At 41.3% G+C, this 70,686-nt stretch overlaps 2 protein-coding genes across 4 annotated transcripts in view; both read left to right on the top strand.

The window, feature by feature from the left end:
- Positions 1-1,958: 1,958 nt before the first annotated feature.
- On the top strand, positions 1,959-28,363 carry LOC111161511 (programmed cell death 2 like). 3 transcript variants are annotated; one of them, XM_022525219.1, is made up of 7 exons: positions 1,959-2,066; positions 2,180-2,346; positions 2,489-2,549; positions 3,969-4,342; positions 6,074-6,184; positions 12,879-13,027; positions 28,185-28,363. In XM_022525219.1, exons 1-7 carry the CDS (start codon positions 1,959-1,961, stop codon positions 28,313-28,315), a joined length of 1,101 nt encoding a protein of 366 aa, XP_022380927.1. In that variant the 3' UTR covers positions 28,316-28,363. The 3 variants fall into 3 exon arrangements, with proteins under 3 accessions (XP_022380927.1, XP_022380928.1, XP_022380929.1); XM_022525220.1 differs by having other exon boundaries at positions 3,975-4,342; positions 28,185-28,360; XM_022525221.1 differs by lacking the exon at positions 28,185-28,363 and having other exon boundaries at positions 12,856-12,977.
- A 3,144-nt stretch (positions 28,364-31,507) lies between these two features.
- Positions 31,508-70,686, top strand: part of LOC111161422 (ubiquitin like modifier activating enzyme 2) — a 41,312-nt gene continuing 2,133 nt past the window's right edge. Inside the window, exons 1-16 of the mRNA XM_022525049.1 lie at positions 31,508-31,684; positions 33,758-33,841; positions 35,075-35,145; positions 36,730-36,794; positions 38,140-38,240; positions 39,879-40,000; positions 47,527-47,594; positions 48,051-48,172; positions 54,941-55,040; positions 56,081-56,247; positions 58,014-58,107; positions 58,193-58,305; positions 61,425-61,580; positions 62,978-63,074; positions 68,363-68,468; positions 69,890-70,026. Coding sequence (XP_022380757.1) covers positions 31,547-31,684; positions 33,758-33,841; positions 35,075-35,145; positions 36,730-36,794; positions 38,140-38,240; positions 39,879-40,000; positions 47,527-47,594; positions 48,051-48,172; positions 54,941-55,040; positions 56,081-56,247; positions 58,014-58,107; positions 58,193-58,305; positions 61,425-61,580; positions 62,978-63,074; positions 68,363-68,468; positions 69,890-70,026 — 1,741 coding nt within the window. The 5' untranslated portion in view covers positions 31,508-31,546. The remainder of the gene's footprint in view (positions 31,685-33,757; positions 33,842-35,074; positions 35,146-36,729; positions 36,795-38,139; positions 38,241-39,878; positions 40,001-47,526; positions 47,595-48,050; positions 48,173-54,940; positions 55,041-56,080; positions 56,248-58,013; positions 58,108-58,192; positions 58,306-61,424; positions 61,581-62,977; positions 63,075-68,362; positions 68,469-69,889; positions 70,027-70,686) is intronic.

Below are 70,686 nucleotides of genomic sequence, written 5' to 3' on the forward strand. Positions count from 1 at the left end.
CGAACATATGAGGCATTTATATCCTGCTTAAAAATGTCCTTCAAGGGGCACCTGGGTGGTTCAGTGGTTAGGCCTCTGCCTTCGGCTCAGGTCATGATCCCAGGGTCCTGGGATCGAGCCCCGCATCGGGCTCTCTGCTCAGCGGGGAGCCTGCTTCCTCCTCTCTCTCTGCCTGCCTCTCTGCCCAGTTGTGATCTCTGTCTGTCAAATAAATAAAATCTTTAAAAAAAAAAATGTCCTTCAAGGGGCGCCTGGGTGGCTCAGTGGGTTAAAGCCTCTGCCTTCAGCTCGGGTCATGATCTCAGGGTCCTGGGATCGAGCCCTGCATCGGGCTCTCTGCTCAGCAGGAAGCCTGCTTCCTCCTCTCTCTCTCTGTCTGCCTCTCTGTCTACTTGTGATTTCTGTCTGTCAAATAAATAAATAAAATCTTAAAAAAAAAAAAAAGTCCTTCAAGACACACACTTCCTTTGCACGCTATAGTATAAAGACTGCAGTAGTGTCTTTGCAATCTGTTTTTTATTTTTTGTTTTTTAAATTATTTTTTTCTTTTTTTTTATTAAAGATTTTATTTATTTATTTGACAGAGATCACAAGTAGGCAGAGAGGCAGGCAGAGAGAGGCATGGAAGCAGGCTCCCCGCGGAGCAGAGAGCCTGATGCGGGGCTCGATCCCAGGATCCTGGGATCATGACCTGAGCTAAAGGCAGAGGCTTTAATCCACTGAGCCACCCAGGTGCCCCGCAATCTGTGTTTTTTTTTTTTTTTTTAAATTGGGTTGAGGTGGGGCACCTGGGTGGCTCAGTGGGTTAAAGCCTCTGCCTTCGGCTCAGGTCATGATCCCCGGGTCCTGGGATCAAAACCCAAATCGGGCTTTCTGCTCAGCAGGGAGCCTGCTTCCTCCTCTCTCTCTCTGCCTGACTCTCTGCCTACTTGTGATCTCTGTCAAATAAATAAATAAATTTTTTTTTTTTTAAATTGGGTTGAGTTATAATTTACATACAGAAAAATGCACCTTCTTTTGGGGTGCGGTTTTGAGTTCTGACAAATATAACCACCACAGGTGATATACATAGAATTTTCATTATCCGAAGAGGTAGATTCCTGGCACCCCTTTGTGGCCAAACCCTACCCTGTGAACCCAAACCCTGGCAACAATTGATCTGATTTCTTTCTTTGAGGTTCACTTTTCCAGAACGTGGACTTTTGTGTCTGGCTTCTTTCACTTAGCATGATGTTTTCAAAACTCACCTAGGTTGTGCCATAGGCATTAAAAAGAAAATTTTGGGGGCGCCTGGGTGGCTCAGTGGGTTGAAGCCTCTGCCTTCGGCTCGGGTCATGGTCTCAGAGTCCTGGGATCGAGCCCCGCATCGGGCTCTCTGCTCTGCGAGGAGCCTGCTTCCCTCTCTCTCTGCCTGCCTCTCTGCCTACTTGTGATCTCTCTCTGTCAAATAAATTTAAAAAAAAATCTTAAAAAAAAAAAGAAAATTTTTTCCCTTACAGAAAATTACGAACACATAAAAGTCAAGTAGTATAATAGATCTCTATGTGTCTGACGCCAAATCTCAACAGTTGTCAACTCATGGCCCACTCCAATAATGTATAAACATTTCAACGTGTACCTGTAAAAATTAAACTTTTTTTTGTCTTAACGATAATACTATTATTCCACTTAGGTAAAATCTTTTGGCAAGACTACTTCATACCAGATGGTGCGTTCTTCCTACCTCAGGAGCATTCGGAAGCACCTCTGTCTGGGGCTTCCGGATTTTTTTGCGGGGGGGGCTCCGGGATTTTGAGCCCACAACAGCCGCCAGTCACCTGCGCAGCTGAGGGGACCTAATCCTCCTAAGGATCTTATGGGGGAGGGGCCATCTCGGAGGTGAAGCCGGTGCGCGTGCGCGGAGAGGCGTCCCGTCTCGGCCGCGGTAGTTCGCCTTTTCACGTGGGTGCCTCGTAGTCATGGCGGCTCTTCGGAAGCCGGTGCTGCTCGGGCTTCGAGACACTGCAGTGCATGGCCGCCCGACGGGGCCGGGCGCCTGGACTGCTAGCAAGCTGGGCGGCCTTCCGGTGAGTGGAGCGCCGGGGCCGGGGTCGGAGGGTGCTGGTGAAGGCTACGGGGTGAGAGAGTGGGCGAGGTCCATGAGCAGAGCCGGAGTTTTGAGCGCTTCCCTTGCCCTCAGGACGCCCTGCCGGCGGTAGCAGCGCCGAGGCCAGTGTGTGAACGTTGCAGGCAGCCTCTTGCCCTGGTCGTGCAGGTATACTGCCCTCTGGAAGGCTCCCCGTTTCACCGGCTACTGCACGTGTTCGCTTGCCCCCTCCCCAGGTGCGGCAGCGGCGAGGCGCGCAGGTAGGCGGGGAGGTTCCGAGCTGCCTCGGGATTTTATGGGTGGGCGAGAGCTGGGGGGCCGCACGGGCCACACGGGATAGGGCTGGCCAGCTGGCTGGTGGTCAGCATTGGAGCCTCACTGTCATTTATCTTTACCCTGAAGCTGGAAGGTGTTCCGTTCCCAGTGTCTGCAGATGCAAGAGACGGAGGCGCAGGACGCTCAGGTAAACCGGATGTTATTAGCATATTACGACTTGCTGTAACCTGAGAGTGTTTTCTAGAATATCCTTTAAGATAAACTTTCAGCCGTGGTCTTTTGAAGTACGTTGGAATGGCTTTTGCACTTTCCTGAACTGTGAAGTGCTATCTCCTTAAGATTTTTTTTTTTTTAAAGATTTTATTTATTTATTTGTCAGAGAGAGAGAGGGAGAGAGAGCAAGCACAGGCAGACAGAATGGCAGGCAGAGGCAGAGGGAGAAGCAGGCTCCCTGATGAGCAAGGAGCCCGATGTGGGACTCGATCCCAGGACGCTGGGATCATGACCTGAGCCGAAGGCAGCTGCTCAACCAACTGAGCCACCCAGGCGTCCCTCTCCTTAAGATTTTGTTCGTTTTTTCTTTTAATATACCTTGAAGGCCTTGAGGCACATGACTTGCTGATGTTTCTGTTTGGGAACAAGTATGGATGTATACGTGTACGTGGTTGTGTGTAATATATATGTGTTTATTGTAAACATAGTTGCTGTGATAATGTGTATTTGTATATAACAAACAATAAGAAAAAAATCTCAATTTATTGAATCCAAAAGTTGGGCAAGCTGGTAGCTGCAGAACAAAATTCAGTCTCATTTTGCCTGTAAATGTGTGCTTATGTATACTCCGAGCTCTAAACGTGTGCCAGGCCTGGTACCAGCAGTACCAGGAATGAAAAGATAAAGACATGGTATCTGTTTATATATGTCAGCGTTGGGTTGCAGATAATAGAAAAGCACTTACTTTTTAAAGCCTAGACAGAATTAGATGTTTATTAACCCTGGATAGATTGGAGGGGGCCACTCCAGGAAGGAATTCCAGAACCATACCTCAGAACTGGCCTGTCAAGGACCCCTTATACCACGTGCGACACCTGCAGTTGGAAAGCTGAGATGTGGTTTGGTGAACTGGAAGCTGCCCTTGTCAGATCTTTTGGATCCAAGTCCTTAATTTGTATCCATCTACAGACATTTGCTTGGTGGCCTCTCTTTCCGCGTCATTCTGTTTCAAGTCTGTATCTCCCCAATGGACCTGAGTAGCCCGCCTTTGATCATATCTGAAACCCTAGCTGCTAAGGAGCGTGGGAAATGTAGTTTTCTCCTGCTAGCTTCTGTAATACATGAAGCACAACTGGAAAGGGTTTGGAATAGATGGTTGAAGAAACCACTCTACCACATTGGCCATGCTGCCCCTGGAAAGAGAAGAGAATTATTGTTACCTCCAACATGCTTTGAGTGTATGGGGTCCAGGAAGTTGAGTCAGAGTGTGCAAGAGGGGAAGGTGCTGTGTGACGTCTCCCTCGGGAAGGTGAGGGAATGGATAGCTCAAGCCAAGGGGATGCATGAGATCACCCAAATGTGCTTGGGCTTCATTCACTGGATATTCTTCTAGAAACAGGAAAACGGCCTTGCAGCTGAGGATTGGTGCGAAGGTGCAGATGACTGGGGGAGTGACAGTGAGGAGGCACTGCCACCACAGCTTACCTTGCGTTTTGGAAATGATTCCAGCAGTGCCGAGGACACCGACTATACTGCCCAGCTCGAAGATCTCCACCTGCAGGAAACCGTCATGGGCGCTGCTCCTCCTGTTTCTCCTGGGGAAGAGACGGCCTTGCCTTCTGGGGCACCACAGTTCCTGCCCTACTATATCTGTGTTGTCGATGAGGAGGATTACGGGGACTTTGTCAGTCTGGATCACGCTCATAGCCTTCTGAGGGAATATCAGCGGAAGGAAGGAGTGGATATGGAACAGTTGCTTTCCCAAAGGTGAGAATGTGTGCTGCTGAGAGGGGACTTAATCAGGAAGCCGCCACGGTAGGTACCCTTTGGTTTGATTCTAGTACTTGGGGAAACATTTTCAAGCAGAACTTGTCTGTGTAGGACCTTTCTGCTTTGCTCCTCTTGGATGAGAAAGGGAGACAGAGACAAGGCGATCTTACGAGCCACTGTTGGGTTAGCTGGAAAACACTGCTCTAAGTACCCTCAAAAAGATGAGCAAGGAAGTTAGGGCTGACAGCTTTTACAGAAGAACATGTTTATTGTCTCTTTATTTTCTTTGTTAAATGATTAGCTCAGACAAGTAAGTTAGAAAAACGCCATTTGTTTTTTAACTCTTGGCTGTGGCTCAGAAACTGGCCTGGGATGTCAAAGACCCTCCCAGAGCCTCAACTCTCACCAGTGAAATGAGAGTCATGTTGATATCTCTGTTGTCTGTATCATCAGATGGTTTTAGGTATCAGTGAGAGAGTAGGTTTGGTGTTGTTTTTCGTTTTTTTTTTTTTTAAGATTTTATTTATTTTTTTGACAGAGATCACAAGTAGGCAGAGAGGCAGGCTGGGCGGCGGGGAGCAGGCTCCCCGCTGAGCAGAGAGTCCAATGTGGGTCTCGATCCCAGGATGCTGGGATCATGACCTGAGCTGAAGGCAGAGGCTTTATTAACCCACTGAGCCACCCAGGTGCCCCCAAGAGAGTAGGTCTTAAAAGGCTTTATAAACCAAAGCCCTATAAAGAACTAAGAATAATAATTTTTGCTGTTACAGTAAAATTACAGTTGGGTATTTGGAGAGAGAACCTGGTTCTTTACCAGAGCTGTTTCTTTTGTAAGCATTTCAGAATAATGTTGGGCTGCTTACAGACTGATTTAAAAATAATCCATAATGGGGAAAGAAATGAAGATAGTCAATGAGCATAAGGACTTTTAAAACTGCAAATAATTATCCCAGAGTTGAAAATGGCTAGGGGGCAGGGCTTGGGAGAATGCTGGGTAGGGGATTACTGCTAGATATTACAAGGTATTAAATTTATGATTTTTGGGCACCCTGGTGGCTCAATGGGTTGAGCCTCTGCCTTTGGCTCAGGTGCTGATCCCAGGGTCCTGGGATCAAGCCCCACATCAGGCTTCTTGCTCAGCAGGGAGCCTGCTTCTCCTTCTGCCCCTTCCTCCTGCTCATGTTCGCCTTTACTGTCTCTCTCTCATAAATAAAATCTTTAAAAAAAAGTTACCATTATTTTTATTCATTTTTATTTTAATTTTTGTAAAGATTTTATTTGTTTATTTGACAGAGAGAGGCAGCACAAACAAGGGAGCGGCAGAGGGAGAGGGAGAAGCAGGCTCCCTGATGCGGTGCTTGGTCCCAGGACCCTGGGATCATGACCTGAGCCGAAGGCAGACACTCAACCAACTGAGCCACCCAAGCGCCCTAAATTTATGAATTTTATTTTAGAGTGAGAAGGGTAGGGTTGGGAGGGGCAGAGGGAGAGAGAGAATCCCAGTCAGACTCTGCACTGACCTCAGAGCATGACGTGGGGTTCAGTCCCACAACCCTGAGACCACGACCTTAGCCGAAACCGAGTCTGACATTTGACTGACTGCACCACGCAGGTACCACTTAAATTTATGATTTCTAAATTATGTGCATTATCTTGTTTGCTCCTCTAAATATTGTAATTCTCTGGATATAGACACTCAAAAGTGTTTTCTGCTTTTCTTTTTTTTAGTCTTCCTAGTGATGGCGATGAAAAATATGAGAAGACCATAATTAAAAGTGGAGATAAGATATTTTACAAATTCATGAAGAGAATTGCTGCTTGTCAGGAGCAGATTTTGAGGTAGAGGCACATTTTCTTTTATTGCTTTTCTTGATTGTAACAGCAGTGCATGTTAGTTTGGAAAATACTGGAAAATACAATGAGAAAACCAAAATCTAGTATTCCGCCAACCAAGAGCCTAAGATTTTAGTGTATTATGTTCACTTATTTTTTATGCATTTGGATGCATGCACGTGGGTAGGACTTGTGTGGGGTTTTTTTTGTTTGTTTTTTGTTTTTTAAGATTTTATTTATTTATTTGTTCGTCAGAGAAAGAGAGTGAGAGAGATAAAGAGTGCGCGCATGCGCACAAGCAGGCAGGCAGGCAGAGGCGGAGAGAGAAGCAGGCTCCCTGCTGAGCAAGGAGCTGGTTGTGAAACTCGATCCCAGGACCCTGGGATCATGACCTGAGCCAAAGACAGTGGCTTAACACACTGAGCCACCCAGGTGTCCCTGTGTAGGTTTTTTTGTTTGTTTTTTAAACATTTATTTATTTTAGAGAGAGAGAGAACATGAGCCGGAGGGGCAGAGGAGCGGAGAGAGAGAATCCCAAGCAGACTCCATGCTGAGTACTGAGCCCATTGTGGGGCTCAAGCTCATGACCCTGAGATCTGACCTGAGCTGAAACCAAGAGTTGGGTGCTTAACTGTGCCACGCAGGCGCCCCAGGAATTGTGTATTTTTTAAAAAACATAATTTGGGAGGCACCTGGATGGCTCATTCAGTAGAGCATGCAACGCTTGATCTCAGCATTGTGAGTTCTAGTCCCACATTTACTGTAGAGATTACTTAAAAGCTAAAAAAAAACCCTATAATTTGGATCATATAGTGTGATTTTTTTTTTTTTAAGATTTTATTTGTTTGGTAGAGAGCAAGACAACACAAGCAGGGAGAGCAGGAGAGGGAGAAACAGGCTCCCCACTGAGCATGGAGCCCTACTTGGAGCTTGATCCCAGGAATCTGAGATCATGACCTAAGCTGAAAGCAATTAACCCACTGAGCCACTCACGTGCCCCTTGTATGATTTTTTTTTTAAGTAATCCTTACAATATCTTTTCAGTACCTTGAGAGCTTTGTTGTTTTTTTCTTAAGAATTTTTTTTTAAGATTTTATTTATTTATTTGAGAAAAGAGAGACTCAGGAGCAGGGAGAGGGGCAGAGGGAGAAGCAGACACCCCGCTGAGCAGGAATCCCAATGTGGGGCTCATCCTGGGACTCCAGAATCATGACCTGAGCCAAAGACAGAGCCTTAACTGACTGAGCCACCCAGGAATCCTCAACTTTTTATTTCCACAGGAATTTCTCTCTAATCAATGGTAACAGAATTCATTGTGTTTGATTTCCTGTGTTTCCTTATAGGAGTTTTTGGTTTTAGTTTTTACATTTAGGTCTATGATCCATTGAGTTAGTTTTTGTGTATAATGTATGAGGGTCAAGTTTCTTTCTTTTTTTTTTTTTTTTAAAGATTTTATTTATTTGACACAGAGAGAGAGAGAGATCACAAGTAGGCAGAGAGGCAGGCAGGGGCGGGGTTTGGGGGGAACGCAGGCTCCCCGCTGAGCAGAGAGCCCGACTCAGGGCTCAATCCCAGGACCTCAGGATCATGACCCGAGCCGAAGGCAGAGGCTTTAACCCACTGAGCCACCCAGGTGCCCCTCAAGGTTCTTTTTTGGTCTGAATATCCAATTGTTGGAATACCAGTTTCTATTACTGATCACTTTTGTCTTGCTTATCAGTTACAGAGAAAGGTGTAACAAAACATTCAGCTATGATTATGAATATGTCTTTTTCTCCTTTTAATTCTGTCAGAATTTGTCTCACATTTTGGTACTGTTTTAAGATGTATCCATTTGTAGGCTTATTTATCTGGTGAATTGATCTTGTTATAAGTAAATGTTCCTATTTATTTGTGGTGCTACTCTGTCCTTGGAGTGTATTTGGTCTCCTGTCGGTATAGCCACACTAGCTCTCTTTTCTTTCTTTTTAAAAAAATTTTTAAAGATTTTATTTATTTATTTGGCAGAGAGAGATCACAAGTAGGCAGAGCAGCAGGCAGAGAGAGAGGGGGAATCAGGCTCCCCACTGAGCAGAGAGCCCGATTCAGGGCTCGATCTCAGGACCCTGAGATCATGACCTGAGCCGAAGGCAGAGGCTTTAACCCACTGAGCCACCCAGGTGCCCCTTGTTTCATCTTTTTAAGGTTGATCTTTTTTTTTACTCTTTACTTTCAACCTCTTCCTTTAGAGTGGGTTGTTTTGTTTTGTTTCTATAAGTTACTAAGTTACTTGATTTATTTAAGTTAAAAAAAAAAAAAAAAAGCAGTTTACTTATTTCTCTCAGCCCTGATCCCTTGCCTCTGGAAACCACCAATTTCTTCTCTATGAGTTTGGTGGGGGTTTTTTTGGTTTGTTTGGTTGGTTTTTTTTAGGTCCTGCATGTAAGTGATTTCATACAGTATGTCTTTCTCTGTCTGGCCTACTTCACTTAGCATTACGCCCTTGAGGCCCATCCATGGTATCACAAATGTCAATATTTCCTTCTTTATGGCTGAGTATTCTGTTGTATGTGTATGTGTGTGTGTGCATGTGTATATGCACACCCCCACACACACAATTTTTTATCTGTTAATGGACCCTTGGGTTACTTACATGTCTTGGCTATTGTAAATAATGCTGCAGTGGTCCATCAGGGTGGGTGTCTGTTTTGAGTTTGTGTTTTTGTTTCCTTTAAATAAATACCCTTTCCTCCTCTCTCTGCCTGCCTCTCTGCCTACTTGTGATTTCTGTCTGTCAAATAAATAAATAAAATTTAATAAATAAGTAAATAAATACCCAGAAATGAGATTGCTGGATCATATGGTAGTTCTGTTTCTAATTTTTTGAGGAATCTCCGTACTGTTTTCTGTAGTGGCTGACTGATTTACATTCCTGTGGACAGTGCACAAGCGTTCTCTTTTCTCCACATCCTCGCCAACACTTACTTTTTGTCTTTTTGATAATCGCGATTCTGAAAGGTGTCAGGTGCTATCTCAAGTCTACTTTTTTTTTTTTTTTTAAGATTTTACTTATTTATTTGACAGAGAGAGAGATCACAAGTAGGCAGAGAGGCAGGCGTGGGTGGGAAGCAGGCTCCCTGCCGAGCAGAGAGCCTGATGTGGGGCTCAATCTCAGGACCCCAAGATCATGACCCGAGCCAAAGGCAGAGGCTTAACCCACTGAACTACCCAGGCGCCCCTCAGGTGTACTTTTTAAACAGGTTACACGTATGGGTCCTGCCTTTATTTTATCCAGACTGTTTGCTTTTTTTTTTACATAGGGTCTTGAGTCCATTTAATATAATTATTGGTGGTGGGTTAATTTTGTCATTCTGGTATTGGCTTTTCTCCTTTCCAGTTTTTTGTTCCTCTTCTCCCTTTTCTTTAACCTTCTTTTCAGTGAACTAAAAAGTTTATGATTTTACGTCTTTTCTGTTGCCATAAAAGGTGTTTGCTTTAGTGATTATAATGTGCATCTTTGCAGCCTGCCTTCGCACAGCAGTGTGCTGCTTTATGAACTGAGAACCGTAACACAGAATCCTGTTTACCTTTCCCCTGCCCTTTGTGTTCTTGTTTGCACATGTTCGCTTCTCTATATGCTTTACATGCCATAATCCATTATTATTTTTGTTTGAAATAATCAATAGTTTTTGAGGATAATATCTATATAGACAGTAAAATTTAAAATAATTATTGAGGGCGCCCGGCTGGCTCAGTTGGTAGAACGTGTGGCTCTTGATCTTGGTTGTGAGTTCAAGCCCTGCGTTGGGTATAGAGATTACTTGAAACAAAAAATAAAATCTTTTGAAAAAAATAATGAAAATAATGACCAGAAGCTCTTTTATATTCATCGACCTGTTTACCCTTTTGCTGCTCTACTTCCCTTCATGCTGAGCTTCCATTTGGCATTTCCCTTAAGTCCGAAGGACTTGTGATTTTTATTTTTATTTTTTATTTTTTTTTTAAAGATTTTATTTATTTATTTGACAGAGAGAGATAGGCAGAGAGAGAGGAGGAAGCAGGCTCCCTGCTGAGCAGAGAGCCCGATGCAGGGCTCGATCCCAGGACCCTGAGATCATGACCTGAGCTGAAGGCAGCGGCTTAACCCACTGAGCCACCCAGGCGCCCCAATGTGATTTTTATTTTTATTTTTATTTTTTTCAAAGTGCAGGCTCAGGGGCGCCTGGGTGGCTCAGTCAGTTGAGAGTCAGGCTGTTGATCTCAGGTCTTGATCACAGGGTTGTGAGTTCAAGGCTCGAATTGGGCTTGGAGCCTACTTAAATAAATAAATAACTTAGTAAATAAGTAAAATAAAAGTAAAGTGTGGGTTTGTTGGAGACAGCTATGCAGGTTTTGTCTACAAACATTAATATTTCTTTTAATAGACATTTTTCTTGGATATACAATATGTTTTTTACTTGTTTTCCACTCAGCACTGAAAAGCTTTTGTTCCACTGACTTGTTGCCGTTAGGGTTTCTGTTAGAAATTAGCTGTAATTCAGGGGCGCCTGGGTGGCTCAGTGGGTTAAAGCCCCTGCATTTGGCTCAGGTCATGATCTGACCTGCGGGTCAGCCTGACAGGCGGGGAGCCTGCTTCCCCCTCCTCTCTGCCTGCCTTTCTGCCTACTTGTGATCTCTCTCTCTGTCAAATAAATAAATCTTTTTTTTTTTTTTTTTTAAGATTTTACTTATTTATTTGACAGAGCAAGAGACAGAGAGGGAACACAAGCTGGGGAAGTGAGAGTGGGAGAAGTAGACTTCCTGCTGAGCAGGGAGCCCAATGTGGGGCTTGATTCCAGGACCCTGGGATCATGACCCTGAGCCAAAGGCAGACACTTAATGACTGAGCCACTCAGGTGCCCCATAAATAAAATCTTTAAAAAAAGAGAGAGAAATTAATTTTTATGTATTAACAATGTCTTATGTAATAATAATGTCTGATTATTACATAATTCTTATGTAATTCTTATTGTTCTTCTGTTATGTTTATGTAATTAAACTATTATGTACTTAAGCGACTATATGTGACTATATGTCTTAATATATCCTGCTTGGGATTTGGTGAACTTTTTGGATTTTTGTGTTGATGTCTATTCGTGAATTTTGGAAAAATGTTGGCCATTATCTCTTCAAATATTTCTTCTGTCTTTTTTCCTTTATCTAGGACTCCAGTTAACTTGTATGATTAGACATACAATTTGAAATTGTTTCATGGTTTTTAAGACCCTGTTTTTTTGTTTTTTTTTTAAATTATTTTCACCTTTTGTTTAATTTTGGATATTTCTGTTTTCCTCAGATTCACAGATTTTTTGTTGTTGTTATTTCCTACTTGCTATTAACTTTTACTGAATGAAGTTCTTTATTCTGCTATAGCATTTTTCATTTCTAGCATTTCTTTGTCAATCTCTTTTAGTTTCCATTTCTATGCTAACTTCCCTGTTTATGCATGTCTACCTTTTCTGCTAGATTCTTTTTTTTTTTTTTAATAATTTTTTTTTAAAATTTATTTATTTGACAGACAGAGATCACAAGCAGGCAGAGAGGCAGGCAGAGAGAGAGGAGGAAGCAGGCTCCTTGCCAAGCAGAGAGCCCGATGCGGGGCTCGATCCCAGGACCCTGAGATTATGACCTGAGCCGAAGGCAGCGGCTTAACCCACTGAGCCACCCAGGCGCCCCTGCTAGATTCTTTTTTATGTTTGTTTATTTTTTATATGTTTATTATTGATATTTTATTGTTTGTTTTGTCCCCCTTCCACTGATATTTTAAGTCTCTTTCTGATAATTCCATCATCTTGTCTGTGGGTATTGTTTTTTTTTTTTTTTTTTTTTAAAGATCTTATTTGTTTATTTGAGAGAGCACACAAGCAGGAGGAGGGGCAGACAGAGGGAATAGCAGGCTCCCCACTGAGCAGGGAGCCCTATGAGGGACTTGATCCCAGGACCCTGAGATCATGACTTGAGCGGAAAGCAGAGGCCTAACCCGCTGAGCCACCTGGGTTACCCCAGTGGGTATTCCTGTATTGACTCTCTTGGTGGGTTAAATTTTTCTGCTGCTCTTGGGGCACCTGGATGGCTCAGTTAAGCGTACGACTGTTGATTTTAACTCAGATCGTGAGACCGAAACCTGCATCGGGCTCTGTGCTGAGTGTGGAGCCTGCTTAGGGTTCTGGTTCTCTCTATCCGTCTTGCTCTGCCCTCCATGCACCAACCCCCTCAGTTTACACATACTCTCTCTCAGTTAATTAATTTTCTGTTGTCATGTATATCTAATTTCTTTTTATTGTTTGCCATTATATATTGAAGAACAGTAGATACTGAAGTAAATATTTACTCCTTAGAAGGGCATGGCCCTCCTTCTGTAAGGCCAGTAGTGTGGAGTCCAAGTCGGCTTACTCTGTGGTTGAGCTCAGTCTGGGCTTGGTTGCAGCGTGGTTAGATATAGTTCTACATTGGCTTTAGTGCCTTCATCCACACTTTGAACCAGACATTGACAAGACTTCAGATATCTTGCTGAGCTCTACAGGCTTGCTGCTACGTTTTGGGTCTTTGGATTTTCTTTGCTGTCTGGTTTTGCTCCTGGTCCTCTGCAAGAAGGAAGCAAAGTTTGCGAAGCATGGTCTCTGATGTTGAAATGTGACTTATGTGCTGTCTTCCTTCAGGGTTCTTTGTTTCCTTGCTTTAGGTATTCCTGGAGTGGAGAACCACTTTTTTTGACCTCTCCTACATCAGAAGTCACTGAGCTCCCAGCCTGCAGTCACTGTGGAGACCGAAGGACATTTGAGTTTCAGCTTATGCCAGCACTGGTCAGCATGCTCAGAAGCACTAATTTAGGTAATAAGCTCTTCATGAATTTGAGGTTGTGGATTTATTACACAAATAAGGAATTATTTTAAAAGGAAAGGCTATCATTTCATTTTTGTTTACTTATAAAATATAAGCGTATTACAGAAATTTTGGAAAATTTATAATCCAGCCAATCCGACACAAACACCAATACCATTTTGTTGGTTTAAGAGCAAGCTGTTTTCTATCCTTAAAATTATTTTCATAGCAGAAGCCCCTGGCTGGCTAGGTTGGTGCAGCATGTGACTCTTAATCTCAGGGTTGTGAGTTCAAGTCCCACAGTGGGGGTAGAGTTTATTTAACAAACCAAAACCAAAAAATAACATTGTGTTACAGTCAAAGTTTATTATTTTAAAAAAAAAGCAACTGGGGGTGGGAAATAACTTTTACAGGGACGCGTGGCTGGCTCAGTTGGAAGAGCATGTACTCTTGATTTTGGGATAATGAGTTTAAGCCCCATGTTCAGCATAGGGCTTACTTTAAAAATGTAAAAAAACATTTTTTTTTTAAGATTTTTATTTATTTATTTGACAGAAAAACAGTGAGAGGGAACACAAGCAGAGGGAGTGGGAGGAGAAAGAAGCAGGCTTCCTGCTGAGCTGCGAGCTCAATGCGGGACTTGATCCCAGAACCCTGGGATCATGACCTGAGTTGAAGGCAAGCGCTCAAGGCTGATCCACCCAGGTGCCTCTTTAAAAAATAACTTTTACGGGGCACCTGGATGGTTCAGTTGGTTAAGCGTCTGCCTTTGGCTCTGGTCATGATCTCAGGGTCCTCGGATCGAGTCTTGGGTTGGGCTCTGTGCTCAGTGGGGAGATTGCTTCTCCCTCTGCCTCTCCCCCAGCTCATGCTCGCATGCTCTTTCTCAAATAAATAAATAAAATCTCTTAAAAAATTTTTAAAAACTTTTACATGGTTATAGTTATTATTTTAGCATCATTATGTGATCTTTTTAAACAAAAATTAAAAGTTTTTTATAATAGAAGTAACAGGAGGACCTGGCTGGTACCCTTGGTAGAGCATGTGACTGTTGATCTTGGTCGTGAGTTCAGGTTATACATTGGGCATAGAGCAGGGCTTAGTCTCACAACCCCAAGATCATGACCTGAACTGAATCCTAGAGTTGGATGCTCGACCAGCCAAGCCACCCAAGGCGCCCATGCATTTATTTATTTATTTATTTTAGTAATCTCTACCCCTGGTGTATGAAATCATAATCTGGAGATTGAGAGTTGCATACTCTTCTGACTGAGCTCTTATATTAACAATATTCATTCTTCCAGTTCACCAACATGGATGTCTTTCCATTTATTTGTGCCTTTAATTTCCTTCAGTTGTGTTTTATATTTTCAGTGTACAAGTCTTTTGTCTCCTTGGTTAAATTTATTCCAAGTATTTTTTTTTTTTTTATTTTTTTTCGGACTGATTGTTGGTCCTGCAACTTTGCTGAATGTATTTATGAGAGGCAATGAAAGCAGTGCTCAAAGAAAAACTTAGAGCTGAAAACACGTATGTTAAAAACAAAGATAGATCTCAAATCAGCGACCCAGCATATATTGCAAGTAACTTGAAAAAAAATACCAATCAACAAACCAAAGGCAGCAAAAACAAAGAAAGAAGGAAAGGCTAAAGCAGAGATTTCGAGGGAGAATATAGACACAATAGGAAAAATATATGAAACCCAATTTTTTTGTGTGGGTGGTTAGGTTTTTTCTACATAGAAGATAAAATCATCTGCAACAGAGATTGTTTTATTTCTTCCTTTCCAATTTTGCCTGTTTCTTTTTTTTCCTTTTTCCTTAATTATTCTGTCTAAAACTTCTGTGTTAATTAGAAGTAGCAAGAGTGGGCATCCTAATCTTGTTCCTGATTAAAGAATTTCCCTTCTGTTTATAGAGTTATTTTTATTACTACAGGATATTGATTTTTGTCAGTTGCTTTTTCTGCATCAATTGAGATGATCATGCAGTTCTGTTCATTTTATTAATGTGTATTACATCGATTTTTGATTTTTGTATATTTAACCACTTTTGCATGTTGGGATAAATCTTACTGGATCATAGCGTATATAAATCTTTTTAAAATTTTTTTAATTTATAATTTATTTTATTTTATTTATAGATTTTATTTGACAGAGATCACAAGTAGGCAGAGAGGCAAGCAGAGAGAGAGGAAGGGAAGCAGGGTTCCTGCTGAGCAGAGAGCTGACATGAGGCTCAATCCCAGGACCCTGAGATCATGACCTGAGCCACCCAGGTGCCTCTTTTTAAAAAAATCTTATTAATTTTATTTTTCTTTATTTTATTTTATTAATTTTTTTAAAAAGATTTTATTTATCTATTTGACAGACAGAGATCATAAGTAGGCAGAGAAGCAGGCAGAGAGAGAGAGAGGAAGAAGCAGGCTCCCCGAGGAGCAGAGAGCCTGATAAGGGGCTCGATCCCGGGACCCTGGGATTATGACCTGAGCCGAAGGCAGGGGCTTTAACCCACTGAGCCACCCAGGCGCCCTTTATTTTATTTATTTTCAGGGTAAATCTTTTTTTTTTTTTTTTTTTTAGATTTTATTTTTAAGTAATCTCTATACCCAGCATGGGACTCAAGCTCAGAACCCTGAGATCAAGAGTTACATGTTCTACTGACTAAACCCGCCAAGGTCTTTTTTTTTTCTTTTTCTTTTTTTTTTAATTTTCAGCGTAACAGTATTCCTTGTTTTTTGCACCACACCCAGTGCTCCACGCAATCCGTGCCCTCTCCAACACCCACCACCTGGCTCCCCCAACCCCCGCCGCCTCAAACCCCTCAGATTGTTTTTCAGAGTCCATAGTCTCTCATGGTTCACCTCCCCTTCCAGTTTCCCCCAACTCCCTTCTCCTCTCTAACTCCCCTTGTCCTCCATGCTATTTGTTATGCTCCACAAATAAGTGAAACCATATGATAATTGACTCTCTCTGCTTGACTTATTTCACTCAGCATAATCTCTTCCAGTCCCGTCCATGTTGCTACCAAAGTTGGATATTCATCCTTTCTGATGGAGGCATAATACTCCATAGTGTATATGGACCACATCTTCCTTATCCATTCGTCCATTGAAGGGCATCTTGGTTCTTTCCACAGTTTGGCGACCGTGGCCATTGCTGCTATAAACATTGGGGTACAGATGGCCCTTCTTTTCACTACATCTGTATCTTTGGGGTAAATACCCAGTAGTGCAATGGCAGGGTCATAGGGAAGCTCTGTTTTTAATTTCTTGAGGAATCTCCACACTGTTCTCCAAAGTGGCTGCACCAACTTGCATTCCCACCAACAGTGTAAGAGGGTTCCCCTTTCTCCACATCCCTTCCAACACATGTTGTTTCCTGTCTTGCTAATTTTGGCCATTCTAACTGGTGTAAGGTGGTATCTCAATGTGGTCTTAATTTGAATCTCCCTGATGGCTTTTTAATAAACCCTTTGATTTTGTTTGCTAGTATTTTGTTGAGGATTTTTGTATCTTACATTTACTTTTTTTAAGATTATTTAAGCAATCTCTGTATCCAATATGGGGCTTAAATTGACGACCCTGAAATAAGAGCCGCATGCTCTACCCACTGAGCCAGCCAGGCATCCTGTATCTTACATTTATAAGGGATATTGGTCTATAATTTTCTTGTAGTGTCTTAGTCTAGACTTGGGATTAAGGTAATGCTTACATTGGGGCACCTGGCTGGCTCAATTGTTGGAGCATGCGGTTCTTTTTTATTTATTTACCTAATTGTTTTTTGGTTTTGGTTTTGGTTTTTTGGTTTTTTTTTTAAGCGGGCTCCATGCACAGCAGAGAGTACAATGTGGGGCTTGAACTCATGACTGTGAGCTCAAGAGCTGAGCTGAGATCAAGAGTTGGACACTGAACCAACTGAGCCACCTAGGCACCCCACCTGCAACTCTTGATCTTGGGGTTGTGAGCTTGAGTCCCATGTTGGGCATAGTGTCTACTTAAAAAAAAAAAAAAAAAAAAATAGAATTCCTCATAGAATGAGTTAGTAGGGATGCCTGGGTGGCTTAGTCAGTTAAGTGTCTGCCTTTGGCTCAGGTCATGATCCCAGAGTCCTGGGATCAAGTCCCGCATTGGCCTCACTGCCCAATGAAACAGTGGGAAGCCTGTTTCTCCCTCTGACTGCTGCTCCCCCTGGTTGTTTGGGGTTTCTCTTTGACAAATAAATAAATAAAATCTAAAAAAAAAAGGAGTTGGTAATCATTACCTTCTCTTTAGCTTAGAGTTTAAGAAGGATTGGTATTCAGAGAGCCTGAGTGGCTCAGTGGGTTAAGCCTCTGACTTTGGCTCAGGTCATGATCTCAGGGTCCTGGGATCGAGCCCCACATTGCCGGGGGGGGGGGTCCTCTGCTCAGCAGGGAGTCTGCTTCCCCCCTCTCTCTCTGCCTGCCTCTCTGCCTACTTGTGATCTCTCTGTGTCAAATAAATAAAATCTTTTTTTTTTTTTAAAGGATTGCTATTCTTTGAATGTTCTGTCATATCACTAGAAAAACCATCAAGTTCTTGGCTTTTTTGTTCTTGGGTGGTTTGATTACTGGTTCAGTCTCCTTACTAGTTACAGGTCTATTCAAATTTTCTATTTCTTGAGTCAGTTCTGGTAGATTGCATGTTTCTAGTAGTTTTTCTGTTTCATTTAGCTTATCTGATTTGTTGCTATACAATTGCTTATAGTATTCTCTTATAATCTTTTTTTCTCTAAAATAAGTAGTAATGTCCCTACTTTATTTTTTATTTTGTTAACTTGAGTCTTCTCTCTTTTTTTTCTTAGTCATTTCAGGTAAAGATTTGTTGACTTTCTAGATTTTTCTCTATTGTTTTATAGTCTCTATTTTAAAATCTCCACTCTAGGGGCGCCTGGGTGGCTCAGTGGGTTAAAGCCTCTGCCTTCAGGGGCGCCTGGGTGGCGCAGTGGGTAAAAGCCTCTGCCTTCAGGGGCGCCTGGGTGGCTCAGTGGGTTAAAGCCTCTGCCTTCAGCTCAGGTCATGATCCCAGGGTCCTGGGATCGAGCCCCGCATCGGGCTCTCTGCTCAGCAGGGAGCCTGCTCCCCCCCCCCGCCCCCGCCTCTCTGCCTACTTGTGATCTCTCTCTCTCTGTCAAATAAATAAATAAAATCTTAAAAAAAAAAAAAAGCCTCTGCCTTTGGCTCAGGTCATGATCCCAGGGTCCTGGGATTGAGCCCTGCATCAGGCTCTCTGCTCCACAGAGAGCCTGCTTCCTCCTCTCCCTGCCTGCCTCTCTGCCTACTTGTGATCTCTGTCTGTCAAATAAATAAATAAAATCTTTGAAACAAAAAAAAAATCTCCACTTTAGCTTTTATTTTTGCTTCTGCTGGCTTCAGTTGGTTGGTGGTCTTTTTCAGGTTCCTTAAGGTATACAATTAGGTCATTGATTTGAGATCTTTGTCCTTTTTTTAAAGTTTTATTTATTAATTTGAGAGCCAGAGAGTGAGTAAGGGAAGGGGCAGAGGGAGAGTGAGAATCTTGAAGCAGACTCCCCACTGAGCGCAGAGCTCCACACGAGGCTTGATCCCGGGACCTGGAGCTGAAATCAAGAGTAGTCCGCTTAACCGACTGAGCCACCCAGGTGCCCCTCTTTGTTCTTAATGTATGTGTTTGCAGCTCTAAATTTTCCACTTAACACTGCTTTTACTATATCTCATAAGATTTGGTATTTCATGTTTTTGTTTTCATTTGTCTCAGGTATATATTGTCTCATTGCTCTTAATGATTTCTTTTTGACCTATTGATTATTTAAAAGTAGTTTATTTAATTTCCACATATATTTGTGAATTTTCCAGTTTTCCTTTTATTACTTCTGGTTTCATATCATTGTGATTGGAAAAGATAACTTTGTATGATTTCAGTCTTTCTAATTTACTGAGACTCACTTGGTGGCCTAACGTATGGTGTCTCCCAGAGAATATTTTATGTGCACTTGAGAAGAGTGTGTTTACTGCTGTAGTTAGGTGGGGTGTTCTGTATGTGCCTCTTTTTCTTCTTTTTTTTTTTTTTTTTTGTTATGTGCTTGTTAGTGCTAATTGATTTATAGGCTCGTCAAATCCTTTGTTTCCTTACTGATCTTGTGTTTGGTTGTTTTATCCATTACTATAAGTGGGGTATGAAGTCAGCTGTTATTGTAGCACTGTCTGTTTCTCCCTTCAGTTGTGTCAGTTTTTGCTTCATACATTTTGGGCCTCTGCATGTAGAAGTATACATGTTTATAATTTTTATACTGTTCACTTAGAATTTCTATTCTTTTCTTTATATTTTTATTTCTATCTTATTTCTTTTATCTTTATTCTTATATCTATTTCTTATTTCTTTCTATTTCTATTCTATTTTTTTTTTTTTTAAGATTTTATTTATTTATCTGATAGAGATCACAAGTAGGCAGAGCAGCAGGCAGAGAGAGAGACGGGGGAAGCGGGCTCCGTGCTGAGCAGAGAGCCTGACGCGGGGCTCGATCCCAGGACCCTGGGATCATGACCTGAGTCGAAGGCAGAGGCTTAACCCACTGAGCCACCCAGGCGCCCCTCTATTCTATTCTATTTCTATTCTTTTGTTTCATTCTCGTTGTGTCCCTGTATCTAGAGAATCTCTAGTAGATGGTGTCTAGGTGGATCTTGTTTATTTTTGTTATATCCAATCTGCCAGTACCTTTTTTTAATAGGACTTAATCCATTTACATTTAATGTCATTAGTGATAAAGAAGGATTTATTTCTGCCACATAGCTATTTATTTCCTGTATATCTTATGATATTTTTGTTTCTCAATTAATTCTTCCATGAGTGACTGTTTTCTTTCTTTTTTGTATGTAAGTGATTTTTGTGTGTGTGGTAGTGTAACATTCATTTAGATACCCTTTCTTTTTTTCTTTTTAAAGATTTTTTTTTTTTTTTTTAATTTGACAGAGATCACAAGTAGGCAGAGAGGCAGGCAGAGAGAGAGAGCGCGGAGGAAGCAGGCTCCCTGCTGAGCAGAGAGCCCAATGTGGGGTATTAGGATCCCAGGACCCTGGGATCATGACCTGAGCCTAAGGCAGAGGCTTTAACCCACTGAGCCACCCAGGTGCCCCTACCTGTTTCATTATTATGGCCAGTTCTTTTCACACCCTCCTGAAGGTTCTCAGTGTTATTTTCCTCACAAATTGAATTCCAGACTACCTGGCTCCATGTTTCCCTGAAGACCTGTCCCGTGTGCCTAGTTCTCCTGAGCTAGTCTGAGCTCTAGGCCTTCCACACTTCTAGCATTGCTGTCATCCTGGGTTACCTTTATTTGGGTATCCCCTGCCCATCTTCCAAGTGGGTCCCCCTGTTTCCTAGAGCTCTTATCTTCTTCTTTCTCAGTTTGTCCTTTCAGTTGTTTTTTTTTTCTTTTAAAGATTTTATCTATTTATTTGACAGAGATCACAAGTAGGCAGAGAGGCAGGCAGGGGTGGGGGGAAGCAGGCTCCCTGCTGAGCAGAGAGCCCGATGGGGGACTTGATCCCAGGAACCTGAGATCATGACCTGAGCCGAAGGCAGAGGCTTAACCCACTGAGCTACCCAGGCGCTCCCCTATCCTTTCAGTTTTGATATAGCACTTTCTCTAGTAATTTCCTGAGATGGGATCATGGGATATAGAGACTTAAAGTGACCTATGGGTCCTAAAATATACTTATTGTATGTTTATGTTCACAATACTAGTCAGATATGGAATCCTAAGGCATTAATAATTTTTTTCAAAAATTTTAAAGATATTACTTCATTCATTCATTCATTTACTTTTAGGATTTTATTTTTAAGTACTCTCTACACACAACATGGGGTTTGAAATTAGAACCCCAGGATCAGAAATCACATGCTCCACCTACTGAGCCAGCCAGAGGCCCTGATATTACCTCATTCTTTTAGCATTCTGTGTTGCTATAGAAAGCAGTCCCACTCTGACTGTTAGTACTTTGAATGGGAACTCTTGTTTCCAGGTCACTTTCAGAATCTTCACTTTATCCTTGTTATTTTGAAATTGTGTATATTGTGCTGAGTACTTGGTAGGTGTTTTGAGTTCAGAAACTCATGTCCTTCAACTTTGATGATTTTCTTCCTTTTTTTCTTTTAGTGCCTTTATGGGAACTTGGTTTGGTTCTTCTTTTTTGTTCTGATTTTTGTTTCACTTTCCAGTTTTCTTCAACTTTGTACTTTATTTGTCTTGTTAGTTGTGGTAAATATATGTAACATAAAATTTAACATCTTAACCATTTGTAAGTGCAATTTAGTAACATTAAGTTTATTTACATTGTTATGCAGCCATTCTCCAGAACTTTTTCCTCTTGCAAAACTGCAACTCTATAACCATTAACAATTCCCCATGTCCCCCTCTCCTCAGCTCCTGGGGACCACAGTTACACTTTCTGGTTCTATGAATTTGACTACTTTAGATACCTCATAGAAGTGGAATCATAGTATTTGTCCTTTGAGACTGCCTTGTTTCACTTAGCGTAAGTGAAGTTCATCCATGTCGTACTATGTTACAGAATTTCCTTCCTTTTAAAGCTAATACTCTGTAGTGTGGATCTACCCCAGTTTGTTCATTTGTTGAATACTTGGGTTGCTCCTGCTTCTTGGGCTATTGTGAATATTGTTGCTATGATTCTGGGTGCACAAATCTCTCTTCAAGATCCTGCTTTCAGTTCTTGGGACTATGTATACCCGAAGCAGAATTGCTAGATCATATAGTAATTCTATTTTTAGTTCTTTGGGGAACCACCGTAACATTTTTCATAGTGGCTGCACCATTTTATATTCCCAATCAATATTGCACAAGAATTTCAATTTCTCCACATCTTCACCAACACTTGTTTTTTGGTTTTGTTTTGTTTTTTTTGTTTTAAGATTTTATTTATTTATTTGACAGACAGAGATCATAAGTAGGTGGGGAGGCAGGCAGAGAGAGATGGGGGGAAGCAGCCTCCCCACTGCGCAGAGAGCCTGATGCGGGGCTCAATCCCAGGACCCTGAGATCATGACCTGAGCCAAAGGCAGAGGCTTAACCCACTGAGCCACCCAGGTGCCCCTGTTTTTTGTTTTTAATAGTAACCATCATAATGGATGTGACATGGTATCTATAACAATTTGCATTTCCCTAATGATTAATGATGTTGAGCATTTTTCATATGAATGGCTTGTTAGCCATTTTACATATCATTTTAGGAGAAATGTCTACTCAAATCTTACTGTTCATTTTATAGTCAGGTTATTTGACTTGTTGTTGAGTTGTAAGAGTTCTTTTTATATTCTAGGTATGAACCCCATATCAGGTGTGATTTTTGCAAATGTTTTCTTCCATTTTGTAGGTTGCCTTTTTACTGTTAATTGTGTCCTTTGGTGCACCTAAGTTTTGCCACCTACTTACTTTTTTTTTTTTTTTTTTTAATTTATTTATTTGACAGACAGAGATCACAGGTAGGCCGAGAGCAGAGAGGCAGCCAGAGAGAGAGGAAGGGAAGCAGGCTCCCTGCTGAGCAGAGAGCCCGATGCGGGGCTCCATCCCAGGACCTGGGATCATGACCTGAGCCGAAGGCAGAGGCTTTAACCCACTGAGCCACCCAGGCGCCCCCCTACTTACTTTTTAAAAGGAAGCACACAGGTGCGCCTAGGTGGCTCAGTCGTTGGGTGTCTGCATTCAGCTCGGGTCATGATCCCAGAGTCCTGGGATTGAGTCCCACGTTGGGCTGCCTGCTTCTCCCTCTCCTACTCCCTCTGCTTGTGTTCCCTCTCTTGCTGTCTCTCTCTCTGCCAAGTAAATAAATAAAATATTTTTTTTAAGAAGTAAAAAGAAAGCATACAGTAAAGTACACCAATCTGAAGCCTACAGCTTGATGAACTTTTACATAAATACACTCTTGTAATCACCTCCCGGAGTAAGATGGGGGAGTGTTTGCATGTCCCAGAAAGTCCCTTGGGCCTCCTTCCCTCTCCAGGCTTATCACTCTCCCCTATCTCCTTAAGAATTTTGCCTGCTCGGGGCACCTGGGTGGCTCAGTGGGTTAAAGCCTCTGCCTTCGGCTCAGGTCATGATCCCAGGGTCCTGGGATCGATCCCCGCATCAGGCTCTCTGCTCAGCGGGGAGCCTGCTTCCTCCTCTCTCTGCCTGCTTCTCTGTGATCTCTGTCTGTCAAATAAATAAAGTCTTAAAAAAAAGAATTTTGCTTGCTCTGGAATTTCACACAAATGGAATCATACAGTGTATGAAGCATAGAGTGCTTCTGTTTAACTTGACATCTTTGTTAGCTCTGTCTTCTAACCCTTCTTTTGAATTTGGTTTGACTGTTCTATTTTTAGTTTCTAAAAGCTCTTCCTTGTTCTCTGAAACTTTTCCATACCACCTTTTTGTTTTATTTTGTTTGATGAGTTCTTTTACATCTTTAAGAAGTGGTTTAAGGACATCTGGATAGCTCAGTTCATTAAGGGTTCTACTCTTGATCTTAGCTCAGGTCTTGATCTCAGGGTCGTGAGTTCAAGTCCTACCTTGGGCTCCATGCTGGGCGTGTAGCCTACTTACAAAAAAAAGGAAGAAGAAGTGGTCTGTTGTTTTTTTTTTTGTTTTTGTTTTTGTTTTTTAAGTTTTCACTTGTTACCCATGTGTCTATTTTCTGCAATTTTTTTTTAAGATTTTATTTTTAAGTAATCTCTAAACCCAGCGTGGAACTTGAACCTCCAACCCTGAGATCAAGAGTTGCATGCTCTTGGGGCACCTGGGTGGCACAGTGGATTAAGCCTCTGCCTTCGGCTCAGGTCATGATCTCAGGGTCCTGGGATCGAGCCCGACATCAGGCGCTCTGCTCAGCTAGGAGCCTCCTCCCCACCCCCACTGCCTGCTTCTCTGCCCACTTGTGATCTCTCTCTCTCTCTGTGTCAAAGAAATAAATACAATCTTTAAAAAAAAAAAAAAAAGAGTTGCATCCTCCATTAGACTGAGTCAGTCAGGCACCTCTCCTGTAATTTTTCTGATCCCCAAATATTATGTTGGAGATTTTGTATAAATGTCTGGTGAACCCTAGAAATCACCATTTGTCGACATCATTCTAGTCATCATTCTTGACATTAATACAGATAGAAAGTTTAGATAGATAGCTGGAAAAAAAATTTCTTTTTCTTTTTTTTTTTTAAGATTTTACTTATTTACTTGACACAGAGTGAGTGAGTGAACACAAGCAGGGGGAACTGCAGACAGAGAGAGATGGAGAAGCAGGGTCCCCGTAGAGCAGGGAGCCCCATGTGGGCTTGATCCCAGGACCCTGAGATCATAACGTGAGTGAAGGCAGACACTTAGCTGACTGAGGCACCCTGGTGCCCCTAGGAAAAAAATTTCTACCGACAAGAAAATTCAGTACATTCTAATTAAGAATATTGGAATAAATGTGTGCAAATTCAACATAAGGAAAAATGTATGTGAAGCAGTTGCTGGACTGTAGGCAATGGGTTCTTTTACCTAGTTGCTAAAGAAGCTAAGAGAATTACACTCATTCCATTTTTCTTTCTTTCTTTCTTTCTTTCTTTCTTTCTTTCTTTCTTCCTTCCTTTCTTTTAAGGTTTTATTTATTTATTTGATAGAGACAGAAATAGCAAGAAAGGGAACACTAGCAGGGGGAGTCGGGGAGGGAGAAGCAGGCTTCCGGAGCAGGGAGCCTGATGTGGGGCTCGATCCCAGGACCCTGGGATCATGACCTGAGCCCAAGGCAGACGCTTAATGACTGAGCCACGCAGGCGCCCCTCATAACATTTTTCAATTTTAGATCATATGTATTTGGCTCTTTACTATAATAAGGAAGCTTATGCCTTGGTCCACCTCCAAATATTTTAGGTTTTTTTTTTTTAAGATTTTTTTTTTATTGAGGCGCCTGGGTGGTGGCTCAGTGGGTTAGGCCTCTTCCTTTGGCTCGGGTCGTGATCCCTGGGTCTTGGGATTGAGCCCCACATGGGGCTCTCTGCTCAGCAAGGAGCCTGCTTCCTCCTCTCTCTCTGCCTGCCTCTCTGCCTACTTGTGATCTCTATCTGTCAAATAAATAAATAAAATCTTAAAAAAAAAAAAAGATTTTTTTTAATTTCTTCAAGTAATCTCTGTGCCCACTGTAGGGCTTGAATTTATAACCCCATGATTAGTGGTCAGCCAGGTGCCCTATTTTAATATTATTTGTATTGCATTGAGGTTATAAGTCTGTACTCTGTCACCGTGATTGTCATAGCTAATAAGCTTTTGTTCTCTGTTTCAGTGGTTTGCATGCTCACACCATTCTTTTCCATGCACTTTTCCATTCCTGAATCTTTTATTTTGATTCTTCTCTGGTAGCTCCAGTCTATCAAGTGATAGCCTTAAGGAGGGTTTATAGCTGTTATTCTTACTTCAGATGTCTGCTTTTTCATTGAAGAACAACCCATGTATAAACTCCTGAGATCCCATTTTCTTTCCTCCCAATGGTGGTAGCCCCAGTGCTATCATGGCCTCACAGTGAGAGCCCTTCTGGCTCTCCTGTCCTCTCCCGTGGCCCCATCTCACAGAGAAGTATGTTTTTCTCCAAATCTCTAAGATCCTTTATATTGATATCTTTAGGCTTTGAATGAAGTCTGAGGGTGGCCTGATTCCACCTCCCCCCCTCCCCACTTTGTAACTAACATTTATGCTAGCCCCTGTAGATTTTTCTGTATTCGTGAAGTCCATTTTTTGAATTAACATGTCTTGCCCTTGCATTGTTCCATTATCCTTTCATCCTGGGACAGGGTGGATTTTCGGACCTCCATTTAGTTTTGCTTTATTTCTTTTTTCCCTTCAAATTTCTGGATATTTTTTTGTTGCGTTTGTAGCTTTTCTGCAGAAGCAGTAGCAGTTGCGTTGGCCACCTTTCTCCTCTCCTATGCTCACATCTCTCCTCTTTCCCTCTGTTCACTGCAGTTCCTCAAGCCTTTCCTTTCCACCTGTAATTAGGTTTCACCTGTCTTTTCTGTTCCTTGTGGCTTCTGATGTTTTTTCTTAGATGCGTACTGGGGCTGTTTTGACCTCCACACAGCTTCCTCTTTGTCCTACCCCTCCCTCGCCCTTCTGCTGTGCCAGGCCCCTGGGCTCAGGCAGCATGGACAGGACTCTGCTATGTGGTATTTTGTTCCATCTGATTTCTCACCCCTTCCTTTTTTCCTACCCTGGTGGCTACCAGTTTGCAGACTCCAGCCTTCTTATTTCTCCCAAATCAGCTCTATTTTGGCCTTGTTAGTTCTGTCTTTGATGCTTTTCTTTCCATTATCCCTGCCTGCATTTTCCTTTCAAAGGGTTTTTCCTTTGCTGCTCCAAACCAGTTCTCCAGCCCCTCCTGCTGACTCCCGTTTTCCTATTCTGAAATCAGCAGTTCTTGTTGAGCCTGTTTTCTTGGTGTTATTCTTCATGGCTCTGTCCATTGACAAATTTCTGTAAGCTCTTAGGATTGTGTGTGTGTGTGTGTGTGTATGAGAGAGAGAGAGAATCCTTTTTGGAGGTAGTGTGTTCTCTTAGTGGGGTACTTATGTATGTAAGTAAGTAAGTAAGTAAGCTCTACACCTGACTTGGGGCTCGAACTCGTGATCCCGAGATCAAGAGTCACATGCCCGACCCACTGACGGAGCCAGCCAGGAGCCCCGTGAAATTTTTTTCTTTTACGATTTTGTTTATTTATTTTAGAGAGAGAATGTGAGCAGGGGAAAAACCTCAAGCAGACTCCGAGCCAAGCTTGGTGCCTGATACAGGACTCGATCTCAGGACCCTGAGATTATGACCTGAGCTCAAATCAAGAGTTGGGTGCTTAACTGAGTGAGTCACCCAGGTACCCCCCCCAATTATTTTTTAAGTAGGCTCAGTGCCCAGCATTAATCCAACAAGGGGCTTGAACTCAGCGATCCTGAAATCAAGACCTGAGCTGATATCAAGAGTCAGATGCTTAACCAACTGAGTCACCCAGGTGGTCCCCCAGCCCTGTCACAGATTTTCAGTGAGGGGTACCAGGGTGGCTCAGTCAATTAAGCAAGCGCCTGCCTTCGGCTCTGGTCACGATCCCAGGGTCCTAGGAGGGAGTCCCACTTCAGGCTCCCTGCTCTGTGGGGAGCCTGCTTCCCCTTCTGCCTGCTGCTCCCCCTGTCTGTGTGCTCTCTCTGTCAAATAAAAAAAAAAAAAACAAAACAAAAAAAAGTGATTTTCAGTGTCCAGTACCCTAGACAGTTATAATAAAGACTTGAAAGTATATCTTCCCATTAAATCTGCTTTTCATCATCGGTGGTCACTTTCTGTGGGGAAGAATGTGGCTGGAAGGTAGTGAACACCGCTTTTGCTGTTCCTAATTATTTTTTCAGCTTATCAGGTAAAATCACTCCTGTAGCAACACCAGCTACACTGATATTGCATCATCGTTCTCCTTCCTTCTATTATCTTCTCGTTGCTTAACCTCTTTGTTTTACATTGGGCACTTAAGATGTGCCGGGCTCTGTTCCAAGTATCTTACATGCGCTACTTTATTTAATCCTCCTCACAACAATCTTTTTCTTTTTCTTTTTTTTTCTTTTTTAAAGATTTTATTTATTTATTTGACAGAGAGATCACAAGTAGGCAGAGAGGGGGAAGCAGGCTCCCTGCTGAGCAGAGAGCCCAATGTGGGGCTCCATCCCAGGACCCTGGGATCATGACCTAAGCCAAAGGCAGAGGCTTAACCCAGTGAGGCACCCAGGCGCCCCCAATCTTTTTCTTTTTTGAGATTTTATTCATTTATTTGAAAGAGAGCGCAAGCACAAGTAGGGACAAGGGGCAGAGAGAGAAGGAGAAGCGGACTCCCTGCTGGGCAGGGAGCCAGATGTGGGGCTTGGTTGCAGAACCCTGGGGTCATGACCTGAGCTGAAGGCAGACACCCAGCTGAGTCACCCAGGAGCCCCTCTTCACAACAGTCTTATCATCATGATAAATATAGTTCTCATTACAGATTGGTGAAGTCCCATACTCAGGTGGTAGAGCTGGGATTTAAACTCAGGTAGTCTTGCTCTAGAGTAAGCAAACCTTCAAATACCAAGTGTATCTTCTAACATTTCCTCTTTGTTAGAATCATGAATATGTTTTGTCTTTCAGGTCTTTCTGTAGAATTTGGAACAGTTCTGATTTACACATGTGAGAAGAGTTGCTGGCCTCAAAATCATCAGACTCCCATGGAAGAACTTTGTATTGTACAAGAAGACCCAGATGAATCATTATTTAAGTAGAGCATTTCCTTTTATTTACATAAATTAAAACAAATTTTAATGTCCCCAGGTTTGTGTACTTTTGCTTCATTTCAACTCACAGATTATTAACTCTTTGTTTTAAGGGCGGTCCTTTGTGCTTTATGGCACCTGTGCTGGGGCTGCGGTGAGATTTAGAAACTTCTGGCTGTGGGCTGGTCTACCTTTCCAGGGTCAGGTGCTTGTCTCCACAGTGACAGCTCAGAATGTGGCTCCTCTCCAGCCCCGGAGGTGGGTGTTCCCTGCACAGGCAATCTAGTGGGCTTTATAGGAGGGAGAGCTGCGGAGGAGCCGGGGCAGCCGTCAGCCTCTTACCACCTCTGCTGCCTCTGTACTTGGCTGCGCTCTGTTGCAGTCTCTGGATGCTGATTGAACCACTCGACCCACCCCAGCTCCCACCCGGCCACACTAGCTGTTCAGACCTGTCCGGTGTTCTCCCTACCCACGGTCCCACCCTCACCCCATCCCACCTTCTGCCCCTACAGTATCACAGAAAAGGGGCCCTTCCTCTGTTCTGGACATTGTCCCTCCTTCCAGGTGGTCACTTTTCCAATCTCCCCTTTCTCCTTTTGGTTTTTGTGTCAACCCCTTCTGTTCTGCTACACTTTGACAGCAGTATGAAGATATGCCCACTAGCTGTGTACAGACTTCCTGCTTACCTTCATAGGTGAGGGACCTGCTATAAACAGTTTGATTTGCTAATCTGGCAAATAACACTGGTGGGAACACCGTGTGATCATGCCCTCGGGGGCACCTGGGGTAAGTGGCTGGCTGTGCACAACCCAAACTTGCTGGTCAGTGAGGCTTTAGGGATGTAGGGGAACAAGAATAATTTTCTCTTTACCCTTCTAGGTACTTAGCTGACACCCCCTCTGTAAGAAAAGACAGATTGACAGGAGACAAACAGAAGTAGAGGTATAACCCCTGTATAGATGGGAGGTACCCAGCAAAACTGATTAATGCCTTGAAGTGGCCCAAACTATTACCTCAAATACCACCTTCAGCTGAAGATAGACATTGTGGGGTGCATGGAACCAGTCACAGGAAGTCATCAGGCAAACAAGGGTAAGGTTGTAACATATTGTCAGGGAAACAGGATAATGAGAAAAGTCCAGTGTGAACCCCTTCAGATGTAAAGCTGCAGGGGCCCCTGGCTGGCTCAGTCAGAAGAACATAAGGTCAAGCCCCACCTTGGGTGTAGAGATTACTTAAATAAATACAAAGGAAAGAATTGAGTACATGAATGATTGAATGAAAAACTGCGTATTGTTATGTAGGAGAGTAGTCAAGAAAGATAAAGGGGAGGGGCGCCTGGGCGGCTCAGTGGGTTAAAGCCTTTGCCTTTGGCTCAGGTCATGATCTCTGAGTCCTGGGACTGAGCCCAACATTGGGCTCTCTGCTCAGCGGGGAGCCTGCTTCCCCCTCTCTCTCTGCCTTCCTCTCTGCCTACTTGTGATCTCTGTCTGTCAGATAAATAAATAAAATCTTAAAAAAAAAAAGATAAAGGGGGGCACTTGGGTGTGTGAGTCTTGGGGTTGTGAGTTGCACCCCACCTTGGGTGTAGAGATTACTAAACACACGCAGACACACTCACACACACACAGGCCATCAAGGGCCCAGGAGTAGGATTAGGTATGAATGGGACTTTGAGCTTTCACTTCCTGCACTTGGATCCTATTTGAATTTGTTAAGGTGGGCAAGCATTTTACACTGTATATTCACACTCATACGGTCAAATCCACAAAGAAAAGCCAAGGCCCTCAGGATTAGGTAAATAAGCCCAGCCCCGCCTAGGGGAAGAGAAGGGAGGCAGGAGAGAAGCCAAGGAAGGTGGCTCGGATTGGGCGAGTGTCCAGAGGGATAACTAAGGTCAGCATTCTGGAAAAGGCCGCCTTTAGATTTAACTGCCAGGACGGGGTCTTTGTAAAAGCCAGCCCTAGGTAGGGAAAGAGCATCAGCAGCCCACTGTGCAGGGGTGCTTACCCTGGGAGCACTCTGGCACTTCCCGCACTCATACCTCAGGATAGCGTCCTGAGTATTCCTCAGAAACCCGACCAGCTTGGTGTGTGGTTGGTGAACCAAGCAGCTGATGAAAAAGACCACAGATGTCAAAACCATTTTCCTCTGTTTTCTATCTTTACCTTTTCGCTTTAAAAATTTTTTTCTTACTGAATATATTTGACATATAACATTGTGTAAATTTAAAGTGTGCAGTATGTTAACTTCATACATTTACATACTGTAATATGATTGCTGTTGTACCAATATTTAGCATGTTAAAAAACGAAATTCAGCTGATTGAGTTTGAAGATCTAACTGGCTTTATTCAATGATTCATGATTCTGACCGCAAAGGTCTAGCAGGTAGAAAGGAGTTCTGAGGTGTTCAAAATGGGAGGTATTTATTGCCAAAGGATGGTGGGACAGGAAGTTAGAAGAGATTATTTCAGGCAAGGTTACCTATCCTTAGAAGGGTCTTATCAGGCAGATTAAATCGCTAGTGCAGACCGGGAAATTCCAGACTGATTGGTTTAAAATTCCACTCCTGGGAAAGTCTGAAACTGCAGTTAGGTTATTTATTTGACAGGCAGAGATCACAAGTAGGCAGAGAGGCAGGCAGAGAGCAAGAAGGAAGCAGGCTCCCCACTGAGCAGAGAGCCTGATGTGGGACTTGATCCCAGGACTCTGGGATCATGACCTGAGCCAAAGGCAGAGGCTTTAACCCACTGAGCCACCCAGGTGCCCCTCTTCAATTAAATTTTATGTTTATTGATCATATTGCTCATTTTCTTTGTGAGTGTTCACATCCTTGGCCTATATTTGTTGCTCGGGTGACATTTGTTTTCTTGTTCATCTGTAAGAGCTCTTTACATACTGGGGCGTGTGTCTTCTAAGGTGTTAGCCTTGGCTCTGAGTTCAAACCCCAGGCTAAAAGGTGGCCCTCAGGTTTCCTAAAGCCAGACCACGGTTCTTTGCCCGTCTGTGAAAAACACGACGGGGCTGGAGTAGAGCGGGAGGTGTGCGAGATCCTTCGCGCAAAGCCCCACCGGGAACCAGGAGATCCTCTCCTCAGGTCCCGGGCGTCGCCCGCTCGGCGCCAAGTGGCGGCCGTAGTGCGCAGGAACGGAAGCTGGGCCGCCCTTCCCCCACCTGCTTCCGGCCGCGGCTCAGTTCTCGCGCCTCCGCCTCCGCCGCGGCTCGTGGTCGTCCCGCCATGGCACTGTCGCGGGGACTGCCTCGGGAACTGGCCGAGGCCGTGGCCGGGGGCCGGGTGCTGGTGGTGGGTGCGGGCGGCATCGGCTGCGAGCTCCTCAAGAACCTCGTGCTCACCGGCTTCTCCCACATCGACCTGGTGAGGGCCAGGCGTGCGCGCGGGCTGAATGGCGGGCCGTCTTGCCGGGGCTGGGGGCTCGGGCTCCGGAGGTCGGGACCAGAGTTGAGGGGGCGGGGGTGGCGGCAGCAGGCCGGTAAGCCCCGGGGTCGTGGCTGCCTGCGGAGAGGGCGCTCCTCGGAGGGGCCTGAGCCGGCCTCGCTGCACGCCCGGTCCGCTGCGGACGCCAGAGAGGCCGCGGGCTGGGGTCTTCCGGGCGTCGCGCCGCGCGGCCGCCCCCTGCCTCCCTGGCAGCGCCAATTTGTGGCGGCTCTGGGCTGTGGAAGCGGCCTCGTGTGTGTTCGGGTCAGAGCAGTTCCCCAGCTGTAGTAGGAGGCAGGATGTGATTGTTTGAGTCTCGTGGATGTTGTGACTTCATTTCGGCGGTCTCCCTTAACTCAGAAATACTGGTCCAGAGCAGAGGGTGGCGGTAATAGGAGCCAATACGTCGTGAGCGCTTGTCCCGAGCCCGGCGCAGTTCTGAGCGGTTAACTTGGCGTTAACGCGTCTAATCTTCGCTACCTCTATAAGGTTGCAAACGCCATTTTCATCCCATTTTTTTTTTTTAACAGACGAGAAGAAAGTGAGGTTTAGAGGGGTTTTAGTAACTTATTTGGGTCACGAAGCAAGTGGCAGGACTCCTTTGGGACTCGCGCTCCTCTGTTGTGGGTACGATCTGCGTGACTGTCATTGTTATCTCCATAGACACCGTCACTCAGGTCGTTAAAGATGTCGGTGAGGATTTTAACTTTTGCACTCACGTACAATGGCTGTAATTTCTGTTAAACTTTAGAGATTGGGGATGTTTGGAGTTCGGATGTGAGTTTAAATTGTCTGAAAGCATAGTGGAAGCACGGAATGGAAAAAAGTGGAAGTGGCAGACTGAGCTAATAAAGGAGTGACTGAGGAGGGGGGAGAATTCACACTTTTTTTTCTTTTTGGGGGGGGGCTGTTAAAAGGTTAGTCTTCCCATCCAGGTCTGTACTGCAGATCCAGATGTGATCGTGCCTTAGCTGGTAACTACTGCTGCATGTTAAAAAGAACAGTTTTGTAATAGACAAGACAGTGGATTGGGCACCTGAAAAATAAATGCTGACGTTTTTATTTGATTCAGTTTTTGTAATAAATGTGGAAAGTACAAATAGAAAATATTTAGGTCGTTATATAATATTTTCCAGAATTATAATCAAAACTGTTAAGATGTTTCATGATTAGAATGTTTGATTACTCGTCATATAAATTTATTGAAATGGAATGAAAGTCATTATTATTTTCTTCCCTTATGTTTATTTTAAAGCAGCAATTAGATAAAATTAAAATGTGACACTTTTGAAACCTCATGTAGACATTTCCTTTAACAGCCCTTAGGTAATAATAATTGTAAATGGAATTGTATGTAGATGAAGACTTGAACTAAAGTAGCAAAAATTCAATAACTCTGCCAGGTATCATTTAAGAAAAACAAGTCACAGTTGAATCTAATGTAACTTGGAAGGATAATTAGATTGGTAGATAAATGAATTATCTATTTTCAACAGACACATACTTTTATGCCATCTAAGGAATTTCCAAACATACTTCTCAGGATGATTAAACAACAAGAAAAAATGGGTCCTTCCTTAAAATAATATTTTTTAAAATTTTATTTATTTATTTGACAGAGAGAGAGATCACAAGTAGGCAGAGAGGCAGGCAGAGAGAGGTGGAAGCAGGCTCCCCGCGGAGCAGAGAGCCCAATTCCGGGCTCCATCCCAGGACTCTGAGATCATGACCTGAGCCGAAGGCAGAGGCTTAACCCACTGAGCCACCCAGGCGCCCCCTTTCTAAAATATTTTTGAGAAAGTAATCTCTGAAATTAGACCCCAAGTTTTTTAAAATATGTTAAATTATTTTTATCAGCTTAATAATTTTGGTATTACTGGTTGAAAATGAAAAACATTTTTTTCTGCTAATGTAACAAATAGCAAAAGTTTTGGGTTATGGATACTGAGGATAGTGATATTGCTCAAACATACCAGAAAACTTGTGGTTTATCTGGAGTTTATGCACTTGTAGATTGATCTGGATACTATCGATGTCAGCAACCTCAACAGGCAGTTTTTGTTTCAAAAGAAACATGTTGGAAGATCAAAGGCCCAGGTAACTTTATTTTTTTTATGCTATTTCTGTTTATTCATTAATATTTCTGCACTTTTTTGAGGGATCTTCTTTTTATGATATCAGATTAATTGGGACTCTTCAGTAGGCGGGAGAATATACTCTATACACACACACACACACATACACACACACACACACACACTCAATATACTCAGTAGGAGGAGAATATACTCAATACTTGCGAGATTGTGAAGAATAAAGTTGTAAAGGACTAAAGACTAAACCCTCCTGTATTGGTCTGCTGAGGAAATAAATAGATGTGCTCTACCCAATCCTGTAAATGGTGTCCCATTCATATTTAAGTTTCAGATTGTTTCTTAGGATGAGCATTATTCCAGTGTTCCCTAGAGTTGACTGCTCTATATATATGAGGGCCAGAGAAGCTACAGCCTATTCTATTCTCCTGTTGCTCTTTTTCTAAAAGGGTGGCCTTTCCTGAGGTTCTAGCCACCTTGACCTTTCTTTAGTTCCTTGAATGTTCCATCTTGATTCAGGGTCTTAAAGCATCTTTTCACTTTGCTTTTCTCCCAACCTTTTTGGCAAACTCCCACCCTTTTCTCCTTTTTAGTTTTCAAATTTTGGCTTTCTTCTCTAGGGATACAATCTGAATAAACCTTGTAGACTAAGTCAGACCTTCCTCTTAAAACAACTTCTACTTTTTCTTGTCTTTAAATTTTTTTTTTTAACTTATTTAAAAATAATCTCCACACCCAATGCAGGGTTCAAACTCACAACCACGAGGTAAGATCAAGAGTAGCATGCTTTTCCGACTGAGCCAGCCAGGCACCCTATAGCTTCTACTTTTTCTAGGTGTGATTTATCATAGTTAGTAGTTTCGTTTATCCACATTGATTAGTGTCACTTTGGCTCACCAAGTGCTTCATGCAGATCCTGGCACGTAGAAGATACTCAGTAAATGTTGAATGAATGAATGAATGAATCACACTTAATTACTGCATTTTATATTTTTGTGGAAGCTTGCCATTCATGTAGATTTGTATAAAGGAAGGGGCCAGCTCTCCTGTTATTTTATAATTATGTGTGTATCTTAATGAAGTTTTGTCAAATTTTTATATTTCTTTAGTTTTTAATAAATAGGATATGTAAGTAGGTGAAATGAAAGTGTTATGTGCCATAAATAAACTTGAAATACAGAGAGAAATGTTGTAGCTATTTAGTAGATTAATAATTTAGTGTTGTTTGTTTTTCCAGGTTGCCAAAGAAAGTGTACTGCAGTTTTACCCAAAAGCTAATATCATAGCCTACCATGACAGCATCATGAAGTATGTTCTAATTATTATGTTGCAAAATTGTGTTTGTTGTGAATTAAACTTTGAGAGGTATTTTTATTAGCCAGATATAGGAGTTTGAAGTCATTCTGCTTTTTTCTTTCTTTTTTTTTTTTTTTTTAAAGATTTTACTTATTTTAAAGGGAGAGACAGGGAGAGAGGAAACACAAGCAGAGGAAGTGGGAGAGGGAGAAGCAGGGGAGCCCAGTGTGGGGCTTTACGCCCAGGACCCTAGGATCATGGCCTGAGCCAAAGGCAGACGCTTAACGACTGAGTCACCTAGGCACCCCATCATTCTGCTTTTAAAAAATGATTTTCCCCTCCTAACTATAGAGAACAAACTGATGGTTATCAGAGGGGAGGTTCATTGGGGGTGGGTGGGTAAAAATGTGATGGGGATTAAGGAGGGCACTGATGATGAGCACCAGGTGGTGTATGTAAGTGTTGAATCACTGCATAACTAATATTATACTGTATGTTAACTAACTGAAATTTAAATAAAAACTTAGAAAAGAAAAATGATTTTTCTGGGAAAATTAAAATGTGGTAGTTGTGCCCACATAATAAGTTGAGTTTTATTAACAGTTTATACATATGATTTAAATGAGTTCGGTAAGAGGTAAGATATTTTAATAATTTAAATAAATAAGTTACTTGGAAACTTATAAGGGCCTTATATTTTTGTTTTAAATAAAGATAAACTATGAAAAATCATATGTGATGATTCAGACTTCTAAATATATTGGTCTCATTCTGATTGATTTCAGCTCTGGTCTTTTTCAGTTTAAAAGGTTCTTTCCCAAAATAATTTGTTTATTTGGACTTTGACTTCTGTAATATAACACTAGGAATTGTAACAGGGCCATAGTTTTCACCGTTCATAAATATGCTCTGATCTCAGTAAAGATAGAGCAAATATGTAATTTTGGAAGTGTTGAAACAAAGGAACCCTGGGTCTAAATTATCCTTTATAGTTGTCTAACTTATAAGTAAATGATATTAGAAATAATAACTTATTGTTTAAGGTCTGGAGTTAGAGAAAATCTTAGACTTTTTCAGGAAATTTGTATCTCCAGTTTTTTTTTTTTAAATTTCTGGATGTTTGCTCTGCCACCTTCATGTGGTTCTATAACCCCTTTACCCTGTGTTGCTTTCCCAGTGCTGCTAAAAGCGGGGACCCTAGAGGCCTGAACCCTGCCTAATCCTGACCATGTGAGGTGAAGCTAGAGGCCAGGCAGATCCTGGGAATGTGTTTTTTGTATGTTCCCAGGCTGCCCGGGGTAGGCCTGGTGGGACTGGTGAAGTCATGCCATCTTTCTGCCAGTGTGAGATCTTGGTCTTGGGCCCTAGATTGCTGAGCAAAAAGCATGTCTAGTCACGGGGATTAAGGGGAAATTATTTCTTTGAAATCTGCTGTGGAGTTTTGAAGAAGTCAAACCTATTATATGATATAGACCCCTAACATCAATTATTTTAGCACTGTTACTTTAATATACCTTTTAGGACCCCGTATTCTGCTGTGACGATCAGGTATAAGGCCAGTTGTTTTGGTGACACTTGTTTTGTTTTGTTTTGTAGCCCTGACTATAATGTGGAATTTTTCCGACAATTTATATTGGTTATGAATGCTTTAGATAACAGAGGTGAGATTATTTTAATACATTTAATTCCTAAGTATTCCCCTTCACCCCCTAACAAGGCCATTTCCACTTTTAGTGTTTAAAGTATTCCTTATGAGTTACATCTAGAGGGAAGTAAGGTTAGGTTTAAAATTTGCCAGTTGATTGTAATTTTAACTAGAACTGGTTTCAGGCAGGAATTTAGCTATCATATACTCTGCTGTTCCATCAAAACGTGTGAACATAGAAGTTGTTAAAATCGCTAAAGAGGGTGACTACATATGGTATGTGGGTGTGTGCTTGTTTCAGAGTATCCCATCACTTAAGCACAGTGTGACTTCCTTCGTTTACATGGAGATCTAAGAAATATCAGTGCCTGTATCTCACATCTCATCTCATCTCAAGACCAGTTAAGTCAGACTCTCAGAATGGCGCCTGATCATCACATTTTTTTCAGTTTCCCACGTGATTCTAAAGTGCGATCAAGGCTGTAAAACCACTGTTTTAAGACTGGGGCAAGAGGATGTCAAAGTTAGTATAGATGCCATGGATCCTGAATTATTTTAGGTATAGGTGGTCCTGTAAGAGAACAGACTGGATTCAGTTTAGATGTACAATTTTAGACCATTTAAAGCTTTCCACAATAGGAGGTAATGTTTCTTCAGTCAAGTGTTGTATAGCCAGTCATAGTTCTACATGTAAAACAACATTTGTGGGATGGTTTGTAACCATTTTGAGCCAGAAATACCAAAAAAAACACAAAGTAGCATGAGAAAGGATCAGAATGACTTTTTTTGGGTAAGATTTTATTTATTTGAGAGAGTGCACATGAGTGAGGGGGTAGGGCCAGAGAAAGGGAAAATCTCAAGCGGCCCTGCGCTGAGCATGGAGCCCAAAGAGCCTAATTGCACGACGCTGAGATCACCTGAGCCAAAGTCAAGAGTCGGGTACTCAACCGGCCGAGCTACCTAGGCACCCCAGAATGACTTTTAACTAGACTCTTTATTTCCCTTGCCTTAAACTGCCTTAACGGTTCAAAGTTAATATTCCACATTCTCCACCTACTTCCATGTGTTACCTGATATTTTATTAGAATAATAGTAAGGACTCAGAACACATTGAAACAATGTTGTAACCAAGATTAATAGAGTAGGCACATCAATAGAGTAAATTTGTGATATAAATTCCTTATGTTTGGAATTTTGCTAGTGAATGTCTCTTAAGTATAATAGTTTTATTACTCTGGTCATAGCTATAAGAAAATTGCATGACAAATTTAAAAAAATAGTTTGGGTAAATGTTATCTTAATTGAAGTAACTGATTTTTTTTTTCCCCATAAACCCCTGCTAACTAGTGTTTTTCTTCCAGCTGCCCGCAACCATGTTAACAGGATGTGTCTGGCAGCTGATGTGCCTCTTATTGAGAGTGGAACTGCTGGTTACCTTGGGCAAGTAACTACCATCAAAAAGGTAAAGTAAGTTTTTTTTTTTTTTTTTTTTACTTCCCAGATATTTATTTGGGACATTAAGGAGGGAAGACATAAACTTTGAATTTATATGATACGGGCTGGTCAGCATCCAAAATGTGGGGATTTTTGTGCTCTGATAAAACTTAAGATACTATAAAGGTGATACAAAGAATATAGTTTCTTTCTTTTTTTTTTTAATTCTGTGCTACTTGGCTTCTATAGCTTATATATTAAAATTACTAGAATGGTAAGTATAATAACATTACCTTTTTAAATTCTTTATAGCTATGAGACAACATGTCATTCTATAGTTGATGGATGATAAAACAGCCTTTTGCAACTTTACTTATTATCTAAAGTATGGGCTTAATAGACCTGAAGAATACTTTGAAAATTTTTGGTGTAGTTGTGAAATACTTCAAGCGTTTAGAAGAAATTAGAGAGTAGAGCAAATAAGGACCTGTGGACTCATAACCCAGTTTCATAAAATTCAGCATGGTGATCTTCATTCTTTTGGTTCTTTAGGAAGTTAAACCAGATACATTTGAAGAGTCATCTTGCAGTTTTTGACACCAAAAGTCAAATTGAACTCCACTTAAAATTTGTGACTTTTGTCCATTATTTGACAGTTTACCCATGTTGGAAATTGTGGCACTGCTGCTTTTGTTTTAGCTGATAAATACTACTCTTGGAAGATTATTTAGTATCCTTTTACAAAGACTGTTATAAATATCTGTGTATTAAATTTAGTTAGATCAGTGGAGTCCTTCAGAGTCTGTTCATAGGTCACAGCAGTAGTTCTCTTTTTCACTGTGATTTGAGGGATGGCTGCCCCCAAGAAGGTTTACTGAAAGGACACCAGAAATGGTATTGTGGAGAAAATCCTGGATCTGCTGCCATTTATATTAAAATGATTGGCAGGTTTTGGTTCTTTGACCATTATTAGAAAGACATGGCTCGTTAACCTGATCCTAAGGTACTAGTATGTATTAAGACTGAGGTTAAGAATTGCTGAAATGAGGAATGTTCATTTGATGGTTTTGAAAAATTTTCTTAGGTGCCTCAAGGATTTCTTATGTTGCAAATTAAAATGTAACCCTAGCTCAACAAAATGAAGAGTATTTTGTTTGGTAATATCTAGGATTTTTCTGTGTATCTAGGTGGTTCTTGAAATTACTACTTTCAGTTTTCTTAATGTTTAGGGTATTATAAGGTAAGGCTATGAATGATAATTAAATAACTGGGGTCCACACCTTTGAGAGAATTAGTTAGAAAGCTGTTGTTTGTGTATCTAGTAGTTTTTCCTTTGTTTAGTGTGATTAAGGTAAACTTCTTGTATTTGATACTCAGGTGCAGTGTCGTTTTGTTTTGTTTTTTTTGTTTTTGGCCTGTTGTAAGTGCTGTTTACTGGGCCAGGAGTCAAGAATCCTGGCTTAGAATTAGCTGTCCGTGTGATCGATTCAATTCACTTTTGTTATAGTTCCTTGTTTATAATGTAAGGATTTTGGAGTCACTGATATTGTAAAATTTCCTTGACAGTTAGAATGTAGATGAATGAATATTTTTGATGATACTATTTTATAATGTTGAAAAACCACCATCATGGGATAAATACTTTTCTCATATTCTGACTTTGCAGGGTGTAACTGAGTGTTATGAATGTCATCCCAAACCTACCCAGAGAACTTTTCCTGGCTGTACAATTCGTAACACACCTTCTGAACCTATTCATTGCATCGTTTGGGCAAAGTATTTGTTCAAGTAAGAGTGTATATATTTCCTGGTGTATTTTTAGTACTGATGATGGGAAATGAGGTCATTTTTTATTTATATAACTTAGAGTATACTTAGGAGCAATTTTATTTTATTTATTTATTTATTTATTTATTACGATTTTATTTATTTATTTGACAGAGAGAGAGATTACAGGTAGGCAGAGAGGCAGGCAGAGAGAGGAGGAAGCAGGCTCCCTGCTGAGCAGAGAGCCCGATGCAGGGCTCGATCCCAAGGACCCTGAGATCATGACCTGAGCTGAAGGCAGAGGCCCAACCCACTGAGCCACCAGGCGCCCAGAGGAATATTTTTTAAAATATGGCAAAGAGACTTTCCGTTAACTTTCTTGTAATATATTTTTTTTTAAGATTTATTTATTTGTCAGAGAAATCATAAGTAGGGAGAGAGGCAGGCAGAGAGAGACACAGAGAAGCAGGCTCCCTGCTGAGCAGAGAGCCCAATGCGGGATACGATCCCAGGACCCTGAGATCATGACCTGAGCCTCGGGCAGAGGCCTAACCCACTGAGCCACCCAGGCGCTCATCTTGTAATATTTCTTGGGCTCAATTCAGCCAGCATTGCATGCATGTCTGTTATATACCATGGACTATTTAGATTTAGGAAGCCTGATACTGGAGACAGGCATATAACTAAATTCAGATCTATATAACTGAATTCAAATCTGTGTATTTGGAACTATAAAAACATATTTAGAAGTAATTTATTGGTTAAAAAGTAAATTATGGAAGTTAAAAATACTTTGTAATGATAATGAAAATAACTGCATGTGAAACTTGGATGCATGGAATGTGGCAGTTGGAAGAAAAGTTGTAGGCTTACACACATGAAGAAAGATGGGCATTAACGAGCTAAGAACCCAACTTAAATAGAAAAAGGATAAACTCTGAGGAAATAAGTGGGAAGGATGTAATTGAGGTAAGAGGAAAAAAATACTTTGTTGAGTTCAGTCATGAAAAGGAGAGAGAAATAACAAAATGGGGAATGTAATCTCAGCACAGATTTAAATGATAGTAAAGAACAAAAGGATGATAATAAAAAGATGGTGCCTGTATACAGAGATTTTTAATGATCTGGATAAATTATTTTTATATTTACTTTTTCTTATTTTAGAGAGATAATACAGGGAGAGGGAGAGAATCTCAAGCAGACTCTGGGCTATAATGCAGAGCTAGATAAGGGGCTGATCTCATGACTCATGAAATCACAACCTGAATTGAAACTCAAGAGTTGGATCCTTAACTGACTGTGTCACCCAGGGGCTTCTGGGTAAATTCATTTGGGGGGGGAGGGGAACCTGACTTAAAAAGAAGTAAGAAAGCCTGAATAGTACTATATCTTAGGGGAATTTAATAAGTGGTTTAAATTTTGAATAATATACCAAACCTATGTGAATTTACTGGTGATTTCCACTAAACTTGCAAGTACTGTATCATTATAATGTTAAATAAATTGTCCTGGAGACATTTTTAAAAACGTGAATACTTCTTAGGTTGTATTATGGTGCTGTTGTGTCTCTTATCACGAACCACTTAAGGCCATTATGGAATAAAAGGAGAATTTCAAGACTTTTTTTTTTTTTTAATAATTTATTTATTTGAGAGAGCACACATGTGCATGTTTAGCCCTATTAGAATGTGGAAGGAGCAGAGGGGTAAAAGGAGAGAAACAGATTCCCCATGGTTTCTCAGAGCCTGAGCGGCTCAGTCTCATGACTCTGAGATTATGACCCTGAGCAGAAATCTAGAGTCGGACATTTAACCGATTGAGCCACCCAGGCACCCCTCATGACAAAAATTCTTCTTTTTTTCTAAATTGCTAGCGAGAAGAGAGCACAAGCAGGGATAGTGACAAAGGGAGGGAAAAGCAGGCTCCCCACAGAGCAAGGAGCTGGATGTGGGACTTAATCCCGGGACCCTGGGATCATGACCCAAGCCGAAGGCAGACACCCAACTAACCGTGCCACCAAGGCGTCCCAAAAATTCTTAATAAAATAAGAACATTTTATCAGCCTGATAAAAGATATTTAAAACCCGGGGCACCTGGGTGGCTCAGCGGGTTAAAGCCTCTGCCTTCAGCTCAGGTCATGATCCCAGGGTCCTGGGATTGAGCCCCACATCAGGCTCTCTGCTCAGCAGGGAGCCTGCTTCCCTTCCTCTCTCTGCCTGCCTCTCTGCCTGCCTGTGATCTCTGTCTGTCAAATAAATAAATAAAATCTTAAAAAAAAAAAAAAAGATATTTAAAACCCTGCAACAAACATTGGTTTTCCTTATTTTTTGATTAAGATATAATGTATATGCACTCAGAAAAGTACATATACAATGGTATAACAATGAAATTTCATAAAAAATACACTTTGTAGGGCACCTGGGTGGCTCAGTGGGTTAAGCCTCTGTGTTCAGCTCAGGTCATGGTCTCAGGGTCCTGGGATCGACGCCCCCCCATGGGGCTCTGCTTAGCGGAGAGCCTGCTTCCCCCTCTCCCTCTGCCTGCCTCTCTGCCTACTTCTAATCTCTCTCTTTCAAATAAATAAAGCATCTTTTAAAAAAAAAATACACTTTGGGGGTGCTTAGGTGGCTCAGTGGGTTAGTAAGCCTTCTGCCTTTGGCTCAGGTCATGATCTCAGGGTCCTGGGATTGAGCCTCGCATCGGGCTCTCTTCAGCGGAGAGCCTGCTTCCTCCTCTCTCTCTGCCTTCCTCTCTGCCTACTTGTGATCTCTGTCAAATAAATAAATAAATAAAATCTTTAGGAAAAAAAACCACATTTTGTAAATTATTTGGCAAACGTTTTTTCTTTTTAACAGAGTTAACAATTTCAATTTACAGAAATACTGAGATGATAATACAGTGTTCCCATCCAGTTTCCTCTTCTAAAATTGTTTGTTAGTATGACACTAACATGTAGTAATTAATGAACCACTATTGATACCCTGTTTTTTTTTGTAAGATTTTATTTATTGGACAGAGAGATCCCAAGTAGGCAGAGAGGCAGGCAGAGAGAGATGGGGAAGCAGGCTCCCCACTGAGCAGAGAGCCCAATGCGGAGCTCGATCCCAGGACGCTGAGATCATGACCCAAGCTGAGGGCAGAGGCTTAACCCACTGAGCCACCCAGGCGCCCCAGTTGATACCTTATTTATTAACTGAAGTCCATAGTTTATTCAGAGAGTTCTTTGTTTTTACCCCGCATCCCTTTTCTGTGCCATGATACTGTGTTACCATTAATTGTCTGTCATGTATCTTTAGGCCTCCTTTGGCTCTGATAGTTCTTAGACTTTCCTCCTTTTTTATGACCTGATAATTTTGAGGAGGGCTGGTCAGGTATTTTGTAGGATACTCCACTAGGGAAATTTTTTTATCGTGTTAACGCTGTTATTATGAGCTAATGGGAGGGAAATCACAGAGGTTGATAAATTGCCATTTTCATCACATCATATGAAGAGTAAATATGTTACTGACATGATTTATAACTGTTAGTGTTGGCCTTGGTCACTTAACTAAGGTAGTGCTTGTCAGGTTCTTCAGGGTAGTTACTCTCCCCATCTTCCTGCTTTTACGCTGTACCATGCACTTTGGAAGGAAGTCACTGTGCAGCTCATACCTAAGGAATGGGAGCAGTGTTCTATTTCCTTGAGGGCTGAGTATCTACATAATTAGAGTTTTCTGCTTAGAAGGTTTGTCTCTTCTCAACTGTCTGTTGACATATTCATCATTTATATCTGCATGCATTCATATTGAATATATTTTATACTTTGGGTTAAGTCCAATAGTATATCTTGTTGCTTAGATTGTTCTAGCTTTGGCCACTGGGAGCTCTTTCTGTTAGCTCTATGCTTTTAGACATGCTGCCATCAACGTGGGTGGAGGTGTTTGGGGAGCAGTTCCTTGCTTTCTGGTACTAGATGTTCCAGGCTCATTATGTTATTTCCTGCCGTAGAATCAGACCTTTCTCCAAGGAACCCTGATACCTTTTATTGAAGGATGGCATTAGAAACCAAGATCTGAATGCTTGGCATGCTAGGTGTCATATCTTTTGGGCCCTCTTAGCCAACAGAGCAAAAATATATCTATATTAATTTGTATATATAAACAAATTTATAAACATATCTGTATATTAAGCTAAACATGAATTCATACTGGTTATGCTTATTCATACTGGTTATTCATGTTGGTCCAGCTCTAATCTATTATAATCATTCTAGCTTTCTCCCCTTGCTGTTCTGTACAGTCCCACACTCAGTCAGAAACTTCCACTATTTGCCATCCATATACAATATAAGCATTACTTTTAAATATTTTTGAAAGTTTCTTTTGTTTTTTTGAGAGAGCATGCACACAAGTGGGGGAAGGGGCAGAGGGAGAAGAAGACCTCTGCTGAGCCTGACACAGGGCTCTATCCCAGGACCCTAGGATCACGATCCAAGCTGAAGGTAGATGCCCAACTGTGTGAGCCACCCAGGTGCACCAGTATAAGCATTATTTTTAATGATAAAAGTTACAAGTCATCCCCTTTGAAATCAGAGCTGGCATGAGGATGCCCATTATTGCTGCTGCTTGAAATGACGTTCCAAGCCCACACAATCAGACAAAATGGAAATATAGGAGAAGAGATGAGAAAAAAAGAAACATCACTCTTTATGTACAATATAGTTACTTGTATAAAAAGTTCCAAAGAACCTATAGACAGATTATTAGAAATGACGACAGTTCAGCAGCATGGCCGACTAAAAGATTACATTTCTATATGCAGCCTCAGGCAGTTAGGAAGTATAAAAATAGATAACTCACTATAAAATCATATAATTAAACATTAAAGATAACTAAATATAAAGCATCTAAAAACATGAAGTACCTGATACTCTCAGGTACTTATAAATCTTGATTTATACGACCCAATATGGAAAATTATAGTAACTATTGGAACATAAAAAGGAGGATAAAGAGTAAAGAATGTATTTGTGGATTGGAAGTGTTAGTATTGTGTATGTGTCATTTGTCTTCAAGTTGATCTATAGATTCAAATGCAGTTCCAATTAAAATCTCATGGGGGGGGCTTGGTTGGCTCAGTGGGTTAAAGCCTCTGCCTTCAGCTCAGATCATGATCTTAGGGTCTTAGGATCAAGCCCCGCATTGGGCTCTCTGCTCAGCAGAGAGCCTGCTTCCTGCCGCCTGTCCCCCCCCCCACCCCCCCGCCTGCCTCTCTGCCTACTTGTGATCTCTGTCAAATAAAAATAAAATTAAAAAAAAAAAAAAAATTTCATCAGGGTTTGTACTGGAACTTGTTCAGCTGATAATAAAATTTATATATATTCCTGGAAAGGAATAGGTTGAGATGACTTGTTCTGATAGATGTCAAGGTTTGAAATAAGCTAAAAGGAACTTACAGTGTGTTGCTGGTATAGAGATAGGAAAAGAAACCATTAGGACAATGCAGAGCTCATGACCAAGGTTGGGTAAGAGATCCCAAATGAAAGAAGGGATTAAATGAAAGGTAGAACAATTCATTATCAATGTGGAAAAAGCATTCTCTACTTTAAATAATATATAGGGCGCCTGGGTGGCTCAGTGGTTTAAGCCTCTGCCTTTGGCTCAGGTCATGATCTCAGGGTCCTGGGATCAAGCCCTGCATTGGGCTCTCTGCTTGGCAGAGAGCCTGCTTCCTCCTTTCTCCCTCTCTGCCTGCCTCTGCCTACTTGTGATCTCTGTCAAATAAATAAATAAAATCTTAAAAAATATATATATATATAAAAATTAAGTCCAGATGGATTAAGTATTTAGATGTCAACAGAAAAAATCTTTCTAATAAAGGGGAGAATCTTCAGGGAACGATGTCTCAAGACAAAAAGTGCTAATCATAAAAGAAAGGGTTGATGCATTCAAATTAATTAAATACTTCTTGGCAAAAGACATTATGAGAAAATATTTGCAGCATAAAGTCAACTAAAAAATTATGATCTTAGGGGTGCCTGGGTGACTCATACGTTAAGCCTCAGCCTTCAGTTCAGGTCATGATCCCTGGGTCCTGGGATAAGCCCCCTTATCAGGCTCCCTCCTCTGCAGGTAGCCTACTTCTCCCTCTCCCACTCCCCCTGCTTCTGTTCCCTCTCTCGCTGTGACCCTCTCTGTCAAATAAATACATAAAATCTTTAAAAAATAAAATAAATTATGATCTTAGAATATATTCATCAAAAAATAGACAGCCTGACAAAATAATATGAACAGGCATTTTTTCACTTAGAGGGAAACCGACGTAGATAATAAGCAAATGAAGAAATGTTTAACTTCATGACTAACATGAAAAGTTAATAATAAAATCACAAGATACTATTTTATACTCAGTAATTTGGCCAAACGTTAAGTCTGGAGAGGAAGTGAATGGATAGGAGCTCTTACATGCCTTTGTGGGGGTGAAAATTGGTACAGTGACTGGGAAACAAGTGGGCATTTTCTTGTAGGGTATATTAGTTTTGAGAAGCTTTGAGATTGATAGCTTTTCCTTTTTTTTTTTTTTTTTTTTTTTTTTTAAACTGCAAAGATTCCTTTGAAAAGTACTTACAAGTACTTATAAGTCAAGTACTTGAGGAAAGGTGGAACATTATATTCCTGTAAGTGTTATTAAATAGTTTTTAGGATGACTGGATTAACAAAAGAGAATTCCTGCTTAATACATTGTTTCTGAAGGCCTTTTAGTAGTGAAGAGATACATTACCATGGAAAGAACATCTTAACTCACTGCTTATTCTTAAAACTAGATGAGCATCCAGCACATAGCAGGTGTGTAATAATGTTTTTCTAATAGCTAGCTGCAGGTGTATTTCACAAGTATCATCTGGCGTTAGAATGCTGTCCAAGTAAAATGAAAAAGCTGCTCACCTATGTCTTTTCTTTCTTTTCAAGATTTTATTTATTTATTTATTTGTTTGTTTATTTAAAGATTTTTAAATTTATTCACTTGACAGACAGAGATCACAAGTAGACAGAGAGGAAGGGAAGCAGGCTCCCTGCTGAGCAGAGAGCCTGATTCTGGGCTCGATCCCAGGACACTGGGATCATGACCTGAGCCGAAGGCAGAGGCTTTAATCCACTAAGCCACCCAGACGCCCCAAGATTTTATTTATTTGACAGAGATCACAAGTAGGCAGAGATGCAGGCGGGGGGTGGGGGGGGAGCAGGCTCCCTGCCAAGCAGAGAGCCTGATGTGGGGCTCAATCCCAGGACCCAGAGATCACGACCCTAGTTGAAGGCAGAGGCTTTAACCCACTGAGCCACCCAGACGCCCCTCACCTATGTCTTGATCAAAGATTTTAACATAAGAATTTGCAGAGCCTAGATGATAGGAGTGAATATAGGTGTACAGAAATTTAGCCTGCCAATTGTTTATTTCTCATTCCTCCTAAGAATTTGGAATATTCTAAATTAGTTGTTTTGAGGGGAAGTAGGAAAAGTAAGAATTCAGAATATTTTGTTGAACATAAATATTTATTACTTTTATTATAGCCAATTGTTTGGGGAAGAAGATGCTGATCAAGAAGTGTCCCCTGACAGAGCTGACCCTGAAGCTTCCTGTGAGTAGACTGGGATATGTTCTCTTATTTAATGAGGACTGCCTTTATTTTGCTAACTTAATATTAGTAGCATAAGAGGAGAAAAAAATAATTGCTGTTTTGTGTTAGGCAGTCTGTATTTAAGATGGGTTATTTCATCTTTAAAACAATGTTTTAAAAAAGTGAGTGGTTCCATTTACTGGTGAGGACAAGGTGCAGAAATTTCACAGATGTAAATAGAGCAGAGAGTTGTTTCCAGATCTGATTATAGGTCCATATTTTGAACTGTTCTACACGTGGCCTTCAGAAACTGAGGTAGAAAAAGATTGTGAGCATATTATTCTTTATTTTTGAACTCTGAATATGTCTTGTGCAGGTGACTTCCACGAATGACTCCCCCCCCCCCCCCCCGAAGGTAGATGAGAGCTTAGTTCTACATTTATTATAGCTGAGAATGAAACGGTGTTTGTTTTGTAGGGGAACCAATGGAAGCTGAAGCCAGAGCCAGAGCATCTAATGAAGATGGTGACATTAAACGTATTTCCACTAAGGAATGGGCTAAATCAACTGGATATGATCCAGTTAAACTTTTTACCAAGGTTATATTTACTTTCTTTATAATTATGGATAGATTGATTATTCTGTTCGTTTTAAAATAGTACATGAAACACATGCTTTTTATGCCTAATGCTGTCTTAATAAGTTGATTGATGTCATCAGGGTAAGCAGGTTTTGGAATTTTAAAGATTTGAAAGAGAGGGAGCAGGAGAGAGAGCATGAGCCGGGGGATGGGGAAAGCAGACTTTGCTCTTAAGCAGGGAGCCCATGTGGGGCTTGATCCCAGGGCCCTGGGATCATGACCTCAGCCGAAGGCAGTGGCTTATTAACCAGCTGAGCTATGCACGCACCCCTAGGTTTTAGAATTCTAGCACTCAGGCTAAATCAATATAGCATCTTCATAGGAATTAAAATAGAGGGGCCCACTTATACACTCTTGGTTGGCTTTCCTTCCCTCACTTACACTGAACTTCTTGGTTTTCCTTTGGTTCCTGCTGTTTCTCGTCTTATATCCCTTTCCTGCTCAGATCTCTTGGGAGTTTGACATGTACTGAATTACTCTTGAATTCCTAATCCTCTCATTCTTGGTTGACTCCATCTTCATTAATATGTATTCTGTATGTATGTCTTACTTGCCTGCTGAATATTTCTAGAGAAATCTACAAGATTGTTTTAATAGGCTCTATCTAATTATAGTCCAGCTAGGTCTTCACTTCTATGTTTAAAAGTCTTTTTAACTTCTTTTGCCTTACTCCCTAGTAAGTTTATCGTAATTAGACACTGGAAGATTTCTCAGCTTTACTTGAACTGCCTTATACATTCCTATCATCCTTATTGAGCAGATGACCTTAAGGATTTAGTAAACAGGTGTGAAGCCATTGGACAAAATGTACCCGTCAAGAGAAGGTTGCACTTCGTGCAGACTCCCCCCTATTTGAGAGAAATCTTTTTAAGTAAACGTCAATTCTACTTTTTCTTTCCCCTTGTACCTTAGTCTTTTTTAGTAGGCTCCATGCTGAATGTGGGGCTTGAACTCAAAACTAAAATTGAGAGTCACATGCTGTACTGACTGAGCCAGCCAGGTACCCCCTGTACCTTTTAAAATTTTTTTCTTTATCATTCTGTTTTGCCAGTTTAATTATAGTATGTTTTGGTGTTTGTCTGCTTTTGTTGATTTTTTTTTTAAATTCTATTTTTAATTTAATTTTTTTTTTTTTTTTTTTTTTTTTTTGACAGAGATCACAAGTAGGCAGGGGGAGTGGGGAAGCAGGCTCCCCGCCAAGCAGAGAGCCTGATGCAGGGTTTGATCCTAGGACGCTGGGATCATGACCTGAACTGAAGGCAGAGGCCTTGACCTACTGAGCCGCCCAGGGGCCCTGCTTTTGTTAATTTTGATGGGAGTTCTCTGTGCCCGCTAGATCCTGAATATTTGTTTCCTTCCCCAGATTAGAGAAGTTTTCAGCTATTCAAATCAGATTTCTCTCCCCCTTTCTCTTCTTCTTCTGGTAATACGAATTTTAGTTATGTTTGGTAGAGTCACTAAGTTCCCTAAGTCTGTCCCATTTTGCATAATTCTTTTTTCTCTTTTGTTCAACTTGAATACTTTCCATTACCCTGTCTTTTAGGTCTCTGATTGATTCCTCTGCTTCTTCCATCCTGCCGCTCATTTCATCAATTGTGTTTCTCATTTTTTTGTGAGAAAGACAAAATTTTGTGGTTCCTGAAGATTTTCTCCGATCCGTTTTTGTCTTTCTCTCATTCATGGCTTGCTGATTTTCTTTAGTAATACATTTGGATTTCTTTCTCATTATTCTTTGGATATTTACTAGTGGTTTTGGTATGTGCTTGCCATTAAGTTTGTATTATAACCTCTTCTCCATATAACAGTCTGTATTAAGTTGATGCTTGTTAACGTTTGAACCCATTCTTTATGCCTCCACACCTCCAACAGTATAACCTACTGTCATGCTTTACATCCTTTTATTTTGTGAGTTCCTTGACTGACTTTTTACAGAAATATTCATTCTTACTGCTTTTGTGTTTACTACTTTCATACTGCCACTTTTGGTCTCCTTTCCACTCATGGAGTTACCTATAATATTTCTTGCTGGTTTAATGGTCATGAACTTTTTTTTCATTTGGGAAAGTTTTTTTTTTTTTTTTTTTTTTTTTTTTTAAAGAGTTTATTTATTTATTTGACAGAAATCACAAGTAGGCAGAGAGGCAGGCAGAGAGAGGAGGAAGCAGGCTCCCTGCTGAGCAGAAAGCCCGACATGGGGCTTGAACCCAGGACCTGGGATCATGACCTGAGCCGAAGGCAGCGGCTTAACCCACTGAGCCACCCAGGCGCCCCCATTTGGGAAAGTTTTTAATCTCCTATTCTGAATAATAGCTTTGCTGGATAAAGTATTCTTGGCCACAGGTTTCTCCCATTCAGCTCTTGGAATATATCATGTGATTGCCTTCTGGCTTGAAAAGTTTCTCCTGAAAAATCTCCTGCTGGCCTTAAGGGGTTTCCTTTGTAAGCTACTATCTTCATTTTTTCTTGCTGCTTTTAAATTTTTTTCTTTATCACCGTATTTTACCAATTTAATTTTTTTGTACCTTAGTTTTCAAACAGTATTTTCTCTCTGCTCTCTTGATTTTTTTCGTGGCTCCTGTCTGCTTTCCAACATGCATAGTCCCAATGTCCTAACCAAATGGCCTACTACTCCCTCCAGTTTATGTTTCCTCTCCTTTCCTTAGTGAAAGAGATGTCACAGGTTGACTCTTAAAACCTGTTGCATTTATTTCCTTGTTACAGTCTTTTCTTTAGAAAACAGATTTTGGTTATGCTTAAAATGTTATGGATAGTGAAAGTATTTTCCAAACTTGTGTCCATATTCCTCTTCCCATTCTAGTCTGAGCAGTTTGAATGCCAGCATTATCTGAAGCACATCTCCAGTCTGTTCAGTAGATAACTAAGCATCTGCTATGTGCTGGTCACCACTCTGACAGGAGATACAGTAGTGAATAAGATAGAAAATAGGGTCCCAGCACTTTGTAGTAGACTCATAGTTTAGAGGAAAAGTCAAACATGGAACATGTAATATCGAATTCAGAGTGTTATAGCATTAAGATCAGATGTATTGGAATCCTTTTTAATACTAAGTAGACTTAACATTGTTATTAGACATTGTTATTGGATCTAGTATGAGGGTTCAAAAGAGGTGTTCCAGAGGAAGTGACATTTCAACTGAAGACTTTAAAGAATTGGGGTGGGGATAAGAATGCTACATATACAAAGAAGATCTCAGATCGGAAAACTGAAATAATTCCCATCTAAGGGAAGAGTGGGAAGAGGACTAGAAACACAACCTGAGGCCACATCAGGCAAGACTTTTTAAAGGTCATGACAAGGCAATGGGAATCCATTAAAAGGTGGTCTGTAGGATCAAATATAGAGGGTATGCTGTGCACCATTCTAGGACCTGATACTCCTGTTGTAATCAATATGGGATGGTGTCTTCTGAAGTTGTACAATGCTAGAATAATCTGAAATACAACCTATCTGCATTCCCAGTGGAGGGTGGAGGAAAAAGTAGATTTGTTTAAGGCACTGGGTAGCTCAGTTGATTAAGTGTCCAACTCTCTCTCTCTCTCTTTTTTTTTTTTTTTTTTTTTTTTTTAAGAAAAAAAAAATTATTTATTTTGTGAGAGAGAGCACAAGCAGGGGAAGCAGCAGTCAGAGGGAGAGGCAGGCTCCCCATTGAGTAGGGAGCCCTATGTAGACTTGATCCCAGGATGCTGGGAGCATGACCTGAGCTAGAGGCAGACACTTAACCAACTGAGCTACCCAGGCATTCCCCCCCTTCCCTTTTTTTTAAGATTTTATTTTACTTATTTGACAGAACAGGCAGGGTAGGTGCAGGCAAAGGGAGGGAGAGAGAGAGAAGCAGGCTCCTGTTGAGCAAAGCAGCACGATGCAGGGCTCGATCCCAGGACCCTGGGATGACAACCTGGGCCAAAGGCAGCTGCTTAACCACCTAAGCCACCCGGGAGCCCCAAGTGTCTAACTCTTGATTTTGGCTCAGGTCATTATCTCAGGGTTGTGAGATTGAGCCCCACGTTTGGCTCCATGCTCAGTGGAGAGTCTGAGATCTGATCTCCCCTGCCCCTCCATGCTCAGGCATGCTCGCTATCTCTCTCTTTCTCTCTCTGAAATAAGCAAATAAAATCTTTTTTAAAAAGAAAGACTGGGCGCCTGGGTGGCTCAGTGGATTAAGCCTCTGCCTTCAGCTCAGGTCATGATCTCAGGGTCCTGGGATCGAGTCCCGCATCAGGCTCTCTGCTTGGCAGGGAGCCTGCTTCCTTCTCTCTCTCTCTGCCTGCCTCTCTGCCTGTTTGTGATCTCTCTCTCTCTGTCAAATAAATAAATAAAATCTCTTAAAAAAAGAGAAAGAAAGAAAGACTTAGGATGTTTATAGTGAGGAACAGGAATGATGTCTGGTTTCCTGCTGGGCAGAAAATTAACAAGGTGCCATTCTCTGAGGTAGGTAAGAGGAAGCAGATGTGTTGTATAGGGATTAGAGGATGGAATAAGGCAATAGAATCAATTTGAGATTCCTGTAGAATATTAGAGTAAGGACAGGTAATCCTAAAGGCAAGCAGAGAAAGTTTAGATGGATTTGTAGGCCTAAGAGAAAAGAGCATGAAGATGGTTTGTTTAGTACAGAATTCTGAGGGATTCCCAGTATTTAATAATTGGATAAAGGGCATGGAGCTTCTGCATCGAAAACCATGCTAATTCTCCATTGCCTGGGAGGCTTTTTAGCCAAGCGCTTAAGGTCCTCTGTAAAATGTGTCTAACCACATTTGTTGCCCAAATCATACTGAAGTCATTTCTTTACCTATGCACCCATTTCAGATGTTACCATCTCCTTGAACTCTTTCCTTATTCCTCAGAACAAAATTCCTGTTAGTACTCAAAGCTATGTGATATTCACACTAAACTTATATTCTGTTTGTATATTCGGCTGGTTTTCCAAATGTTTAAGGATGCTTCATAAATATTGATTGAATTGAATATATTTTGATAGAAATAGTTCGAATTTTGGGGACACCTGGGTGGCTCAGTCAATTAAGCAGCTGACTCTTGATTACAGCTCAGGTCATGATCTCTGGATTGTGGTATTGAGCCCTGCACTGGGCTCATTGGGGTATCTGCTTGAGATTTTCTCTCTCCTTCTGCCCCTCCCCTGCTCATGCTCACTCTCACTCTCTCTCTCTTTTTTTTTTTTTTTTTAATTTATTTGACAGAGATCACAAGTAGGCAGAGAGGCAGGCAGAGAGAGAGGAAGGAAAGCAGGCTCCCTGCTGAGCAGAGAGCCCGATGCGGGGCTCGATCCCAGGACCCTGGGATCATGACCTGAGCCGAAAGCAGAGGCTTTAACTCACTGAGCCACCCAGGCACCCCTCACTCTCTTTTTAAAATAAATAAAATCTTTTTTAAAAAGAAATGGTCCTGAGTTTTTTTATTAAGCCAAATTTAGGTTCATAGCTGATACATAAAATAAGCGTATTGACTAAATAAACTGACAGTAGAAAATACAGCTGAGGAAGAAGTAAATATACTAAAATCATCTGAAATTCTATAATAGGATAGTGTACTTGATTTTCTCAGCTACACATAATAATGCTTATAACATGTTTTTATCTTGAGCAGGCTCCACTCCGGGACAGAGCTTGACTTAGGGCTCGATCTCATGACCCTGAGATCATGACCTGAACTGAAATCAAGCATTGGACATTTAACTGACTGAGCCGCCCAGGCACCCCATAACACTTTTGAAAAAGAAATTGTTTTGGTTTTGGGCTTTTTGAGGGGGCAGACCACATTTCAAAGATGTTACAGGTGGTTAAATCCTGGTTTTGAGAGCAGTACTTTTTTTTTTTTTAAAGATTTTATTTATTTATTTGACAGAGAGAGATCACAAGTAGACAGAGAGGCAGGCAGAGAGAGAGAGAGAGAGAAGCAGGCTCCCTGCTGAGCAGAGAGCCCGATGCGGGACTCGATCCCAGGACCCTGAGATCATGACCTGAGCCGAAGGCAGCGGCTTAACCCACTGAGCCACCCAGGCGCCCGAGAGCAGTACTTTTAACATGTGTGTGCTTGTGGTGCCTGGATGGCTCAGTCAGTTAAGCATCTGCCTTCATGATCCCAGAGTCCTGGAATCATGTCCCGTGTCGGGCTCCCAGCTCAATGGGAAGCCTGCTTTTCCCTCTGCCCCTCCTCCCTGCTCGTGCTCTCTCTCTCCTCTCTCAGATAAATAAATAAAATAAAATGTTTATGCTTTATTGCTATACCTGTGAACTTGACGATATTGCTAACTGGTATCTCTAGGCTCTGATTTTACTCAGTTCTTGTGGAACTGGTATATGTTTATTTACCTTCTTGATTGGCATGATTTTGGTTCAGATTGATCTTTGGAACTTTAGGTATGCTTTGGGGTGGTGACTTAGGAGGGCAGGGACCGTGAGCACTATTCAGGTTTCCTTTACTCCGTTTTTCTCAGCATTTCTGCTTTCACTGTTTCAGATACAGATGTTCTGTGTAAAATTTCTTTTAATAAAAGGTTTACGTTTTGTGGGTTATTCTTTTGGAGATTGTCAGTCTACTGGTACAGGACATGTCTTTAAATCAGAATATTTTATGGTGTAATATAGTAAATCAGCAGTGAAATTTTATGTTTTATCAGCATGGGGACTGTAGGATTTGTGGGGTTTTATCTTTTATTTATTTTTTATTTTTTTGTTTTTACTTTTTTAAGCTTTTTAAAGATGATATCCGGTATCTGTTGACAATGGACAAACTGTGGCGGAAAAGGAAACCTCCAGTTCCTTTGGACTGGGCTGAAGTACAAAGTCAAGGTAAAGAAAACATTTTATGGGGTGCCTGGCTGGATTTGTTAGAGGAGCATATGGCTATTGACCTCAGGGTCGTGAGTTCAAGGCCCACTTTCTTTGTAGAGATTGCTTAAATAAATAAATAAATTTAAATACATTTTAGTCTTTTGGATACCTAAATTGGAAATTCTCTCACCTAAAATCCTTAAATAACCCTGAATTTCACGGTAAGAATTTCATAAACATACAGAGAAGGAAGTTGCTAGAAATCTTGTCACCTAGAGAAATAGCCACTGTTAACATTTAGGGAATGTCTTGATCGTCAGCTCTGTGCACAGGAACAAAGGGCAGTTATTTATGCACTTGACATCCGTGGAATCTTACACATTTATATAGTCTTACTTGCTCTTTCCAGTCAGTATTATTTAATTAGTCCCTTACTGGTTATCCTTTGTTTCATATTTTCCCTCAAATAGTGTTGTGATAAGAATACATGCACATACATCTTTGTACCTTTGTGTGATTATCTCTTTAAGATTTAAGTTAGGGACATACTTACAATTTTAAATGTGAGAAAAACTATTGTAGTAGTAACTTCTTCCTTATCCTTATCCTACTGCCCCTTCCACACATGTCTGTGCCTTATCTAAGTTACATTGTAATTAATATACGCACAGCATATTCAATTCAGTGTGGTCAGCACGTTGAAACTTATAGGGTCCCAGGAGATTACAGGTGTCAGTTTGGAGCAGTTCTCTACAATAAAGAATATTTGACTTCATGGACTAAATTTAGGTATGGTTCCGATAGCTTCCACTTACTGAGTGCTGTGTGCTGGGCATAATGCTTATCATCTTACTGACATTGTATCTTTGAATTCTCCAATGATTTTATGACCTTCATCACTATTAGCAATTTTCTTGCACAAATATCTGTAGTTTCCTGATAATTATTTTAATGGAATTTGTTTCATTTTTATTTTCTTATTAGTCAAGCATTGAGTTTTTAAGTAAAATAGAGAAATGATGTTTAATAGTGAAATTTCTAATATTTTTTTCCCTTAGGAGAAGAAACCAATGCATCAGATCAACAAAATGAACCGCAGTTAGGTCTGAAAGACCAGCAGGTTCTAGATGTAAAGAGCTATGCATGTCTTTTTTCCAAGAGCATTGAGACTTTGAGAGTTAATTTAGCAGAAAAAGGGGATGGAGCTGAGCTCATATGGGACAAGGTTTGTTTTGAAAATTTGTGGATTCTATATCACATGCATATTTTTTTTCTTGAACTATAACCAGAAACTAGTAATTTTTTGGATATCATTTATTCTACCAGAATTTGAGGACATAAGGTTGATTTTGCTTGGATGTTCTCACTTCTCATTACTACATTGAACTATGAATTTTCTGTACGTGAATTCAAGTACTATCATAGAACTTCATTTTAGATGCTGGGTGTGGATTTGTGGTTTATAATTATGTTTGGAGAATATAATTGGACTAGAGAAATACTGTGAATTTATTGGAGAAAATGTTTCACTGGCTTAAAAACTTTCTTGTGTAATACAGATTTGTTAATAGAAGTCATAAAATCCTTTTAGAGACAACAGCTCATGGGCCTGATTTAACCTTGAAAGTAATAAAATTGCCCTTTTATTGAAATAGTGAAAGGTCTGAGACCTCTAAATACAAAAATGTAATTATTCTTACAAGTTAAAATAATATTTAATAGTATTTTGTGTTTAGATGTCATATTTTGAAATTTAATGAATTAATCTTATTTTTAATTGTAATCAGTGTTTTCTATGTCTACAAGTGATTTAGTTGTGATAAAGTTTATATGTTTCTATGATGGTAGAGATTTGCCATGAGATGTAAGGGGAGGAGTTTGGTCAGTTTTAGTAAGCTAAGATGATAATTTTGTGTGAATTTTGAAACTGTGATTGAATTAGACATCTAAAATAGAGTAAGTAAGTTTATATTTTGGGGTGGGGATTCTTGTAAACATCCTTTTGGGTTTATGTTGTATAAAGATTACTTAATAAATACATATTTTCATTGTTATAATAGTTATTTGGTACGTTTTCATTCATACACAGGGGCTAGATAATGAAACTGAAACTGGGGGTTGTTACCCTCTGATTAAAATCTACATCTAATGGATATGGTGAACCAGTTGCCTAGGGAAGTACCTGATGTACACTATTAGGTACTGTTAAATATTCATACTTAATCCTCGTCACAACATTGTAAAATATTTATATGGTTTTCCCTACTTAATAGTTAAGGAATTACGAATTTAAGGAATTTCATTTGTCCCAGGCTAGCCACCCAGCCAGTAAGTATATAGAGAACTCACATCCTGTCAGTGCTTTTTCTTCTGTACTTCGGTGCTTTTGAATTACAGGCTAGAATAGTATGTTCTTAGTGAAGCAGGAAACCTTGGTGAAATCTAAAGCAACCAAGATACAATCTCAGGAAGAATAGAAATGGTCAGGGAAGACTTCTGTTGTATTGCCATATGTGAGAAGAAACTGCAAGTACAGAAGTGTGGTGTATCTGAAGGGAATTTGGAGAAGGAAGACCAAAAGGTGTAGTCCAGATGTTTGAGTCTTTAATGAAGCCCTTTTCTCTAAAAAGCCTTTATCTCTTTGCTGTTACCAGCAAATGTAACCTCCATTACAGACAGATGGGCCCAGGAGAGGGTTGCCACCGTCCGTGAATGGAATTGGTGTTCCGGTCTATACACTTAGTGTCCACTGCGTTTGTTTAAGCAGGATTGAGTTCCTAGAGGCCTGGTGGGTCTTGGCATTCTTGTCAGGCTACAGTCCTGGATCCAGGAAGTTGATAATGAGACCTTGGCTTCTTCCTCAAGGCCATTTCTTGTTCTGATTACTGTCTGCAGTGTTACAAAACATGTGAAAGTACTGTTCTGAAGGTGATACTAACTAAATTAGTAAGTTTGTGGGAAGACTTTTTAAATTGCTTAAATTGTTGGCAGGATGACCCATCTGCAATGGACTTTGTCACCTCTGCTGCGAACCTCAGGATGCATATTTTCAGTATGAATATGAAGAGCAGATTTGATATAAAATGTGAGTCATTATATACTTTAGTTGTACTACCTAAAATTCTAAGTTACTCTTTTAACAGGTAAACATATTCATCTTTGTTTTTCAGCAATGGCAGGCAACATTATTCCTGCTATCGCTACCACTAATGCAGTGATTGCTGGGTTAATAGTACTGGAAGGATTGAAGATTTTATCAGGAAAAATAGACCAGTGTAGAACAGTGAGTATTCTATTTGCATTTTTTATGCAAATTTTTAAAAAACCTATTATTATTTAAGTAAGTTCTGTGCTCAGTGTGGGCCTTGAATTCTTGACTGTGAGGTCAGGAGTCACATGTTCTGCCAACTGAGCCAGCCAGGGTCCCCTGTCCAGCTTCTTTTTAATAGTAGTCTATGGTACCTGGGTGGCTTAGTGTGTTGAGCATCTGTCTTTAGCTCAGGTCATGATCCCAGGATCCTGGGATGGAGTCCCACATTGGATCCCTGCTAAGCAGGGAGCCTGCTTCTCCCTCTGCCTCTACACCCCAGCTGCCCACCCCTCCCCCCCCGCGCTTATACTCTCTGTCTCATTCTCTCTCAAATGAATAAATAAAATATTTTTTAAAAAATAGTAGTCTATACTTCAGGGGGAAAAAAGTAACTTATAAAAAGCACATTAAACAGATCATTTAAGGGGAACCTGAGTGGCTCCTCCGTTGGTTAAGCCTCTGCCTTCACCTCAGGTCATGATCCTAGAGTCCTGGGATCAAGCCCCATGGGACGGGCTCCTTGCTCAGTGAGGAGCCTGCTTCTCCCTCTTCCTCTGCCATTACTTCCTGCTTAAGCACTCAAATGCTCTCTCTCTCTCTCTCTCTGTCAAATAAAATCTTTAAAAAACAAACATCATTTAAAAAGTTAAAACAATAAAATTGATTAAAGCATTGGGAAAACCATTGTTCCAGTTATCTTGTGAGTTTATGTGTAAGTAAGCTTCCTGGAAATTATAGCAAAAAGGAAAACATTTGTTTCTCTCATTTTTGTCTGAGCTAGTCAAGCTAGTTTTGTCAAGCTAGTTTGCTTCTAACATTTGCAGTTTTACTGAATTCTTGCCAGCTTAGTGATTCAAAAAACTTTTTTTTTTTTAAAGATTTTATTTATTTATTTGTCAGAGAGAGAGAGAGATCACAAGCAGGCAGAGACAGAGGGAGAAGCAGGCTCCCTGCCAAGCAAGGAGCCTGATATGGGACTCGATCCCAGGACGCTGGGATCATGACCTGAGCCGAAGGCAGCCGCCCAACCAACTGAGCCACCCAGGCATCCCTCAAAAAACTTTCTTAGAAAAATTGTAGCCAGTACTTTTGCTCTTGTTTAGGTTCTCCTTTGTACTACAATGTTGAAATGACCAGTAACTACCTCCTCTGCAATGGTAGTACTCCTACTTTTTAGTGCCATTATTGATAAACTCTGAAAATATCTTACATTGTTGGGGCATCTGTGGGTGGCTCAGCTCAGGTCTTGATCTCAGGGTTGTGAGTTCAAGCCCCACGTTGGGCTTGATGGTGGGCTTGGAGCCTACTTTAAACAACAAAAACCTTTTGTTTTCATGAAATTTTGGGGTGAAGGACTATAGAATCATTGCCAGTCTGTCATCTTCATTTGGTTTGCTGTTTAAATTTTTTTTGGCTGTTATTTTTTTTTTTTAAAGATTTTATTTATTTGACAGACAGAGATCACAAGTAGGGAGAGAAGCAGGCAGAGAGAGAGTAGGAAGCAGGCTCCCTGCTGAGCAGAGAGCCCAGTGTGGGGCTCGATCCTAGGACCCTGAGATCATGACCTGAGTCAAAGGCAGAGGCTTTAACCCACTGAGCCACCCAGGCGCCCCTGGCTGTCTTTTTTTTTTTTTTTTTTTAACTTCTTTTTGATTTCTAATTTATAGTAGCCTGAGTTGTCCTGTGGCTACTGTATGCATCCCTTTGAGCTCACAAACAGTATTGTTTGTCGAATTTATTAAAATGTCTGTTTCCTATAGCATCCTTCTTGTTTCTTTGCTTACTGAGCTTTGTCCTTCTCTTGGGTTAGTGACGTTTATGCCTGGTTTTTTTGGTTCCCACTTATGTAGTGGATGTTAGGATGGAGTAACAATTTAGCCTGCATGTTAATGTTTTGTTTATTTTCCTGTTGATTTCCCTTAGCACAGTTACCTTCCCAGTGAAGCCTCAGGTCAAATCTGTTCTCCCATTGAACCCTGCCTCTGGCTCTGATAGCAGTGACTGACTACTAGCAGTACTGGCACAGGAGCCCTCCCCCCCAGCACTTACTGCCTCACACAGGATTTACTTCATTAAAATTGGGGACTCCATAGGGTTCCTCTTTAGAATTAAGTCATCTTAGCAGGACCACACTTAACAAGGTCACCAAGAAATGAGAATTTGTGTATTTGCTTCCAGCATTCCTCTGACATTTTTTTGTATTAATCTTGCTATTGTTTGCCAAACTTTGTAGTAATATGAGACTGGTTCCTTTTTAAAAATTTCTTTTTTTTTTTTTTTTTTTAGTGCTGTTTTAAAAAATTTGCATTGGCTTTTAGTTTTTGTGTGGGTACCAGGGAAATGGTAAATAGGTGCTAATACTGCCTGAAGTACATTATTTTTTCTCATAATTAATAAACGTTTATGTCGTAATCATAGACAACTTGAAAAGAAAGGCAGCATGTTGGTTCCGTACATCTGTGAAAGCATTATCCTTAATTGGAGAAGTAAGTGTATTGCTTTTGAGAAGTTGGCTTCATATTGATAAGAACAACCACTAGGAAGACACCCAAAAATTGTTTTAGTGTGCTACCAAGGATGAGTACAGCTAGGCCCTTACTTTTGCTAAATTAGTTTGCAGAATAGTTTAGTTGTTAGTACAAGATTTCTTTTCAGTAAGCACAGCCTTTCACATGGCAGCTAATTAGAAAAGAAAGTTGAAAGATCAGCCTCTTATTAAAAAGGCCATGATTTGGGGCACCTGGGTGGCTCAGTGGGTTAAAGCCTCTGCCTTCGGCTCAGGTCATGGTCTCAGGGTCCTGGGATTGAGTCCCTGCATCAGGCGCTCTGCTCAGCAGGGAGCCTGCTTCCCCCCCCTCCCCACTCCTGCCTGCCTCTCTGCCTACTTGTGATATCTCTCTCTGTCAAATAAATAAAATCTTTTTTTTTTAAAGGCCATGATTTTTCTTCTGTTTTTTCCAATCTAAAAGGGAATATTTAAGTTATTTTTTTATTAGCTGTACAGTAAAGAAGATGGTAGACGTTAGGTTGTATGGTATATAAAATCGTAACTCAGATTTGTGGATTCTGGATGTATTTTTTCTCCTCCAAAGATTTTTTTGAATAAACAACCAAACCCAAGAAAGAAGCTTCTTGTGCCTTGTGCACTGGATCGTCCTAACCCTAATTGTTACGTATGTGCCAGCAAGCCAGAGGTGACTGTTCGGCTAAACGTCCACAAAGTGACTGTTCTCACATTACAGGATAAGGTAAGTGCAGGGGCTGGTTCTCTTCCACAAGGTTTGTCTGTTTTCCTTTCCTAAAAACAGGAAACCTAGGTTCCCTTCTGCTTGATAGTGTTAGTGTGTTAACAAACTAAAAGCCACGTAATGATTCTGAAAGATTCTGACTACTAAAGTGCGTTGCTCTGATATTCTAGGTTGCTTTACTGTCTGGGTTCCTACTGGTTTTTCAGTCTGTGGTTCCAGAGTGTGTGCCTCACATCCCAGAAAGGAATAGATGAATTTGGATGGAATGTGCACCACGGGTGGTACAGACATGATACAGTGTGTTGGCGAGCGAGAGACACTTTGTCCCCAGATAGTGTGCAATTTCTGTGTTTCCTGACAGGCAGTATCCTTAAACGGTCTGGTGATGGTCCTGATTCTAGTGTGTTAAGTTGGCCTCTTATGACATGCTGCATTTGTGGATCTGGATTCACCAGTAATAGATCTCTGGAGTGAAGGAAATGGAAGTTTAGGATGTGATCTGGTCCTTAGGTTCCTTCTAAATTAGTTTAGATTAGTTTCTCTGTAAATGGCCCACATGGGTTCCACTTCTCACTTTTGGCATCACTTCAGATTGCTCTCTGTTAATCCCCATCGTCATGTTTCATATTTATATGACATGGGGGAGATAGATTCTTGTGGCCCAGACTGCTTAAGAGGGAGAAAAAGCTTTTCTCCCAGAACTGATTGCATAGGGCAGATTGATTTGAACTTATGCTTCGATGGAGAAGCAGCAGGATTTGGTATACTGGCCAGCAGAGGGTGATTGCCCCCACTGCTTTCTTAGGAAATAATTATAGTTGGTACATAGTCATTCTTGAGCTTAAAGGCAAGCCCACTATTTGTGGGATAATGAGACTTTTAAAGAATTCCTCTGTTATTTTTAAGAGCAGATAGTATTTGACAGATTACTATCACTCTTGATCCATCTTGGAATTTAAAGAGTGGAACTTGGGAAGAGAAAAACTATCCGAGAATCAGTTTTATGAGAAGTTTTCCACCTACAAAACATCTGCAAATACAGGATTGGCGTAGAGACTAAGACGAAATATGCCAAGTGTCTAGCTCAGTCTAATCTGTAGGGAAGGACAAAGTACTAAGAGCCAATCAAGAGTTGTCAGTCTCCCGTTTGGAGGAAGTTTTATCTGAACTTTATCAGTGGTTATACGTGGGGGTGGATGGTGGGCAACATGGGTATGGAGTAATTTGGTGAATTTCCAGTGCTTTCCTGCATACCCTGACATTTCTTAAAGAACGGCTTTGCCCCTTTCCAATGGAAGGAAAAGTAAGAGCCTTTATGGAAAAATGTGTGGGTTTTTTTTTTTTTTTTATGGTCTTCAGCTATATATATTAATATTTTGAATCTTTTTTTCTTATAGATAGTGAAAGAAAAATTTGCTATGGTAGCACCAGATGTCCAAATTGAAGATGGGAAAGGAACAATCCTAATATCTTCAGAAGAAGGAGAGACAGAAGGTATCATGCATCGTGTTTATTCACTCCCCTGGTTTGGGTGGAAACTGTATCCATGAAGACAGAACATTAGTTTGTCCATTTACCGTACATGTTATTCAATATCACAGCTGAAGGGGCAATATTTGGTCATGAAAGTGTGCTCCCCAGGTGGCACTGCCTTGCTGGGATCACCACAGTTCCAGGTTTGGGGCTCCCATGTTGTCAGGGTATCTCAGGGGCTGTTTCTTGAGAACCCAGTGAATAGTTAGGTTTACAGTGACCCTGATGCTCTTCTCCACTAACAAGGAACCACCTTGCCTGTATCATGGATCCTGGGAGTTAAAGTAGTAATGAGAAGATTGCCCTGACTGTTAGGGTAGGAAGGGTAATTTAAGGCTATGAAGTGTTTCATCCAAGAGTAGAGAAAGAAGCCTTGATAGCCTGCTGTAGAGCAGAAAGTAGTGCTGAAAAAATCAGCACCCACTTTTGGCTTTCTAGGCTTTCCTTTTCAAAAGTTCAAGCAAATCAGGGCGCTTGGGTGGTACAGTTGGTTAACCATCCAACCATTGGTCTGGGCTCGGGTCATGATCGCGGGTTTGTGGGTTTGAGCTCCGCGTCAGCCTGTGTGCTCAGCACAGAGTCCGCTGGGATTTTCTCTCCCTTTGCCTCTGCCCCTCCCACTTGTACTCTCTCTCTCTCTCTCTAAAATAAATGAATCTTTTTTAAGAAGTTCAAGCATGTCATCCTTTTTGTTAATGTATTTGTTGTACAAAGTACAATGCATTTGATTCTTTTTTTTTTTTTTTTTAAGATTTTATTTATTTATTTGACAGACACGGCGAGAAAGGGAACACAAACAGGGAGTGGGAGAGGGAGAAGCAGTCTTCCTGCCTAGCAGGGAGCCTGATGTGGGGCTTGAATCCAGGATCTTGGGATCATGACCTGAACTGAAGGCAGACACTTAACGACTGAGCCACCCAGGCGCCCCGCATATGATTCTTTTTAAGCTTTCTTAGAATTGGTTATCGTTATGTTCCCTTCAGACTGCACTAGTCAGTCTGGTTAGACTTAGATGTTCCCATACCTCTTTGGTCACTTTGGCAGCTCATCTCTTTGGGCTTCCGTTTTATTTGATTTTGCCACATCCCTAATTTTGTTAGTGTACCATTACTTTTAAAATCTGGAGGCACTCTTTTCACCAAATACTTGATGTATTTATTCACACATTTTTTTCATTGGCCATTTTACTTATTTAGGACACTTTGCCAGATCCTGATGGGGTTAATCAAATGTCAAGCTCTGGGGCAGCTCGGTGGCTCAGTGGGTTAAAGCCTCTGCCTTCGGCTCAGGTTATGATCCCAGGGTCCTGGGATCGAGCCCCACATTGGGCTCTCTGCTCAGCAGGGAGCCTTATTCCTCCTCTCTCTCTGCCTGCCTCTCTGCCTACTTGTGATCTCTGTCAAATGAATAAATAAAATCTTTAAAAAAAAAAAAAAAAGTCAAGCTTTTTTTTTTTTTTTTAAAGATTTTATTTATTCATTTGACAGAAGAGAGTAAGAGAGCACAAGCAGGGGGAGCAGCAGAGGGAGAGGGTGAAGCAGGCTTTCTGCCGAGCAGGGAGCCCAATGTGGGGCTTGTCCCCGAACCCCGGGATCATGACCTGAGCCGAAGGCAGACGTCCAACCATCTGAGCCACTTAGGCGCCCCAAATGTCAAGCCTTTACATTAAAACCTAGTGTCGGGATTCTTGACTTGTTTTTTGTCAAGAAAATGTTTGCGCTACTAAGTCATGAGAAATTCGAGGCTATGTTTTGGATAGGTAGTAGTCTATTTAAAGAAACTAGTTGAGTATTTAAGCCCCATTTTAGCCAGCTATCTTCATAACACACAAAGTTTATCCATGACTATACATTCTCTCCTTCGTTCTGTGGTTCTGGCCAGCTCTTTCAAATGCTAGGACTTTAAAAATGGAAACTGGTCAAGAATCTCTGTGGCTTAGGGGCGCCTGGGTGGCTCAGTGGGTTAGAGCCTCTGCCTTCAGCTCAGGTCATGATCCCGGGGTCCTGGGATCGAGCCCCACATCGGGCTCTCTGCTCAGCGGGGAGCCTGCTTCCTCCTCTCTCTCTCTGCCTGCTTCTCTGCCTACTTGTGATCTCTGTCTGTCAAATAAATAAATAAAATCTTTAAAAAAAATTGTTAAAAAAAAAGAATCTCTGTGGCTTAAATCTCTGGGCCTTTTCTGCAAAATACATGTGCTGCTGAGGGTGTGAGCATTTGTTCAGGGTTCTGTATTATAGGTCTAGTCTTAGGTATTTATAATTCAAGAGTGAATAAGGCAGCGGTCCCTGTTTTGCAGTACTTGACGGCCTGGAAGGAAAGGAGAGGTGATCAGCAAGTAGATTTACTACAACCTGAGAAATAACGATAGGAACAGTTTGTGTAAAGTAGGAGTTACAGCCTTGTGAAGAGAGAAGGGTTACAGGAGAGAGGACTTCTGGTCCGGTTCTTAAAGGTGGAAAGGTCCTCTGGGCAGAGAAGGCAGTATCTGTCCGTAGGCAGAATCAGCAGCCTTTATAAACATAAGAGGCTTTTGGCACGGCCAGTTACTTGTTTCACTGGAAAGTGGTATTCCGCGGGGTTGCCAGTGCTGGCACAAGAGGGATTTCTGTGGCATACATGCGGCGTGTGTTTGTCATCCTCTTCCTCCAGAGCCCTGCTCTCACCAGGGCTTATAACCAGGGAAGTAATATATTACCTTCTGGCATAGTCTGCAGAGGGGGAGTTAAGCATGTGAAAGAGGAAGCAGGGAGCTCTTTAGGAAGAAGAAAATGAAAATAGTGAGGGATGTTTACTGAGGCATTAGCAGATGACGTAGTTGAGGTTGGGAGTCAGAGCTCACGGGCCAGGTGAGGAAAAATAGCATTGTTGCGGTGATACAGGACTGTCCCCAGGAGTATGAATTAGAGATGATGCTAATTGACCAGGATAGAATGAATGCATGGTAACTATTCCTCTTTCAAACATGTTGGGTCTGAGGAGTTTGTAGTGAGTAGACAGTGTGTGAAAGGGCTTAAGGATGGAAGTCTGGGTAAGAACTATCATTCTCTAAAGGTATTCCAGGTAGATTAAGAAGTTAAAATAAGAAATCTGTAGGGGCATCCCGGTGGCTCAGTCAGTAGAGCATGCAGCTCTCAATTTCTGGGTTGTGAGTTTGAGCCCCACATAGGGCATAGAGTTTACTTAAGAAAGAAAGGAAGAAATCTGTAAGAGAATTAGAAACTGTAGTTTCTGGGTTTCAGGGTCAAGAAGGGAGGATCCTTTTTTTTTTTTTTTTTTTTTTCAAGATTTTATTTATATATTTGAGAGAGAGCATGAGAGGAGAGAGGTCTGCAGGAGAAGGAAGACTCACTGCTGAGCAGAGAGCCCTACTGGGACTCAGTCCCAGGACTCCAGGATCGTCACGGGAGCTGAAGGCAGTTGCTTAACTAACTGAACCATCCGGGCACCCTGGGAGGATCCTTTCTAACCATTTTCCTTATAAACAACAAAAGAAATCACAAAAACCCAACAAAGAAAAAGAGGTAATTAGATTATCTAGAAAAGTCACATAAATTTAATGATAATTAGAATTTATTTATTTATTTTAGATTTTATTCATTTATTTGAGAGAGAGAGCATGAGAGGAGAAAGGTCAGAGGGAGAAGCAGACTCCCTGCCGAGCAGGGAGCCTGATGTGGGACTCGATCCCGGAACTCCAGGATCATGACCCAGGCCAAAGACAGTCGCCAAACCAACTGAGCCACCCAGGCGCCCAATAACTAGAATTTAAAATGGAATCTACTGGGGCGCCTGGGTGGCTCAGTGGGTTAAGTCTCTGCCGTTGGCTTGGGTCCTGGTCTCAGGGTCCTGGGATCGAGCCCCGCATCGGGCTCCTTGCTCATTGGGGAGCCTGCTTCCCACCCTCTCTCTGCCTGCCTCTCTGCCTACTTGTGACCTCTTGTCATATAAATAAATAAATAAATACGTACGTAAGTAAGTAAAATGGAATTTACTTAGTCTGTGCCAGGCACTACATAGGTAAACAGGTTTTATGCATTCTGTGCCCCTCGTGGAGCAAATAATAAAGCACAGTCTGTCATGAAGACGGGGTGAAACTGGGAGCCAAGTGAGGAGTGCTTTTACAGGTCAAGAGAAGAGCATTTGAATGTGCAGGAGAGAAAGGATAATTAAGACAGAAAGACTCAAAAATAGGGAGGAGGAGGTGGTGACATCAGAAGTTTGGTTGGAGGAATTGTTCTTCGTCAGAGTATTTACAATCCATGTGGCAAAGGCTTATTGAGTGCCAGTGGGTGTTAGCCGCTGTGCTGCATGAAGCAGAAGTGACACGTGGAAGCTAAAGCTAGATTGGAGGGATTATTTCTGGGAGGTCCCAGAGGCTCGCCATTGAGAAATGTTGAAAAATGGAAAATCCTTTCAAATCAACAAAGTTTTCTCTGAATTATAGAATTTGCTGAAAAGTAGTTTGTTGAAATTGGCCTGGATAACTTCTTTGCAAGTAAAACATATTTTGAACAACTCCAATTTGTTCTTCAGCTCCTCCGGGATTCCAGATTAATTTGGTGTGAATGGGAGAATGTTGCCAGAACTTCTCACAGTTTGGTTCTTTTTAACCAGTTTTAGTAGTTGAATATTCTTCATTCAGAGTTGAATTTCTAAGTGCCTAATATTTTAGTGGATTAGTTTGGTAGAGCCACCATTCCAGAGTACACAGGGTGACTTAAATAACAGAAATGTATTTTCTTGGGGCGCCTGGGTGGCTCAGTGGGTTAAGCCTTTGCTTTCAGCTCAGGTCAGGGTCTCAGGGTCCTGGGATTGAGCCCCACATCGGGCTCTCTGCTCATTGAGGGACCTGCTTCCCCTTTTTCTGCCTGCCTCTCTGTCTACTTGTGATCTCCCTCTTTGTCAAATAAATAAAATTTTAAAGAAAAACATTTGTTTTCTCATAATTCTGGCAGCTGTGAGTCATTCAAAATGTCCACAGGCTCGCTTTCTCTTGAGGGGGTTCTTACAAGAATTCTGGTTAGGTTGATTTAGGGCCTACCCTATCAGCCTCATTATAACTTAATCACCTCTTTTAAAAAGCACTGTCTCCAAATACAGTGACGTATGCTGGGGTTAGGGCTCCAACATATGACTTTGAGGGAGTGACCTGATTCAGCTTATAGTAGGGGTTTAATCTTTTTTAAACTACTATGACTGCTCCGTGGAATATATAACTGAAGTATCTAAATTCCTTTCCAATTTCTTAGCTAATAATCACAAAAAGCTGTCAGAATTTGGAATTAGAAATGGGAGCCGGCTTCAAGCAGACGACTTCCTTCAGGACTACACTTTATTGATCAACATCCTTCATAGGTAGGAACTATTAATATTTTAAGTCTAAGATATTATTTGAATATAAAAACTTAAACTGGAGAAAAAATATTTTCTTACCTTAAGCCCTACTGTTCATTTGAAGCCATGAAGTGTATTTACTTGAGTTGGCTTCTAAGTTCCCTGAGGCTTCACCTACAGATTCATTAGAAGAAAGGAAGAAATCTTTCTCCCAGTAGACAAATATTTCATTAGTGATGTATAACAATACCAAGACATTTAAAAATTATCCTATAGAGATTTTTGAATCATGTATTTTTTTCTTTTTATTTGATTTAATGTCCTGCCCATTTTTATATAAAAAAGCATTCTTGTGCTTGCGTTACGGAGTATTTGCACGTATTTAACAGAGGACAGATGGCCCTCCACCTGGGTATGATTAGCTGTTGAGTCAGGTGCATTTTGGTGCACTGCTCCTACTGATACACCTCAGCTACACCCTGACTTGGGACTTTCCGGGTACCATTCCAGCAAACAAATGTGAAGGGAGTTGCCATCAGCATCCAGTTGTTTTGCCAATATTGCCATCTCTCTGTGAACTTGAAGCTTATGTAGTTGTTTGGAGAATATCACATTGTAGTACTTGGTTGGTTTATAAAAAGCACAGAATGACAGGAAAGACTGAATGTGACTTAGTAGTAAGTATGAGTTTCCCAGAGTTAGACAGTTGAGTCAAAGATAGGTATTGCTAGGGAGTCATCTCTGGCTTCAGACGCCACTGGATGCCGGTGGTGTGCTTGTGTTCAGTTATACAAGAGAAGACAATGGAAGGACATGTACAATAAAATGGGAATATATCAGATGGTGTCTAAAGAGGAGGCATAATTAGGGTTTTTTTTATCATATTTTTTAGAGCTCTGGGAACAGAAACCCCCTTATAACATGTAAGTCTTTGGCTTGACTTTCATGCATTAAACTTTCATACATGTTTTTGGGACCTCATTACAAAAGCAGGGTGTTGCCGGTAAAGATGGGGGGACCCAGAGTCCATGGAACCTCCCTATTCCTAAAACACCAGATGGCTCTGGTCAAGAGCAGTGTGTGTAGAATCTTTAAACATGGTAGCTGAAGGAATAATGCCTAAGAGCTAGATTGGGTCACAGAGTTTTGAAGTCTATTTTCTGCTCTAGCAGTAAAAGTTGTGTAATTTTTTTTTTTCTGTAATATTTTTTAAAGACCTTTTCCTTGATTTGAAGGGGCAGTGGTATTGACCGTTTGAATTATCACAAAAATTTGTTAAGTGCAGTCCTATTTTTCATGTTATCAGCTCTTTGAAAATCGGGCTCTATTTGCTGTGTACATAGTACGTGCACTGAGAGCTTTGAGGAGCAGTGTCTCTGCTGTGCCTTTGCTATTGTAAATAGTCGCGTGGTCCAGTTTCACAGTGTGATGTTCTTTTACAGTGAGGACCTAGGGAAGGATGTTGAATTTGAAGTTGTTGGTGACGCCCCAGAAAAAGTGGGGCCCAAACAAGCCGAAGATTCCGCCAAGAGCATGACCAATGGCAGCGACGATGGAGCGCAGCCTTCCACGTCCGCTGGTGAGTCGTGGCCCCAGTCAGCCAGCGCCCTGTTAATACCCACCGAGCGGGCTGCTGCGTAGAAGTGAACTGTGGTTATTTGATGAGTTTGACCATAAAACAGAAATCCATAGGACTCTTGCAGGTGTGTATGATTTGGCATTGTTTTAATGGAGCTCTGAATATAGGAACCCTGAAGACATTTAAGAATGGGAAATTCTATGGAAAATAGGAACTGTTCTTTTTTGTTAGTGGGTTTTTACAGCTGGAAAATATCAGTGAATTTGCTAGTGCATGAGGACCCTTCATTCTTTGTAGCAGTAGTTTTGGATTTGGGGTGCCTGTTGTATGTATTTAGGGGAAACAAATCAATGCACCTATTTGGAGTGAACAGATGCTGTAAGTATAGGATTTTTCGGGCGCCTGGGTGGCTCAGTGGGTTAAGCCTCTGCCTTCGGTTCAGGTCATGGTCTCAGGGTCCTGGGATCGAGCCCCACCTCAGGCTCTCTGCTCGGCAGGGAGCCTGCTTCCCCCTCTCTCTCTGCCTGCCTCTCTGCCTGCTTGTGATCTTTCTCTGTCAAATAAATAAATCTTAAAAAAAAAAAAAAGTACAGGATTTTAGCATTTCACAGTTTTCTCGGAACCATTATAACTTTGGTAAAGTGCATCAGAGGCTCTGTT

The sequence above is a fragment of the Enhydra lutris genome, unplaced genomic scaffold (assembly GCF_002288905.1).
Source record: "Enhydra lutris kenyoni isolate GAN:26980312 unplaced genomic scaffold, ASM228890v2 scaffoldscaffold85, whole genome shotgun sequence".
Lineage (NCBI taxonomy): Eukaryota > Metazoa > Chordata > Mammalia > Carnivora > Mustelidae > Enhydra > Enhydra lutris.

Excerpts from the sequence above, each read along its gene's own strand:
- LOC111161511 (XM_022525219.1), top strand. The coding sequence starts at position 1,959 with ATGGCGGCTCTTCGGAAGCCGGTGCTGCTCGGGCTTCGAGACACTGCA. Across the intron at positions 2,067-2,179 it reads GCAAGCTGGGCGGCCTTCCG|GACGCCCTGCCGGCGGTAGC; the intron begins GTGAGTGGAGCG and ends CCTTGCCCTCAG. Across the intron at positions 2,550-3,968 it reads CGGAGGCGCAGGACGCTCAG|AAACAGGAAAACGGCCTTGC; the intron begins GTAAACCGGATG and ends ATATTCTTCTAG.